The 60,948-nt window shown below is 39.5% G+C and overlaps 3 protein-coding genes and 1 non-coding gene across 4 annotated transcripts; 1 reads left to right on the top strand and 3 right to left on the bottom strand.

Moving 5' to 3' along the window:
- Nucleotides 1-1,538: 1,538 nt before the first annotated feature.
- LOC131973265 (solute carrier organic anion transporter family member 1C1-like) lies at nt 1,539-21,109 on the top strand. The gene is made up of 15 exons (XM_059335222.1): nt 1,539-1,635; nt 5,408-5,583; nt 11,036-11,177; nt 12,813-12,945; nt 13,174-13,295; nt 13,519-13,665; nt 13,913-14,011; nt 15,229-15,477; nt 16,337-16,501; nt 17,086-17,281; nt 17,477-17,642; nt 18,592-18,776; nt 19,459-19,523; nt 20,336-20,453; nt 20,668-21,109. Exons 2-15 carry the CDS (start codon nt 5,488-5,490, stop codon nt 20,891-20,893), a joined length of 2,109 nt encoding a protein of 702 aa, XP_059191205.1. The 5' UTR covers nt 1,539-1,635; nt 5,408-5,487; the 3' UTR covers nt 20,894-21,109.
- A 761-nt stretch (nt 21,110-21,870) lies between these two features.
- On the bottom strand, nt 21,871-21,943 carry trnar-ccu (transfer RNA arginine (anticodon CCU)). The gene has a single exon. It is a non-coding gene; the product is annotated as a tRNA-Arg (tRNA).
- A 73-nt stretch (nt 21,944-22,016) lies between these two features.
- On the bottom strand, nt 22,017-26,764 carry LOC131973759 (B-cell receptor-associated protein 29-like). Its single transcript, XM_059335834.1, has 8 exons — nt 26,677-26,764; nt 23,994-24,100; nt 23,639-23,739; nt 23,385-23,532; nt 23,086-23,221; nt 22,761-22,857; nt 22,421-22,521; nt 22,017-22,282 (listed from the first exon to the last, which is right to left on the bottom strand). Exons 2-8 carry the CDS (start codon nt 24,083-24,085, stop codon nt 22,247-22,249), a joined length of 711 nt encoding a protein of 236 aa, XP_059191817.1. The 5' UTR covers nt 24,086-24,100; nt 26,677-26,764; the 3' UTR covers nt 22,017-22,246.
- Nucleotides 26,765-34,826: 8,062 nt separating this feature from the next.
- On the bottom strand, nt 34,827-40,928 carry LOC131974027 (G-protein coupled receptor 22-like). The gene is made up of 3 exons (XM_059336193.1): nt 40,531-40,928; nt 38,259-39,435; nt 34,827-37,284 (listed from the first exon to the last, which is right to left on the bottom strand). The coding sequence occupies exon 3, from the start codon at nt 37,278-37,280 to the stop codon at nt 35,964-35,966; it is 1,317 nt and encodes a 438-aa protein (XP_059192176.1). The 5' UTR covers nt 37,281-37,284; nt 38,259-39,435; nt 40,531-40,928; the 3' UTR covers nt 34,827-35,963.
- Nucleotides 40,929-60,948: the final 20,020 nt, after the last annotated feature.

The raw sequence follows: 60,948 nt of genomic DNA, 5'->3' as shown, positions 1-60,948 counted from the left end.
TGGATATGTTCATAACAACTGGGTCTGCAGTGGATGCTACAGTTATTCCTATGGCAACAGAGGAACTTGAGAAATGAGTCCTGATCACCTGCTGTGTCAGTAAGCTTAACTGAAACTATAACCTTATATAACAAGGAAATAAATGTGGTATTGGTACCCACTTGTTTCTTTTGGGCTTTTCAAAATGTCTTTCATTAATGAAAATTGTCACTTTGGGGGGCGTGGAGGAACATTTTGAAACTATAGCAATCTAGTTCATCCTAAGAACTGAACTCCATTTCGAAACTTGATTCAATATTCACTGTTTGTGAGCTTTTTTGACCAATTTTATTGAAGTATACTGCACTAGCCTAAATTGGTTGTGATTGGAGTATAATTGTATTCATGGCATTTATTCATATTTGTCTAATCTACAAAATCATGTTTAGAATTGAAGATAAATATTTACAGCAATAGATGAGACAGTTGTGAACTATTCCCTCTTAAAGGAAGCACCGACATGCTTATGTGAAGTTTTGATAGACAGCCAGTTGTTGACCCATACATGAAAAGACTTTTGTCAAAAAAGTAAAAAATTATAGACTCATAGGTTACTGTTTTTCAAAAATATGACATTTGAATATTTTTTTTGAGACTACAACAATCTAGTTCATCCTAAGAACTGAACTCCATTTCGAAACTTGATTCAATATTCACTGTTTGTGAGCTTTTTTGACCAATTTTTTTTTAAGCATACTGCACTTGCACTAGATGACAATGATACAGTCGAAGTGTGGGTGATGCTAACATGTCAACTGCTTTCCACAAAGTTTTGTGAATTGGTAAATAGAAAATAGCCTACAAGTTGGCCTAATTTTGTGTCGATCCCATTCATCCCATTTATTTTAGTCTCTTTTTAAGATGGAGACTGACAAGTTTATAGCCGCATATGAGCAATTGTATAATAAAAAAATCTTACATTAAAACAGTACCTGCATTATTTTAGCATAAATTACTTGCTCTTGTGTCATGATAAAAAACTTATCATTGTTGTTATCATCAATGATAGCAGTGAGACATAAAGAGGAGGTGGCCCACATCCTCTCAATCATTGTCATATTTTCTCATGTGTGAGAGCAACCTGCATGATATGGTACGTGTAGATTATTTTTTATTATATGAGACATCACAAGGCTTTGAGGGGGAATATTTTATCCATGCATGTTTTCTGACCAAAATGATTCAGTTCCTAAGGGCAAATTAGTGCCACAACATGTTTTGAGGTCTAATAATTTAATTATTTATTGCGGATATTTGAATCATAGCTTCTTGCTGAATGATTACCGATGCATTTTATCGCTGAACGCTTATTAGAGCTGAGTGAAAAGGTGGGACGTAGTGTGGCAAGTAGTTTTCGCAGCTCTTTTTAACGCATCACGTGTGAGCGCGGCGCTGTATCCGCCCGTCGCTGCCACTGAAACACACTGTTCCCCCGCTGCTGAGGAGCATGTAGCCTGTCTGCAGTCTGAGCAGGTGACTTGTCTAGAAGAGGGTCATTGAAAGCCGGTGGAGCCTTTTGTGAAACATCAGGATTCCTCTGCTTCCATTTGTTTCTTAAGATAAGAAGTTAGAGACGTCGCGAAGGGGAAGAAGTGGGTAAGTATCATGATGTTCTTTTTGGAGAATATTCTCTCATTGACAAAAAAAATCATGCGCATGTTGTCACCTTGACGTTTTGTTCTTTTGAGTGAAGTTACAGCCATATGTGGTGAGATAATTGCAAAAAATTAAGCGATAAAGCTGAAAATATTCCATTGTCTGTAGGTGTGTTTCTACCTGTTTTAATGCACATTTTTAATTTGCGCATCAAAAAAATGAGTGACAGCGCCAGAGATGGGAAAACATAAAAGGACAAAATTATCGCAAAACAACTTTTACGCTTGGCTGCTATTTAAATGTTTGTATATCGTTAAAAACAAAATTCGATAAAGTGCATTGAAAAAATACTTTTCGAATAAATTATGGCTGCATGAAGCATGTGACTAAGACGTCACGGAAGAGAAACAGCAGGAGGGGATTTTCAGTGTCCACTGATGCTTATCTGGTTACTCAATATGCATTGATTAATTAGCCTGAGAGGATGTGGTTATCACCCATAATTCAACAGAGGTGACGTGATTGTTTCCACATTTATTACTGGCAGACAATGAAAGTTCACTGAATACTTGAAATTTTCTTTGAACCCATCACTATGTCTTGAGTTTCTTTGGTCTATTAAACAGTGATTTCATCTTGACATAAATAATATTGAGAGACAGTTAAACCCCAAATTCAAAAATACATATTTCCCTCTTACCTGTAGGTCTGATATCAGTCTAGTCTCCAAGTGTTGGAGATAGGGTTGCAAAGGGGTGGAAATTTTCTGGTAAATTTCCAGAAACTTTCCAAGGGAAGTTAAGCTGGGGAATTTTGGAACTATTCAAAATAAAAATAAAAACATGACATTTCAATAGATTCATTTATAAGTAGAACTTGATCAAGTTTTAATTATTTTATTGAACAATCAATTATTTCATTGAACAACAAAAACGTCAATGTTGAGTTAAAAATGAACCTCAACCCAGACCCCACCCATTCAAAAATTAAGTAAAATGAGTGTAAATTACCTGTTTGTTCCCATTTATTCACATAAATTCCTATTCATTTCCATGGAAAGTTGGAGGTATCGGCCGTAGAGATATCAGCCTACACTGAATATAATGGTATATATATGGTACTTTACTGGTACTTTACTTTTGGTGCTCAGAGCACCAAAAGTAAAGTACATCTGGAAAACTCAACAGCAATGTTTGTTTCCATAAATTATGAACCAGTTACTCAAGATAATCCAGAGTTTGTGAGCAGTTTCATGTAGGAAAGTAAATAGTTAAGTTTAAGTTTAAGTTAAACTGCTCATAATATGTATTCTCTTCCTTCAACATTTAGATTCAAAGAGTTTGGCTCCTAAAATATTGGTTTGCCTTCATGAATGTCTGTGATTTTAAGTGCAGAAGCTTTTCTCAGTAGCAGCCACTTAAGGACTACTGTCAAGAGCCAGTCACTGCCTTTAAAAGACAATTAATCACATTTTTTTTTTTGGAATACATCATGCACTGTATGTGACCTTTTATCGTTTCACCAACAACATGTAAAGGCCCAAGAGTGCATCAGGTCGTAAAGAAACCAGACGTTTCAGATTAAACCATAGCTGCTCAGTAATATGTATTGTAGGAATGTTTTTTATTCACTTTGAACACCATGACCAGATGAGTGGGATTTGTATTCACACAAAAAAACTCCCTCTTGTGTGGACTTGAATAGGTAATGTTTTGCAGAATCCCTCAGTGACTCTGGAGGGAAGGCAGTTTAATTGTGCATACAGAATGTAGCCCATTTACAGCCTCCTCTTGGAGCAAATCCCCTCAGCCAGATACAAGCTTCAAAACAAACTGATGAAATATTTGACAGTTCTGTGTGAAACACTTGGCTCACAGCCTTCACATATAGGATGCAGTCCATTATCGTTTACAGTCTTGTTGTGCCAAAATCCTGTTTTACCGATTCTTTTGGTTAGAGGAGCGTGAAAGCCTTTATGTCATCAGCAGCAGCTACATTTCTTTCTTGCAGAGCTCAAAGCCGTGCTCTGGTTTGGTGTATGGAGGAGGGATCCACAGGGAGTTTGCATGTCACTGAACAAACAGTCTGGCTTTTTGAACAGTGTCACAGCTCTGCTCTTTGCTCTACTCCCCCTGACTCTGTATCTCTTTCATCATTTCATCATTTGCAACCAGACTAAACAGACTTAATGGATACATCAGTTATCACTCACACTGACACCGGTGGTTTGGTACGATTTGTATTTCTGATGTGTATTTGTGTTTGTGAAACTTATTGGTCAGATCAAACTTGCAAAGTATATTTTTTTTCTTTCAAAATTATTTTTCTTGGATTTTTCTTGGATGCATAATTATATCAGCTGTCAGAGCGCACATCAATTTATCCAAGATCATTTTAAAAGTTATATAAAAGAATATTTTGTTAAATACAGTTTCCTCTTTGGTACGAAAAAGCCCACTTGCTTCATTTACCGAGCTGCACATTGACTTGTTATAAAATGGAATCAATGCTTGTTTGTATTTCACAAAAGGTTCCTGAATGCACAACATGCTTTTCATGTAGGTATCACTTACCTATATGTTACATTTGATGTGAATATAGTGAAGAGTCATCAGACTTGTATTAAATTATATTTTCATCCTCTTTTGAAAACTATAACTTCACTTGAATATTTAGATTGTTTGAATAAGGAATGAGTTTATTCCTTTAGCCACATATACTGGGAAAATTACTTACAGTAATTCAAGGAATTTTGATAGTTGTGTTTACAGTAAACAAAGCTGATAACCAACACATACATTAAAACCTTTTTGAAATTATCAGTGGAGTTACTTAGTTTAGGTATAGTGTTTGTGCACCTGCAGTTTGCATGTTTACAGAATCCACTTTGCTGTGGGAAAACAGCTAATGGCCTATTCTTGTTTCTAGAAAACTAATTAAAAAAATGTGCTTTTCAAAAATTTTCTTTATATTCATGTTCAACATAAATGTCATGCTTGCAAAACTGAAAATCATCAAGGCTTTGTTTAAAGATTCAACATACTACAACTTCATGAGGACGACATGACCTCTTACTGTGTGGATTCAATGACGTTCTCAAGATAACTGCATTATCTTCTGTTTTAAATAACCAGAAAACAGTGTAATATGCTTATATGCCACTGTTGAAGCTGTAGGAAGGCCCCATAGACAAAAAAAGAGACATCGTTAAAACTGTGGACAGGATACCTCAAACTGCAAACTAGGTCAATTATGACTATTTCATTTTTTTATTTAAAAAGCCTGTGATGTCTATTTGTTGAGTGGGAACTTGTCCAGCGGGAGAAATATTACTGCACAATTCAGTGGGTCGCATAACATGGAAGTAGATCATGTTGGTGGTGCCAACTTTGGGTCCGCTATCTAGTTCTTATAATTCATCCATGAAGGCACCTTGATGACCTTGCTTTCATTTAAAGAAGTGGGGTGGGATTGAACAAGTTTTTACTTCTTCCCACCCCTTTTCAAATATGTTGTGGCATTTTTATAGAGTGCTTGGCGGCCTTTTCAGTGCAGGAGTCACTAGGGCTGACTCCTGTTGATGCATTATTATTATTGTATTGTTGTTGCATATTTGAAATAAATCATTCAAATCAAAATCAAAAATCAAAAAATTGTTTTAAGCCATGAACATGCTACTCTGTGGATAACAGTGCTGTTCTAAATAAGTTTGATACATGTTGTTGAATAAACTCAGCTCGACAGGTTTCTAAATCTAAATTCCTTCCAACAGGTGTGATTGGGGACTGCCACAGTGAACAATCTGAAGAGAAAGCACAGCTCAGGCAAAGTACAGAACAGAACAAGGCAGCCATGAAGAAAATGGACAACAGAGCGACCGGCAGCTGGACTCTAGACAACAACCCTACCTCCGCCACAGCGAAGAACTCCTGCCACCCCAATCTGAAGGTACTGTACTCTGTGGAAAAAACCCTGACAAGCCACTCATTTGGCGTCTAGCCAAATCATACACCTGTTGTTACAGTTCCTTAATACATAACACACTCACTTGACATGAACGCCGTCATGAATATGTGTTTGTTGTGCACCAGTATAGTAATAAAATTCTATATTTGAATGCCTTACCTAGTGGTTCAACAAGGGAGGTACAGTTCCATTATTTCATGTTTTGCATAAAAACAGTAAAAACAATTGCAAACACCAACTACCAAAACTAGTAAGTACAGTTACACAGGGCAATGGGGACAACATTATATAACACAGACCAGTCACAAGAACATGTATGAAGCGTTCCAGCCTGAAAGGAAAAAGCCCACATGTCTGTCATTTGACTTCCCTGGAGGGGAGAACACAATTATCTCTCTAATGACTGTGATCACATGTACGCACGTTAAGAGAAACACAGTGTGCTTGAATTGCTGCTGAATGTGTGTAAAAGCTATAGCTGTAGGCGTTTCTGCCATGGCATTTTAAAGCTTGTTTTCAGGTTCATCAAAATCTTTCAGCCAAATCTAAGTGGCTTGTTGAACCCCATGTTTTCCGGCATCAGAGATTTTTTTTTTTTGCTTTAGAAATGTATCAGACAACCTTGAGAAAACATAAAAAGTTTTGAAATCTTTCAAAAGCTTGAAACAAAAATGTTATTGTTATTTATTTGGCAAATAGCAAACCAGTGGTCTGATACATTTTTTATGCACATATAACATGTTTTTTAAGTATGGATATAGTGGTTGGAAATCTCACCAGCAACAACTGTTGGTTAAAATAGGAATGCACTATAGGAGCAGCAGTCAAAACTATCAGTTTTCCTTACACCACAGGCAAGCTAACATTACCTACAGTAGCAACTTTAGCAAGCTCCCCAAACCGTCAGTAACTGATACCCCGAGATAATGTCATCACAGAAACTACAGTATAGGTCCTTACGTAAATGCTGCCGTCAGTCTGACACTGGCCCGGACTGGTAACCTAATTTCAGATCTCGGTGACCCACAAAAAACGTTTTCTTATTTAACAGTTTGTGGGTTGGTAGGAATTTAAGATGCCCAAATTCATGTGCAGAGTCTGTATACATACTGTATTTCCCCTTTAATACTTTATTTTTTAAATTTCATTTACCATTTTCATTTTTGCAGCGTAACTGCATACAAAGATTTTAATTAAAAAAATAATAATAATAATAATAAATCAATAACAAATAATAAATCAAAACAATAAAGAAATCATATTAATAATAAACAGCAAACAAACAAAACAAGTTGGATATAGACAGAAGACAGATTAAGTGTTACAAACTGAATTTTGCACATATTTGCCAACATTATAGCCATGTATTCACCCCTATATGCTTCTACAGTCAGACTCACACCCAGGAATTAAAAGTACAGAGGGTGGTTAGATAACTAGTAATATAACCTCCCTTAATTTCAAAAAGAAATGTGCATTAGGACATATGCATTTTCAATGTTATTGTTATAATATCTCATCATCTATTATCCATATTTTCTCAAACACATCTTCCATATTCCTTAGTTAGTGAGTCACTTTCTCCATGAGTTTTACTTCTTGAATCATACTTTTCCATTTCATTAAATCTGGAGGTTTGATTTTTTTTCCCATCCCTTTGTTATTTGCCAGTTGGAGGCTTTTACCAATATAATGTGTCCCCTTTAAAAGTTTTTTTTTCTCGATTACTTGCTAAATAAACCACTTTCTGTGTGAATGTTTGAGCACCTACTGAAGGTTTGAGTTGCAGCTTGTTTCAGCTGATGACTGTGCAAAGTGTTGAGTGCAGCAGCTCTCTGTGCCCTTTGGACCGGGTATTAAATCACTGTGAAAAATTTCTCAGACAGAGTTTTTGCTCCTGTGAAAGAGGTCAGAATGGAGGGTCTGTACCTCTTTATTGGATTAAGAAGCACAGTGGACAATAAAAAGCTGCTTAGTGAAATACTTGGGCAACTACAAGCAACAATAATAAGGAATTCCAGTCATGCTGCCTTTTTGTCCATGTGTGTTTTTCTTCTGTGTGGGGTGATCTGACAATGAAGCTCTCAGTGAGGTGCTTTAGATACAACATGTACTTTTACAGAACAGGTTTTTGTCTGCTTGTCATAATTACAGTAGCATTCTTCATAATTGTTCAGCACACATTAAGAATGTGAATATAGATCATGTGAAGTGACATGCTGTGTTTAATTCTAAGAAAGCGAAAACTTTAAAGAATAGCACTTTTATCATAGCAAGACTTTTGTTGAAGAAGAGGGTTTTTTTTGCAAAAGTGAAAAGCTGAATTTGTAACAAAAGGAAAAGTTGCCGGCTTGTATTTCAGAATATAAAAAGTATAAAAAGGTGATTGCAATTATGTTCTTAGTAATTACATTTTTAGCACATGTTTAGTAAATATTGGTTCCTGATTGTGTGGTCTATTTATTCAAATATTTGTATTATTGTAATACATCAAAACGAGAAAATAAATAGTAATGCTTTTGTCATTTTTTTCATTTGAACTGTGGCAAGAGCTTTTGAGGAACAGTTCATTCTGAAACAAACTGAAAACTGAAACAAATTTGGTGCAAACAGAATTAAAGTCAGAAACACAATGTAATCAGTAGGGAAAGATAATGTATAGATGGATGAATGCATAGATAGTAGAAGGAAAATTCATCAATAACTCATATGGTGGCTGATAAAGTTATTTTTTTGGGCTGGAATGAAAATAAACCTGCAAAGGTGCCCAGAGAGCTACTTTCTCAAACATAAACCTTTATTAAATATTATTTAACATTAATTTACATTATACAATCAATGTATTACATTGTCAGCCAATTCTATAAATTATATCGGAGAAAATAAAGAATTAATAAAATAAATAGCTAAATAAACATTACTGTTCAGTTTCAGTCAATTGCTGACTATCAAAAAAATATATATTTTATAAATAGTTAACACCAAATCTGCATTATATATTGTGTGAAAAGGTTTTCATAACGGCACATATCAGACAGCATGTACACCGATACCGATATGCCTTTGATAAATATAGTGTTGACAGATATTATTGGTCGATATTGGCCTGTCGGGCTCTAATAGATAGCCATTACAGATTGTTGCCCACGGCAACAAAGAAAAAGGATAGAGGAAGATGGAAAGATCAAGTTTGAAATGGTCTTCCTCACACCCCTCACCACTTCCTTTTAAATGATGGCATGATGTCCACACCATGATGCTGGTGTAAGGTTTCTAAATCCCAGAGTTAACATTATTAATGCAGCCAAATGAGAACCATGGTGCCTCACATCTCTGCACTGAGTGGTGTGAATGGTAATCATGCACTTGACATTACAGAGCAGCCCTTACACTAAGATGTATTAATCAGCTGCAGACCACCCAGGTGACACAGCTCCACAGTCTTTGTTCTCGTGCCTTATTATATTAATGCTGTAGAGAAAGTGATAGTTGGTGAGAAAAATAAAGATAATTGTTGATTACATTTTATTTCACTCAGGCTGCGTGCACATTATAAGGACACACATTTAAAAAAAATATCATATAGTCAATTGACAAACAAGAACTGTTGAATAAATGCTGAGGGAAAGCCATTACAAGGTATTTAATATTAGACTCATATCATGGGAAACTTGGAGCTCCATCTCTGTTTTTAAGATTATTCCTCAGGTGTATTTTGATTGTTTAAGCTTTGGGTCAAAGACAGACGGTGTTCCAGTTTAAATGACCTGAAGTTTGAGTGCATCGCCGAGACGTCCACGATTGCATTGCTGCAAGATTTCAGGTCACTGGGATTTCCATAAGCTGGCTTTTTTGAGTCGCACTGAAAGACTACTAAGCCTGGCTCAGGCTGTCCAGCTCATTACTCATGTTGTTCAGGATCTACTCAGCTAATATTACATGAGGTATGCACAATTACTTCAACATCTATACTTCTGATTTTTTTCACTACACTTGGTGCCACAACCTTAAAAAATAACATTTGTTTTCAGTGTTATGAGCATGGCAATAAAACACAGCTGATTAAGGAGTACTTCACCATAAAATGCTCAATTACTGTTGGTTTTATGAACATTATGGAACACAGTTTGATAATTTTCAGGATATATTTTTTAAATAGGTTATTAATAACAACATTATCGTCAGAACCTTTGGCATGTGAATTCATGTTTTTTTTCAAATGACTGAAGCAACAAAAAAACGGAATATGCATGCATGCTTCTCTTCGGAGCTTGGGCTATTTTCATCCCTAGGAGTGGAGGCTATGGTTACCTCTCGCCTGTTTCCAATTATGCTGCATGTCAGTCGGTGTGTCGGCTCATATTGCAGCGGATGAGTCTGTGTCCTCGTGGGTTTGGTTCTCTAATCCTTCCTTTGTTACTGGCTGTCAGTGGCCACAGGTGGCTTCGCTCAATACAATCTCTGGCCCAAGCTCCAACAGCCAGCTTTCCCTTTAACATGATGTATCTGCACTGCAAATTCATGTCCCACTCATTCACTCAGAGAAATACATACAAACAGTCACAAGATAGTGCTTTTTCATTATTGTTTTGTTTTTGTCATAAAAATTCTTTCTTTGACTTTCTAACTTTTCTTATTTCTATTTTACTGTGGCTCTGGGATGTTTGAGTTACAGTGTGTGAACCACTTATACTAATGCCACTAAAATTAAGATAAAATAATAATTACACAGGTTGATATTAGAACCCAACAGATATATCGGTTGAGAGATATTATCAGCTGATATTGGCCTATCAGAGGCCTTTTATTATCAGTGTAAATGCTGTCTGATATGTGCCGTTATAAAAACTTTTCATACACAATATATAATTCAGAAAATGTTGCTTGCCATAAATTAGAAATGGTGTTAGCTATTCATTTTTGTATCCTTTTTTAAATATATATAAAGTAAGTGTATATCTTCTCAAAACTTTATTAATCAATCTCTTCCAAACTTATCACAATGAAAATCAAACCACAATTAACAGAGGATTGTGTCTGAAAACAAAAATATTCCAACTTTATCGGTGACCGTGAATAATGTTATAATAATGTCCAACAATATTAGATTTTACGCAATAAAGTTTTATGTTTGAGAAAGAAACGCTCTGGGTGCATTTGCAGAGTGAAGAATCTATTAATCTATAAATATAATCTATATAAATTATAAACTATATTATAAACTATAATCTATAAAATTACTATATCGGCCACCATATCGGTTATCTATGATTTTTGAAATTTCTCACTCTCAAATCAGTATCAGCATTGGTTTCAATAAAACCCATATTGCTTGGGCTCTAGTTTATATATTCTTTTGTGATTGAAATGTGGAAGAAAAGCCCTTGAAACTTTGTTTGACACTGTTATGTCTCCTCTTCCTGTATCTCTGTAGATGTTCCTCGCGGCCTTGTCCTTTGCCTACTTTGCCAAGGCTTTATCTGGCAGCTACATGAAGAGCACAATTACACAACTAGAAAGGCGATTTGACATCCCCAGTTATCTGATAGGCATCATAGACGGGAGCTTTGAAATAGGTGAGTTTCTCAACCCCCATTTTTGTCCATGTGTCTGTCTATTTACGAGATAAATAATTTCAAAGCATTTAAATGCTAATGCAAGAAAACCAAGAATATGTCCTCAGCTTGCCGACGAGCCAGACACTATAGCGTATGTGCATCCCCTTTGAGCTCTGAATAGTCACAATGGTCGTGAACCTAATTGACTCTTAATGAGCGAAAAATCCTTTGAAGGCTCGGAATAGAGGGATTTTGTGATGTTTCGTGCAGGGGCACAAAGGACTGGGGACATCATTCAACATTGCCTGCATATGCCTCAGATAAATGCTTACAAATATTCATGCTGACTTTGATCACAATCCAGACCTCTGGTAGGACTTTGATTCTGTAAATTATGTACATACATTTAATGAAAACCCTGTCTGCAGTCACTGAGATACTGTGTGTGACACAAACACATAGACAAGTATTAGATAGCCCACCTCAGAGGACATATACTTTTCATGAAAAAAGCTGTGGACTGTTTTCTAAAGCAAGTATGTGTAATTGGCTCTCTGAATATAAAACCGTTCCCCTATAGTTTATGTCTCTTTTTGCCGCGATTCTACTGTTTGTCAGCATAATCGGAACAATAAAGTAACAGACTGTACTGTGTGAAAGGAATAATTTATTGTATATAAAAACGCAAATATGAAAATCAGCTTATTTAATGTTTTTGTAAAAAGGTTAGTTTAGTTTAGACACACTGCCTTATATCTCTCCATGGACAGATTGCTAAAGAAATCAATGCTTCCTGTCTTATCTCCTTTATCAGAGGATATGCTGCACCATCCTTTTACAAAATGTGTTTTGTGACTGGTAGTCTATATTCCTTTTTTAAAATTTAAATTTCGACCTTGGGAATTAAGTCACATTTTTCACCAGGTTTTCCTCATTTATATGGCCTTTTTGAAACTAAATGGTTAAGAAAACATGATGAAAAGTATCTAAGATGCTCTCTTTGTAGTCGATCTTCAGAACATTATAGTTCAACCATGGGGGACCCACATGAATAACATCCGCTGTTGCATAATTACATCATAGCCTAGTGCAAGTGCAGTCAGATTCTCTTAGCAACATCGTTTCCCAAGTCCTTAAGAATTCTCCTTCACATCTTTCCTCGACCTTTTATGAAGTTTTCCATTGAGGGGAGGATGGAGGTGCTGGATGAAAGGATTAGGGAGGGAGGATGGAGGAGTGAGGGTTGATGGTGGAAAGGAAGATGAGGCTAAGGGATGTGGGGAGATGTCGGGTTCATGGACGGGGAGACAAAAGGGAACGAAGGGAGTTGAGGATCTGGGTGGGGGAACGTTCTCTTCGTGCACACGAATGGATCGCCCCCCCAGTGGTTCCTGTAATCAAACAGAGAGAACTCTTGACAGGTAAAAGGAAAAGTTTTAAGGGGGAGGGATCATAAGAATGGAGTCAGAGGGGATGGCGATGAATCAGGTGTGATTAAACAGCCTGTGGAAGTGGGATGTGTCTGAGGCGTGGTCTCTGTCCTTGAACCTTGTTTAATAAACTTTTTTTTTACTATTTGATTGCAGTTCTTGTCTCATATGTTATGCCTTTGACTAATTTCCTTCTCTTTTTCTGATCATGTCAACTATTTAGGGAATTTGTTGGTCATTGCCTTTGTGAGCTATTTTGGTGCTAAACTCCACCGACCCAAGATCATTGCAGTCGGATGTATCTTGATGTCTTTTGGGACCTTCTTGATCGCCATGCCTCATTTCATCATTGGCCGGTAGGCAGAGTGTCATGTCTGTATGCATGCATTGCAGTTTACAACTCAGTCCTTATATTTTATATAGTTTATATAGTTACAGTTTTAAGTACCATAAACCAAATGTACTGACAGTTTTCTTCTCACTTTGTAAAGTATGTATTTGTGCTTCACATTGTGAGTATCTAACGATACCTGATGCTTTCTCCCTTCCCTTGTTTAACAGTCACATTGGTATTTTGTACGCAGCTATAAGATCGAAACATCAGTTAGATGGTCAGTGAATTCAACCAATAACCTCTCTCCATGTCCAGCAAGCTCACCTGAGTCCACCAGGGCAGGTGACAGACCCTCTATACTGCCCTCTAGAGGTAAGAGTAGGAGCTTGGTCAACAAGACTATTTTATTCCTCTTTTTACAGACACTATTTTCTGTAATGTTTGTTCAGCATGAGTGTTTTACATCAGGGGAGATTTCCAAACATCAAGAAAATGTAGACGAAGAAAAAAAAGTGAATTTATTCTTTTGTTGATGTTTTGTCAATTTCTGTTTGAATTCTAAATTCTAATCTCATTTCTTCATATTTCACTTTAGGCTGTGAGCGACAGTCCAGTGTCTCAATGTGGATCTATGTGTTTCTGGGAAACGTCCTGCGAGGGATTGGAGAGACTCCAGTACAGCCTTTGGGAATCTCTTATATTGACGATTATGCACAGTCGGAGAACGCTGCCCTCTATATCGGTAAGGCAGCCTCCTCAGGAGCTTTGTGCAGTATTAAGGTCACTTCATTTCCAATGTGATTCACTCAGGAAGTGAATTTTCTTTACATTGTATAGTTGGTTAAAAAGCATTTCATATCCAGGCAATGAAGAACTCTGTATTTCCCATGTATTGGAAGGTTTATAGGATGTACTAAAGACTACTGGGATTAGTTTAATGTTGGTTTATGTTGTTAAATGAAAATCCTTATCTTTGTTGTACATTGTAGGATGTGTTCAAACCATCTCAATTATTGGCCCTGTGTTCGGGTACCTGCTGGGGTCGCTGTGTGCCAAGATCTACGTTGACATCGGCTATGTGGACATGGGTGAGTGAGCTGTCATCTGACTGGTTAAATAACAGTGTTGTGCTTGTGAAATTGTTGCTGCAGATTATAATTTGTTCACACTGCAGAAATGCACTCACACTGCTCTGTGGAGAAGAAATAATGATAATAAACGTCACTTATATAGCACCTTTCATACAAGGGCTGTAGCTCAAACTGCTTTATAATAAAGTGAAGAAACAAGAGAATAAATTATATGTGGCAAATTAAAACAAGTAAAGGTTATTTTCTATAAATCAAGCAATCAAATAAAAAAACAAACAGTGGCAGCACATGGCAAGAATGGGTATGCTAAAAACAACAGAATATTTGAAACATAGAAGTAAATCATAAAATATAATAAAACAAAGAAAAAGAGTGACAATTAAAGGCAATGCTGTGAAAATATGCTTTCAGTTGATCAGTTGAGCTTGTTGTAGGAAATTCCATAGTTTGGGTATATAGTTATATACACTTTTTTAATTTCTGTTATAGTTTGTATTTAAAAAAAGAAGAAAAAACTGGAGCAGAAGCTCTTAACAGCCTTGTAACAAGTAAAAGAACATGAAAATTCTTAGAGCCAGTTCAGGTTAGGTAAAACTGGTGTGATATTTTTTCTTTCTCGTTTTAGTTAAAGGCCTGGCAGCAGAGTTCTGAATGAGTTGTAGTTTGTTAGTGGATTGTTTTGGAAGACTGGTAAATAGAGGATTACGGTAGACTAATCTACTTGAAATGAATGCATAAACAAGTTCTTTCAGCATCTTGTTAGGACAGAAACGGCTGTACCTTTGCAGGATTTCCGAAATGAAAGAAAGCTGCTTTTAGTTTTAGTTGAATTTAGAAATTGATTGTTGTAGGTGTTAAAAGCTGTACAAGACACACCACTCCTGCCAAGAGGAAATAAATCAGGGCAGTGGAAATCCTGTGATTAGGTGTAATGTAACACTTTGAAGCTGTTGTGATACATTTCAGGAAACATTACCTCATATGTTTACCATGTTTATGTTTAATACATCCCTACATTTTGTATGTACAAGTGTATGTAAAGCACTTTAAAACTTACTCTGTATTTAAATTGTGCTTGATTTAAAAAAATGCACCTAGCTTTGTGGTAGAAATTAAAAAGTAAAATGTAAAATATCTAAACTTCTAAATGTCTTTAGCAAATTAAACAAAATGATTCCACATACGGTGCTGATGGGGCTCTTATCTCTCCGCAGAGACGGTGACTATCACCCCTGGGGACGCCCGCTGGGTGGGGGCATGGTGGCTGGGCTACCTCATCGCTGGTACCATCACCCTCATGTCTGCGGTGCCTTTCTGGTTCCTGCCTAAATCCCTGCCCATGCCTGTGGACAAACACGATACCAGCTGCACTCCAGAGCAGACCAGGTTTATCAAAGATTCCCCAACCATGGAGCACAAGTTCAGACCTGAGGAGCCGGCTAATTTACATCAGATGGCCAAAGGTATGATTATAATCACACCAAGTGGTAATGTTGGAAAAAATTTAAATGTTGAGTACTTATTATAGTATCGTAATCTGTATGCAGTCTGAGGAGTCTTTAGGGATGTGAAAACTTTCCACTTTACTGCTATTATTGTGTTTTTTACCAGAAGCACACTTCCCTTTTGGCAATGCCAGATTAAATAACTTTTCAGACTACCCTTTTTTTCTTTTCTTTTTTTTCAAAAAAGTACCTAGAAACAAGAAATGCATTTGGAAACTCTTAAAAACTTTTGAAAAGAGAATCAAATGTTAAAATGCATCTAGGTTTTCAAAAACATTGCTTAAAACAGATAACTGTACGTTCAGAATGTGGAGTTTTTCTAGATAAGAAATTAAACGATGAAATCCATGATACGCCTTATTGTAGCTTGATAGCTCACAAGGTGAAATTGAGTTCTCTCTCATTTTGGAACAAGCTTTGCCCACTTGGCATGTCGACTTACCATATTTGCCTTCATTTCAGCACTGTCACAAATATTTTTTTTTAACTTGACAAATCATTCACCCATTCACAAACACATTCAAACTGTGAGAGGCTATCCTAAACGGTGCCACCTGCCACCATTATTATTATTATTATTATTATTATGTACCTTTTAGGAACTGTATTTTTTTCTACAAATTCAAATAGTCCTCATGTCTATGAATGATCCAGTAATATGCAGATTGTACCATGTTGAACATGTTTTCAGGTCAGGTTTTAAACACCATATGCTTGTTGTAAATTATGAAAAGATTAAGAAAAGCATCTCAGATGTGTTAAAAGATGCAAAGCCAACTGTGTGTTTTAACTGGTTTTCATGATCTTCCCCACACAGAATTTGTGCCCACATTGAAGTGTCTGCTTGGAAATCCTGTGTACATCACTTTTCTATGCGTGACGATCCTTCAGTTCAACTCTCTCATCGGGATGGTCACCTACAAACCCAAATACATCGAGCAACACTACGGCCAGTCAGCTTCAAAAGCCAATTTTCTCATGGGTAAGCAAACCTCTTTTTTTTTATAATTCATAATGTTTACCTTGTTTGGACGATTTTTCTCTGTTCATGTTATCTGTATAGATGAGCTTGTTCAAAACCTGTGTTGCTTCACTGAACGGAAAGTATTCAAGGATGCAAAGTGATTTGAGCTGCATGGTCATCATAAGAGTTTCATGAGCCAGCTTTGGATGAATTTTTTATGCTCCAACCCCCACATCCCTCTCAAGTAAACGCTGCAGCTTGGAAATGACAGCCAGATTTACTGAAATCTGAAATGCCAGTCTGACATTTATTTTAAAAAACACACAGATTAATGATAGAAATTTTTAGGTCAATTTAATGGAACTGGAAACAGTTTAATAACAGTTATTTTCCTCCACAGAACAGAATGAGTGAAGACGCTGTTGGATGATGAGAAATGCATTTCATTTTCATCTTTTCACGACCAGACTTCAGTACACTTTGCATGAAATATGGATGAGACTGCTTTCATATGAATGAGTCGTCTGACTTTGATTCCTTTTGGGGAGCTGCTTGATGTTGTTCACATTAAAAATCTGTTGTTTTCTGCGGATTTACTCTAGGCATGATCAACATCCCAGCTGTGGCCCTTGGGATGATCTCTGGAGGGGTCGTCATGAAGAAGTACAAGCTGGGTCTCATGGGAGCAGCTAAATTTGCCTTTGGGACCTCCCTGCTGGGCTACTTCCTGTCGCTCTTTTTCTTTGCCATGGGCTGTGAGAACTCCAAGGTGGCAGGCATCACAGTCTCTTATACCGGGTATGTGTTGTCTGGAAACTTTTTCCTCATGTCTAACTAGGTTTGAATAAGGGAAAGTCTACAATAAATCCAGCCAGCACAGTTCCTTGAGTTCCTTTGTGTTGCCTTTCTTTGTCTCCAGTTTTATATTGCTCCTTATTTGATCAATTTTTCATGAGCTGCCAATAATATATGCATTTCCTTTATCTCATGCAGAGTGGAAGGCTTGTCTTATCAGGAGCAGTCTCTTGTCTCAGACTGTAATTCGGCTTGCTTGTGCTCAAGAAGGGATTGGGATCCAGTGTGTGGAGAGAACGGGATCACCTACGTGTCACCTTGCCTGGCCGGATGCACCTCCTCCATAGGCTCCGGCAGAAATACGGTCAGACACGCGCCACTGACTGCATGACACGACCATATTTCTCAGTATAACTGTCAGCTAACAAGGACAGCTTTACCCCCTGAACCCCCCTGCCAGTGGGTCTGAAAGGGATGTTTTCTTTTTTAAAAATCGCCAAAATTACACCATTTATCATAGCCAAGAACTATAAAAACAGAAGTTATCTTCAGATTGTCTCATTTCTGATGGTCCTTGAACACTTCTATCAGAAAAATAACCAATCTAAGCATTTAAATAACCTTATTCTACATGCCCCATTTACAATTTTTCCCAAACTAAATTAGCATCAATTTACACTAAACAGATCAGATATTAAAAAAAACATTAAACTCTCATAAAGCTCTTAAGCACAACTGGGACAGCATGATTTACTTTGCTGAGACCCACAGCCATGTCGCAAAGCTGTTTACACAGAGCAGAGAGGAGCGGACAAGCAAAGTTGTAAAAATGAAAATAGTTCAATATGAATAGCATATGAAGCCCCTATTTTTTTCCCAATATTGGTAACATTTAATTCCCATTTTTTGTTAACTAAATTAACAAATAAATTAAACTTTATGATTTATGGCATTGGCATTATAATATGTATGTATATATGTATGTATGTATGTATGTATGTATGTATGTACGTATGTATGTATGTGTGTATGTATGTATGTATGTATGTATGTATGTATGTATGTTTGTATATAGTATAAAACAAGGCCACAGCAAAAAAAAAAAAAGTCTTAAAAGTCCTTGGAGTTCAGAGAGTTAGTATTTTGTCATAATTGCTTGTGTCATATCTCTCATATCATGTTAATGTCACAGTTATCTGCAGAGTAGCACATGATATTTCAGTTGTATTGGCATGACTGTTTCCCTACTACAACAAGTGTTTTCTGCTGCACTGTAGCTCATCTATCATTCATAAACTTCTCTTCTTTGTTAGGTGTTTGACAATTGCACTTGTGTAGCGCTGGCTGACACCCGACCCAGCAACCTGACGGCTTCTCTGGGCCAGTGTCCACGCAGAGACAACTGTGACAGAATCTTTCCTTACTTCCTGGCTCTGTCTGTCGTCAGCTCCTTCATCATCTCTCTTGGGGGAACACCTGGCTTCATGCTGCTTGTCAGGTCTGTCGACAACCCTGTTGTGGAGTCTCTAGACGCATTCTAATATTTTTTAAGATTCAGTTATTTTGGCACACACACACACACACACACACATGCAGCCTATTGTTGGATCAGTACATCATCTTGTCATTCTTGGACAGATTACATTTCATCAGGGGAGATTTTTCCTAAATAACTAAAACTGTCAGAAATGAGAAGTTTACACCATTTTTCTACTTTTGCACCTTAAAGGGAACATATCTTGTTCATTTTGGTTTTCTACTAGAACATTTGTACATGCTTTAAGGTTGAAAAACCACTTTATTTTTCTCATACTGTCTGTCTGAATATACCTATAGTCACACTCCTGTTTTAGCCCCTTTGAGCCCCCCTCCCAAAAAGCCCAGTCTGCCCTGATTGGCATGCAAGAAAAAAATAGTGCAGATTCTCAAAAGTAGTTCTCAAACTGTGGAGATACTCATAGGGGGCAGTGTATTCTAATGAGCCCACATGTTACAAAAAGGGAAGCCAAATATGACTTGCTTTCGAATACCAAGTTTTGTGATCCAGACAGCTCAGAGGCCACTTCTCACTCATAGTTTTGTTACGTCCTCCTCACTAAAAGTTGAAATCATTGTCCTTCTTTAAGTGTTGCAAGGTTAAAAAGTTGAGTTTCTTATAACCCTCCGTCTTGTCTCTGCAGGTGCATTAAGCCTGAGCTGAAGTCCCTTGCTCTTGGAGTCCACACACTCGCCACTCGCACCCTCGGTGAGAACCATCGTTGGCATTCTGTACATTACTGTCTAGTTAGTGTGAATGTCAAAGACAAGGAAATCTCCCAAGAGCTGACATTCAGCATACTGTGTGTTGCAGTGAGCAGAATTATATTAGAATTGTGTGTGCGTGTGTGTGTGTGTGTGCGTGCGTGCGTGCGTGCGTGCGTGCATGCGTGTGTGTGTGTGTGTGTGCCAGCAAATTATTACTTGAAGCTCATCATTAAAAAAATTCGAAGACCTACCTATTTTCATTAAAGGACATTATTATAATGATTAAAATGAATTTACCCATTAGTTTTAATTATTTAAATCATCAGAAAAAACAGTGAGGGGGAACCCTAATTTTCAATGGTGCAGAGGTACATACAATATAAAAATCAAACAGCAATAAAAGAAAAGTACATGGCTATCAAGAAAGATTAGCAATTAATCCTTGGAATTGTCTCAGCCATATAATTCATCACTTGAGATAGTTATGGGATACAACGTTACCTTTATTACTACTGAGTGAAGTGCTGCATCTAAGGGTTTAAGAGTGGAGCTGGCCCACTCATAACAATAACACCATAGTCCAATACAGAGGGGAAAACTGATTTAACAATTTTTATTTTGTAAATAATAGAAGGACAGATTTATTTCTAAGCAGGAAGCTCAATTTCCACCTCAGCTTCCATTGTCAGCATTTGTCATTATAATAATTGTGTTTTGTTACTTTTAAAAAGTTACGAATGGTTGATATCTCATCTTGAAGCAACTCTTTTTGTGGTATTTGTTTGAAGTAATGAGTGATTTTAAATTGCACAGCTGGAATACCTGCCCCGATTTACTTTGGAGCCATAATCGACACAACATGCCTTAAATGGGGAAACAAGATGTGCGGGGGAAAAGGAGCATGCAGAATATATAACACCTCAGCTTACAGGTAATTTGATCCTTGTGTTATATCTACTAGGAGGCCTTCTATACTTAGCTAGCTGCCGTGTGAGGCAGCAATGCTTATTAACAACGTTTTTAGATGGAGGAAAAATGGAGAGACAGTGCACCCCTACCACTAGTGGTACAAAAACATAGCAAAATGCCACTTGTAGCTTGATTTTCCAGTTTGTTCCTTAACAGTATTGCTTTTTGTTTTGCAGGATGGTGTACCTGGGCCTGACACTGGGCTTAAGGACAGTCTCCTTCTTCTTTTGTATTTCAGTCTTTGCTCTACTCAAAAGACATATCAAGAGGGAGGAGAAAAATGCTCTGACCAATGGGAGTGCAGAGCTGGAGTCACCAAGGAAAGAGGAGAGCGGCTCCATACACTGTGAGCAGTTTATACTAGCCTTGGAGCACAATCCTGACAGAGAGACTCGCTTGTGAGCCTCAGCACAAACTCCTCTCCTCTGACTTGGTTCCACGGAGCACTTCAGATGTAGGGAGGAAAACTCACTGTGGACACTTTTCATAGCACACAAAGTATATATTTGTACAGGATTTGTGTAAGATGACAAGTCATTTTAAAAACAAAATATGCTCTTTCTGGAATGTATAGATGTATGTGTTTGTGTTTTTCAGGAATGGAAGACTTTTGTAGAATGTAATGTAATGTAATTGTGCTGTATTTTCTATGTTGGTCTTCGTTTTTATGATTAAACTTGATCAAAAATAAGTTTTTGGATTCAACATTAACAAGCCTAAGATGGTTTATTGCCATCGAGTCAGTCATCATCTTGAGTTTGATGTAATCCGAGCTTCTGTCACTATATTACCGGCTTTTTCAGTGACTCCATGATCACAGCATGACAATGAGAAACACACTATTTGGGGTTTTATGTGTTAATTTGTCATGCTCGTGCCTTTGTCATATACCAACCAAATATCAGCAAATAAATTGAAGCTAAACAATAGTTTAGCTTCTGTGCCAGTACTCCTCTTTGCTTCTCCAAATTGGGGGCGTGCTGACCGCCATCTAGTGTAGGTGTTACACTGACAATGGGAGGAAGATAATTCACATTATTCTGACATTTACAATTTTTTTATAATAAACGCATTAAAATCAAGTGCACTCCTCTCACTGAACAACTAAAACTGCTCTCCTTGAGATAAGAAATGTAGAGGAAATCCAAACATGCGACATTCCTGTGAGAGACTCTCAGACTCTTAATTACAATTATTGACTTCCATTAAAATGCAGTGACTTAATGTACAATGTAAATGACAAAGTGTAGCATAATGTATTTCTCAGAATCGCTTTATTGTAATTGCACAAGTACAAAAAATTTGAATTGTTAGCAGAGGACAGCTTCAATTCCAGTTTTGGAGCCTGCACACTTCCACTGCACCACTCTACTGTCAACCACCCCAGATGGGACTCGAACCCACAATCCCTGGCTTAGGAGGCCAGTGCCTTATCCATTAGGCCACTGGGGCTTGACCTATGGGCTATTGTTAGGCATTCAATTTTTTTAATTTTTACACTTCTACTTACAATTGAGAAGATGGACTTTAGTAAGAAGCTGTTTTCAGCATCTGAGAACTTGACATGCTCCTGTTTATCTGTAGTAGCCCGCTGTTTGTTTTTTATCATATAAATTAAAAAACGTGCCTCAGTTAAACTTCAAGGGAAAATTTGGCAAAAGCTGGCATACATTATATAGCACACAGTTTTAGAGTTATGAGAAGAAATGGTATCCATGTACAGAGAATAACTGAATTGTTACTGTATTCCTGTGGTTACTGATCCTTTTTGTCTGCAGGACTCTGGAGATTCTGTGGATCAAGTGAAGGATTAAAAATAAAAATAAATATATACTGTACAATTAGCAAGGTGAATACAAACTTTGTATTTGTGATTTCAGATTTGCATGCACACAAAGTATAAATTAAGTGTGTGAATGCGTCTTTTACCTGGAGTTGATGGTGTTCCCTCAATAACCTGTCATACTCTTGTGCCAGACCTTTTGCCTGCCTCCTCATGGCCTCCACTTCAGCACTAGACTTGCGCACAGCTACACACACAAACAGTACTACATCTATAAATTACTGTATGAATCATCAATGCCCTTTAAAATGAGTTCCTTTCGTAATGCCACAGCTTGCGTTTGTATGCAAGTACGCAAGCATTGACCTGTGACAGTCTGTACTCTGCATAGTGTTTTCTCATGCTTCTAGTTTTTCATTAACATTTTATTATAAGAGCAATTCTTTGGTTATGAAGGGTATAACTGCAGCTGTAATGATGACTCACCCTCCTCAGCAGCCTTCACTTGATTTGTCAGCTTCTCAGCCTCTAGCTTCAGTTGCTGGTTTTTTGCTGACATGGCTTTTTCTTCATCCAGGAGAGCCTGGGCACAAATTATTCTCCTTAATTACTTACAGCAGATCACGGAGCACGTGCAAAATACAAGTGACAGAAACCGTAAAACACACTTTAAGGTGGTAATGTTATACTGAAGGTACACTAAACTGCAGTCATTTATACACATTGTTAAGGGTATGGAAAGGAACAGGCTTTAAGCCTATAAGACATAATGAAGTTTTAGTTCTGTCATCAGACTTTGATTGATTCTCACTCGTTTCAGCATCAAGTTGTCTTCCTGATGCTGCTTGGCTGCTTTGACAGCATTGTCCATCTGTGTCTGAAGACCTGCACTGTCCTCCATGGTGACAGCAACCTGGTTTAGCAAGGTAACAATTCGACGCATGATACTGTGATGAAGGACAGGAAAAGATGAGACCCGGAGAAAAAAAAGGCAGGGAAAGAGAAGTGCAGTTGACAGTTGTATAGACTGGTAAAGTGATGTCTGTCTTTGACAAAGATCTCTAACTCTTTCTGTTACTCTGAATCAATGCAAGAGGAAATAACACTCACAGCCAGAGGAAGAGAGAGAAGCCAGATATGTAGAGGTTCCTCTGGGCTCTGAACAGCTTCATGTGGACGTTGTCGTACAGATTTGGGTTAATCTTGGCATCGTGCATGGGCTCAGGACCTGAGTACTTTTGCACCTCACGGGAAGCATCTGATAGTAGACAGGGGGACAGAAGTATGACTGATGCTGGCTGGGCTGGACTGACAACATGTTGTCAGTCTACTCAGATGATTGTCACTCATAGCAGATAACATACCAAGGAAAAGAACAACAAGAACCATGATCATAGTAAAGAAGCATTTGTTCCAGTATGGAGATAACCAGTTCCATAATCTCCAGCCGAACACCGAACGCCACCTGCAAAGTAGGTTAAAAAGGACACTGTGAGTGTAACATAATATACAGTAGATGTGCTCAGAAAGGACATGCATGCACTCTGCTGGTGATTTGTGTGAAGTGTCACTTTCGTTTTCCTTATTTGCAATCAAACTCCTGCACAGAACTTTTTTTTAATTAATATTGATTCAGAAGTATGGCTTCTACACAGGAAGCTGAGTGTCTGCGTAAAGTTTTGATTATGTTTTAGAGTTTTTTGTGTTAAATTACAGTACCTCCGTGCTGATATAAAGGGTATACACAAGATGAGGTTGACTGCTATCTCAGCATAGAGGAAGAAAGCCACAGCCGTCCACTGCAGAGTCATTGTGGCTGTGATTTCCTGTGGACATAAACATGTTTAATTTGCTGCATGTATCATATGACTATGACACATAGAATATACACAAAACCCAAACTGAAATATAACAAACTTTACACTTCAAGGCATACAATATGATTGCATTATCAAACGTATTTCTCCATTATATAAAACTATTACCTACAAGTATAATAACAGTCATTCCCATCAAATAAGCAGCAGTAGAAGTCAATAAACATGCAAAATATACCTAATATATTTGATTTAGTTTTTGCCTAATAAACTGTATTTAGATATTATTCTATTGTAGAGTGACTTAGTGATACACACAAATGTATGTTGGCCTACAACATAAAATAGACACTCTGCAGCAGACATTCATAAGCCATTTACTATTTATAGGCTTAATAGGCTCAATCTATTCTTACTTCTCAGCATTAATATCATCGACCTGTTTTGTTAAGTAGCGGGAGGTGGTCAATATCCCAAGCAATAAATAGAGTTGTTGGCTTACCAGACAAAGTTCTACGATCAGAAGTAGAGGAAGGTCCACACACGCATGCGCTCACACACATTCACAACAGCTGCTGGTGAGCATCTGAGGAGCTGTAGCCCTAAATAAAACTCTGCCGGCTAGTTGACATCATCAGTCAGCCCTTGGGGATTTGTTTAAGATCATAACCTGACTGGAAAAAAATCAAATAGATTTATTTTCAGTCTACTGAGTGAAACATTTGTCTTTCTTTTCCTATGCACCAGTTTGATTCATGGTTGTGTGGTGGGTGAGTGTGTGTGCTGGCATCTTCTCACATTTCATGCCACAGTACAAAAATAGTCATGTGAGCGAGGGACACTCACTCTCTTTATTTAAATAATAATCAAGCCTCTGTGGTTGCAATTTATCGCTAAACCTTTAAAATAAACAAGCAGACCTAATAGTTTCAATATCTCTGGATATGCTTGACTTGACTTTTCTGCACAGAATACCAAACAAAGGTCCACAAGGGGGCGATGTTATCTAATAAGCCTTTGCACAGCGGCAGGAAGCAGGAAGTGCGGTATGTTTTGCAGTTATTTCAGTGATTTCAATCCAAATATTCCCCCTGTGTCAAGGAGATACACAGACAGCCGGCAGTGTGGATAAAGAGCTCAGTTTACGCACCAGCTGAATATAAATAGTTCCAAAAGCTCATTTGTTACAAAAGGATTGCTCTTTTTGTGTCGCTGTGTGCCTTTTTAAAAAGAGCACAAACAGCTATTGGCTTGCTCATAAACACATAAATTGCATGGGTGTTGCACATCAACAACAGAGACTGGGGGAATTCTTGAGTGCAGCCTTCAGTACGTTCCTCTTTCTTTTGAATAATGAGTTTTTTTCGATCGAGTTCAGCTCCAAGGACGATTCTGTGTATTTTTCCCCCTTTCCACTGTATTCAGCTTGCAGAGTGTATTCACATGAGCTTCCTCTGCAAAAGAGACTGATAGCTGCTATCCTCTTTTGACTGCACGTCTCAGGAGTGCTGAGGAGCAAAATGTTTACAGCTGCACCCTGTGATAGCTTTTTGAGAGTGGCCAAATGACTGTAGCAGAACTGAATGTGCTTTGATTGCTCTCCTCTCTTCACCATCTCAGAGGTCGCAGCTCAGGAGACTGAAGAGTCATTACAGTGAAATGCCTGCAATAAGCAGATGGTCAGGCTACGATGATATTGTGCACTGTGGAGTTTTGTAACCTGAGAGCTGCATCCTTTTATTTATTGTCTGTCTATACACATTTGACAGGTAAAGTAGCCAATGTGACTATGCATATGGACTTCATAAATGCTGTCTGAAACATCCTAAATTGTCCATAACTGCACATCCTGTTCCCCAGTTCCTACATTGGTATACACTGTACAGGTGCACCATTTGTACAAGAAATTAAACTCTAAGTCTGGAGTAATTATAATGTATGTTGTGTGCTGTAAGTTTTACTGCATTTTTTTCTTTTAAAATTGCTTTGTGATCCCAGGATATACTAACTGAGGAAATACAGGCCTTATTAAGCATTTTGTGTGTAACATGGGGTCTACCAGGTGCCTGCACCCAGAGAGGTGTCCACACATTCTTCTCATATATATATAAGAGCTCCTCACCTTGATCCTGAGGGGTAGCACAGATACCCTGCAAGGGAAACTAATTTCAACTGCCTGCATCCTTGGATCTTATAATTTCAGTCACAATCCAAACGTGTGACCAGAGCTGAAGGCTGGAACATAAATCAACTTGTAAATTGAGAGCTTTGCCTTCAGGCTCAGGTGTATTTGTCACTGTAATGGACTGGCATCCAACACCGTTATGCAATCTGGTACATCAACTTTCCTGTATTGGCCTCTATTTGTGAACAACTCCATGTAGGCTTACATGGGCTAGTACCATCTTGAGCTCCATATTGATCACTAATGATGCCAGGAGTGTGCTACCTGTAGAGCCCCTATGAGCAAACACCCCCAGGTGCCACAAAGGCATCTTGTTCTGTTCACTTACCAGAAGTAGAAAAGTTCCTTTAATGCCCACTTTCCTGCCCATATTCCCCATTCAAAGACAGTTTTCCCTCACCTTTACAGAAAATACCTTAGCCCAGTTTCTCCACCTGAGACATCTACTCCATGACCTTGAAGAGAGCTTTTGAATCTGCAGCTGCAGAAGTTTTAGTTTTCCTGGCATGTTGGTACCTGAGGACTGAGTTGGGGGCTTGTGATACCTGAAAAGAAGACACAAGGACACAAAGGGAGACACAAAATACAACATTCACACATAAGGCAAAAGACAAGAGGTGAGATTAAGTGTCCTGGAAGAAGAAGTTCCGCATCCAAAACATCTGAAATGAGGGAACCAACAGCCAAGATGTTTGAATTTGCTTGGCCTTAGGTGTTTGTAATGATGGGGACCCTATTCTCCCTGGACAAAGCGAGATATCTGACTTTATATTTGGTCTTTTTAAATGAGTTTCAAAGGTCTGCAACACACTGACAAGACCCCACCAGAGCTAAATGGCACATACGTATTGTAATTCATTAATGATAAAATAATAAAAACAAACAGCAGTATTTCTACACCTCCAAGTCTGAAACTAGTGTTGTAATTCCTTTCCTCGCCTAACGGTTGCGCTGGAGCCGCAGGTGGATGACAGGTGGATGGAAATGAATCTAGACACAACCACCAAACTTTGTTGGACTTTTGCTTAATTTACACCATGAGGATTACGTTGGAGTCTGGAACATTCACTAATATGTTAGAGTGAAAAGTTAGGAAATATTAACATGACAACCGCATGCGGATTGTGAAATTAGAAGACTATTAACTCCAGTCGGATTGAAGCTCATCAAGAGGAAGACATCCATACAGTTCGGTGTGTGTAGCTAGCTAGGTGTTTGGCTAACAGTGGTTTGGTAGCTTGTTTACGTCGTCTTGTGTTTCGGCGTATATTTGTTTACAATGTATTTCCATGGAAACACATAGTACTTTCGCATATTTTGGGCATTTATTAATAACTGAGTATTTTTGAGGTAACAAAAGAAATTGTAAAACAAGTTAGCTTGAGCGAACGGTCAAAAGATGTGATATTGTTGCAACTGTTGGTCAAACACGCTATGCTAACCTTCAGTTAACATTTACTAACGTTAAACATTGTGCTACTTCGATAAGTAATCAGTGTGTTTTATTATTGTTATAACTTAGATGTTGACCGTTATTAAAAGCTTAAAAATTGTTAATGTAGTTAAAAGCGATACAACTGTCATTACCATGCACTTAGTTACGAATTGATGTTATTGGCCTTTGAGCTGGAATTGATCATAATACTGTAACCGCATCATCTTCATGAAGTTACCACATTTGTCTTGCAAAAGGCAAAAAGCAGTTTTCCCTGTAATTTCGTTCTAGCACTGAGTTGTAAATTCAGCGTGGTTATGGTTAGCATATAAGTCATAAGTAGTGAATGGGAATATATTGTCTGTAGTTTTTTTATTATTATAAATATTGCTAGCAAGCTCTCTGTTGGGCAAACTCTATACAGTCTATTGGCAAACTATGTAAAGGCATTTCTATACAACTGTCTTTTGTTACTTATCGACAGACATACAATATGTGATCAGCTAATATGAGCCAGTATCTACATGCTACATACACTATATGGACAAAGGTATTTGGACGCCTGACCATTATACCAAACATGCCTGCAATGTCATTGTATTCAAATACATAAACTTTGATATGGAGTTTGTCCCCCTTTTGCACCTATAACAGCTTCCAATCTTCTTGGAGGGCTTTCCGTGGAGTGTTTCTGTGGGAATTTGTGCCCATTCATTCTGTAGAGCATTTATGAGGTTAGGCACTGATGTTGGACGAGAAGGCCTGGTTCGCAATCTCCGTCTCAGTTCAGAGGTAGCATCCTATCACAGTACCACGCTTGAAGTCACTGAGCTCTTCAGAACGACCCATTTTGCGTCACAAAAATTTGCAAATGGAGACTACATGGCTAGGTGCTTGACTTTATACACCTTTGGCAAGCGGTCTGACTGAAACAACTGAATTCAGTAATTAATAGGTGTGGCCAAATCATTTTGTTCATATGGTGTGTATTGGAGCCTGCTGGAACCCATGTAGAGGTAAGTGTTACAATTAGTTTCTTTTGTATGCTTGTGTGAAGAAAATCTCTTCAGATGTGTAGGATGTGAGTGATTTTCAGACTGAGATTGCTTCTGTGGCCAAACTCAAAAGCAACCCACCAGCAGTGGGTGTTGCAGTTTAAACAATGTCTCTTATTTGAATTATGATAATATAGGCTGTGTTTGTTGCATAATGAAATAAGGCCAGATGATGAATTCACAGTATATTTGCGATGCCCTCGCTGTATAGACTGTTTCCCAGCAACGCTATTTCAAGATGTGTGTACTGATAGGGTGCAGAAAACAGAGTTTCACTGAGGGCTGTGGTGAGAGGAGTTGAGGGGGAGTTGTTGTGTGGTTAACTGTGCAGATCACAAAAATGATGGGTGGGAAATGTTCAGTATCAGTCATTTAACAACAGTTACATAGGGAAATACTCATTTAAGTCAAACAGAAGTATACAAAAAAATGGTAAATGGACTGCACTTATATATTGCTTTTATCCAAAGTGCTTTACACTACAGACCACGCTCATTCACCCATTCACACACACATTCATACTGGTGGCCGAGGCTACCAGGGCACACTGGTGCCTCCTGCCACCATTTGGAATTCATTCACACACTGATGAACACAGCATCAGTGGGCTGTTTGGTTCAGTATCTTGCCCAACTTCGACATGTAGGCTGCCATGGTCTGGGATCGACCCACCAGTCTCCCGATCAATGTGTGACCACTCTACCATCCAAACCACAAAATATAGCCAGCCATAAAATTTAATTAAAATGAAAATAATTAAAGTGGATTCTCTGAGATTCATAAATTCTTCACAAATTCTTGCAATTATGAACAAAACACTGCCCAATATATTAGTAACAGAATTTTTCTAAAACTGACCCACACACTGACAGTGAAAGTGATTCACACTGCTGAATTTTTTTTTTTTCAATTGGATTTCTACCAAGTGTAAAAACATTGGCAGCACAACAGAATTCTAAGTATGGAGGTTGGTTAATTGTTATCTTCTCTCCTTAACTCTTTATGTATGCAGGCTAGTACCTTTTTATTAAAGAGCCAGCTAGTGCTCACCTTTTGTACTGATGATTCAACCATAATGACTTTTAAGTCCATCCAACCCCAACAAGCTGAAAATGAATGGGACCTTCTACTTAAGGAGCCCTGCACCCTCAAAGTAACTTCTGCTGCTTTGTGCCTCTATTGTGAGGACACACTGAGGAAAATGGAATCTGTTTAAAATGTAATGGTTTCTTTTGGCTTCAATCAATACAAATCTCCACCATGTAGTGTCAGACTCAAGCTGCCAGGCTGTGGTAGGGAGCTCTGTTGTGGTGCTCCCATTCATATCCCTCCATGTAGAGAGAAGAGTGGCGGTATAATCACCAGACAGTAGTCATCACTGTGGGGACAGCTGGAGGGCAGCAATCTCCTCTCTGCTGTCTCTCCTCTCACACACAGTGGTTGACACTGTCACTGCCTGATAAAACAATTGGACTGACACATAGCTGCGTGCACATACTGTATGGGCATAGCTGCACATGCAGAAGTATACACACGTTGAATTGATGCGAGCACAAACACACACATACAGTTGCGCGCTAACTGGCAGGTGCACACACGCACACGCTCAGGGACTGGGCATCTAGCCATGTCGACACTTCTGACTTCTTTTTGTCCTTCTCATTTTTGGTTGAGTGCGATAAGAATATGCTAGTGGGTCCTTTTGTCTTAGCTACATTTCCTAAAGGATGGTTTCAGAATATAATGACACTTTTGTTAATTGTAGAATTCTTGTACACTCTTTAAGCATGCTTGATAACAGAGGCATTTATTGTGCTGTGGCCAATTTGTTCAGGATCGTATTATTATTAAAATATCATTATAGCATGTTATTCTATATCCTCCACTTTGGTATGCGTGTAAAGTTGCTCATCCCTGTTTACCCCCCAGGATTTATTTGTTCTCTGATGTAGACCTGGTTATAAAGGAGAGCATGTGTCATTAAACATCTGTTCATACTGATAGAGAACAGTAATCTAGAGCATTGATTTAAAGACAGACTGTTGTGTTATTTTTCTCCAACATGCCGTTAAGGTCATAGCGGGTAGAGGTCATACTCCATTGTCTTGCCTTTGATTCCTGTTTCTCTCTGCGCCATAGCTTTTCGTGTACAGAGATTATAGGTATATCAGAGTCGTATATCTTCTAGTTCTTTAAAGTGTCCTTCCATCTCTCTAAATGTGGCTTGGTGAGAGTAACATTTGGAAAATGACCACGAGCAACAATTTGTCAAGCTGTACTGGCTGGTGTGCTCAATTCACTTTCTCCTTCTCTACGATAGCAGAATTACAGTTGAGTGTTCGCTGACCTAATGCAATAGAGGCTCCATACGGACAGAGTAATATGATTTCCAAGGCTTTTATTCTGTGTCTGCGGCTGGATAGAGAGGAGCCCTGAAGAGATGGCATCTGAATTGGGGGGTGGCTGTCTAAGAGAGGTGGCCATTGAGCAAGAGAGGGAGGGACATAATGTATGTGATAGGGAGAGCGGCAAGTACCAGCCTTGATGTTGCGTATAGTGGAGAAGGAAAAGGACACATCAGGGTCAATTGAGGCTCACAGTGAAGCCTCATTGAACCTCTGATATTGAGTATGGTAGTGTATTGACCTATTTTTTCCCCCTGCAGGTCATCTCAGGTTAGAGGTGTAGTGGCGGTCTGCTAACATATCCAATACACTCACCAACGAGGCTGACCTTGAGATGGCAGCCATTTGTAAATGTCTATGTTAATAAAAGTGGTCCCATGTGGGCGAAAACCATGAAACAGCATGCAGTTAATGTAGTAATCATATCAATAAAAATACACAGTTCAGAGTGTAAATAAACACAAATGCTGATGCTGATTTTAGGCTTTGTTAAGCTATATTTGATATTTATTTTATAACCTTTTAAGTCCTCCTTAATAAGCTAAGTAACTTGATATAATATATTCAAGCTCTGTTTCTTTTATTTTGCCGTGGGTGGTCAGTAATTGCTTAATGCAGCTTTTAAATGAAATTATATTTCATCATGATAATGAGATTGAGACGAAATTGAGGTCACCGGTCATTGCCAAATGTCCGCCACAACATTTTACCATGAGTGGATTACTGAACAGCCCACCGGGCACAAGCCCCTCTGCCCCCCTGGTCTTTGCCTGTAAAATGTCACTTAAAAGGCACAAACTAACTATGAAGAGATGCAAAATGACCACAAAGAAGCATATGAGGACAAAGAGACACAAAAAGACTACAAAGAGACACAAAAAGACTACACATAGATCACAAAAGACACTCACAAAGACTATGGAAAGGCAAAAAACAGTTCCGATTTTTTTTAGGACAATACCGATTTCAGAGGGGAAACTGAGGGGGAAAAGAAATCACAGATTACCTATATGGCCGTCGATATAATTAATTGTTGATTTTAAATTAAAATAGACCTTTTCTAAATGAATTGTGCATTAATATTTGCATCATTATGACAATGCAAAGGTACTCAGAATATTAATATACATTGTCAAATACGTCACCGTCTTTTGAGAAGTAGGGCCACGCTTTATTGCCCAGACAAACTACATGATGACACCATTTCCAAGTCACCTCAAGCATCATTTTCTACATTATATGTTCTGTAAAAGAAAGTTTTCATATTGGTTCATATCAAACAACATATACGCTGAAACCAATAGATAATGATATGTCTATGAAAGGGCATTATCAGGTGATAATATCAGCCAACAAATATATTAGTCGTGCTCTAAAGACAACTACAAAGAGACCTAAAAATGGCTACTAAGAGACACTAAGCAACTACAAATAGACTCAAAATGGCTACAAAAAGGAGCAAAACAATGCAAAGTAGCACAAAACCACAGGGATGTGTAATAACTGCAAAGAGACACAAAACAACAACAAAAAAACTACTTAGACAACCATACAGTGTGTTTGCCTTGCTCCTGTGTAGGAGAGGTGGTGGGGCATGTCTGTGCCTATGTCCCGGGGCCTGTTGTCTCATAATTGCCCAATGCATTTTAAAATATACCCCAAAGCTCTGGGAAATGTTTTGGTACAGATGTAGTACGTATTTAAGCAGAGTATTTTGAAACCCTACTCATGCACATTTTGCAACTATTTGAGAGAAATATGCTATTTGTAGTAAAAGTAAACCCACTCGAATCTTAAATCTAAAGCTATTTATGGCATACAAGTTTCAGAAATATTTTTTTGCCCTCATGAACAGCTTTCCCCCCCAAGTTGGAGAAACTACAGAGCCAATTGATTGCTTTATAGGTTGGACCAAGGCTGGGAACGTCACCTTACTGTGCCACAGCCAAATTCCAAACAAATATAGCAACAAGCGTCGAGCCTGTAAATAAAACAGACTAAAAGCAGCTTTTAGGGAGAACAACGACATGCATAGATGACATTTCTGAGGTAGAAAGGATTTTTTTTTGCCATTCTGTGTAGAAAATGTGCAATACTACAGAAGATTTAATGCTTATTTGGGTTCTTCCTCCATGGCCTTAATGGGTATCAAGTTAAAGAAGCTATGCTTGGCTTGACAGTCAAGTAGCTCGATGTTAACAGTGGCAGTGAGCTAGAAAATAGTTAAATGGTCCTGAAATACATCATGGCACATCAATCAACATAATAAACCTGAAAGTAACTGCTCCTATTCAGTACTCACACAGCTTCACTTTCAGCTGAAATGAAATCAAGAGAATGGATACATCAGTCTCTGTGATTAGTGAAAGCAAAATTACCCCCTTTCCAAACAGAAAATAACAATAAATAAGAAGTGAATGTCAGACTGAATGATGCAATGTCAACAAAATGGCAGTTCAGTCAGTACATCAAACTATGTTTGCTGTGCATGAAAGGCTGTTTCAGATCAGCCACTGTGGCACTGTGCACCTCAGGATGGAACACAAATTGTGACCTCAAAGTCTAGTTCGAGTAAATAGTATTGGTCTTTGAGAGGTAATTTTAGAAGGCAATCAATGCAAATGATTTTTCAGTAGCAGTGATGAAGTTTGGAATAGTACCTGACATTTGAGCAGAGGTCTAAATTATGTATTCAGGAATAGCTGGTAGTGTCATTGTTCTATTGATAACAGAAATAAGTATACATTTGTATTTTGGTATTTTGATACCCGACCTTTAAAGTTTGCCGTCTGAAAGTTGGACTCATATACATATGTTTGCTATATTTATCCTCTGGCTCAATGTTTCATCTCATAGGTCATTTTCCCCTCCCCTTTCAGCTAATCTGTTGCTGGCTGTTATCCCATCTCCACTCTCAATCACAGACATGCCCTCAAGGTACCGTGACATCCACGCTGCCTGTTTACAGCAGGGTCATAAAGAACCTCGCCTGCATCAATATTCCCATATCAGCCCTCTATGTTGTGCTACAAACCACACACTGGCAGCCAGAGGAGCGTCTGATTGAGGTTGTGTAATCGCTCTGGTAGCCAACAGCCCTGTGCTCTCAGGATCTAAAGGGCTCTTCAATTTCCTACTGTACCTGAGACAGCAAAGGGATAATAAGCTCATTACCGAGGTGTACTGTGGAGTACAGTGTGTATATGCATTGTGTGTGCATGCATGTGAATGCAGAGTACAGTATATATCCACATCTTAAAAAGAATCTAATCGTTGACCCAGGGATTGCAATGAAGAGAGCTGCCAGGCTCGCTGAGCATAGGTTTATATGATAATGGGTATTGTTACTATGCATCTAGATTCGGTATTAGAGCACAGACTGAGGGTAATAAGATGACAGTTTTTTTTCTCCCTGTAGATTATTACGAGTGAAATTCTTCTGCAGCTGGATGAATAAATTATTCCTACTTATTTAGGGCAAACTTGGTTCATACAAGTTGAGCCAAAAATATAAGACTGGCTGAATTATAATGTAGCAGCCGAAGCCACCTGGGAAATACAATTTCACTATCTTATTCCTTGGTAAACAAAGAAGGACACGCACTATTGGTAGACACACACAGGCAGGGAAGAAGAACTTCATTATCTGTTATTGTGGATTGTAAACAGAATCTTTTATTAGGCTTTAAGTTTTTTGCAGTAGTTCTTTATTGCAGTTATGGATTTGCTTATTTGGAGAGCATTGTTGTTCGGCTTGTGTTATTTAAAACAGACAATTTGATAATACAACAATTTCAACATTTTCCTTTAGTTTAATTAAATAACTTCTTTATGAAAACATAACATCTGCGGATTCTATTCACTTTGAGGATTAAAACAGTATTTGTTATTATTTTTTTCATTGTGTTCAATGTGTGCTCTCCCTGTCCCACCATAAAGTCATGCTCAATTCATCAAACCAAAATAAGGCAACTGTAGATTTTCCATTTGGCTCAAAGACGTGACTGTTAAAGTGAAACAGACTAGGCTTTGATTACATCTGGTTTATGTCAGACGAGGTGATGAGAACCATGGTCTTCTGTTGTGTCTGTGGAATGCAAGTCTTTAACTCTAAAAGCAGTGATTATGAGCAGTACCCTTATAGCTCTTCAGCTATACCAACATAACATACACTACTTCTTCCCATTCCTAACTCCATACATTTGACATGGCTGTCTTTGTTGCATCCTCACACCTGTAGTCTCATTTCAGTTTAAAGGCCTCCCCTTAGAGGGCTCCTAGGCAATAAGGTCAGCGGTCACTGGGGATTGCAGGTCTGGTGTCGGAGCAAGTGGCATGTTGATGAATGGGAGTAATCTCACAGTTATTACAGAATCACAAACACTTTACGTGGGGGGAGGGGAGCATAGGAAGCCTTTTGCTGCGTAAGGTGAGTGAACACGAAATTTATTATAAATATACATATACATAATATTTCCTACTTCTCTCTCTCTATTTATATACCTTGTTTACCCTATGCTGTACATGTATTATTTATGTACACAATGCACTGTATTTTGCTACCATTACAAAAAGCCATGCAATATCTACAGTACAGTATATGGTGTATCTATGAAATCTACTTTTGTTCTCAATAAATAGTAATAAATTATCCACCTCTTGTTATTGTACATTCTATTGCACATAGTATTTACATTACTGCTTTGGATTAACATTTTCCCTTTTTCATCATGACCTGATGTCAGTTTTAGCTGCGTTTATTGACTGTATACCCTAAAGATAATGAGTTCCTTCACTCCACGTCCTCAGAAGACAGACATTTCTGTCGGGCATCTTTGTCCTCAAATGTCACCTTTTTGTTCCTCTTTGGGTCGATCCAGGAGTTGTGAATGATGGCGTTATTGGGGGTAGGATCTGCCTCAATGATCGACACTACTCGCTTCTTCATCTTGCTTTTCAAGACTTTCTGGAACTTCTGCCTCGTGAAGGCATAGAGTAGAGGGTGAAAGATAGTGGTCCCATAAGCCATGACCAGGAAGCCCAGTCTCAACTTGACCATCAGGTCACTGGGGCCTACGCTCAGGATGACTGTGTTGAGCACCGTGATGGGCGTCCAACACAGCAGGAAGGTAGACACAATCAAGAGGGACATTCTAAAAACCCTCTTTTGGCGTTCTCGCCTTTCTCTGTGGCGCTTAACAGCCCTTCGCAAGGCGATGATGACAGAGACGGAGGTGCGCATTCCCAGCGTGGGGTTGCGGCTGCCGCTGCTCTGGGACGCATCTGTGGCCTCTTGCTGCGTTGTCATGGCTGTCATGGATGGGCGCTTTTTCCTGCGAGCCTTCTTCTTCTGTGAAGCGTGAAAACGTGTGCCAATGCGAATATTGAGCGCCTGCAGGATCTTTGAGTAGGTGATGAGCATGACGACGGCAGTAAAGAAGAAAATGGGAATCTGAGCGAGCAGGTGGTAATAGAGGCCGAGTTCTGTGTAGTACTGGTTAGTGTGAACCACATTCTCCACCGCTGTCTGGTTGAGATCAGCGTGGCCCTGGGCAAAGAATCCCACTTCAATAAAGGGTACGAGGAAACTAACGAAGGATAGCACCCAAATGGCAGCCAGCAGAGCCAGGGCACGGCCCATGGTCAGGACCCGGTTGGCCGGTTTGACTGAGATGTCATAGCGATCAAGGGTTATGGCGAGCACATTAGCAGCAGTGGCGACACTCGCAAAGGAGACGCAGGCTTCATGGAAGCAGCAGACCAGTGCAGTGTCTCCCTCCAGGGAAAGCAGCACCACCACTATAGTGAGGGGGATGCAGCACACACAAATCAGCACATCCAACACATGGAGGTTCATGGTGACAATGTTACTGACAGAACTAATGAGGTTCGACTTCATACAGTAGAGGGCAAGCACAGTGAGGTTAGAGCTCAGGCCCAGGAGGATTTCCAGCATGAGGAAGCCAGTGAGGGAGACCTGGAAACTAACAGGATAGGGATACGGGCTGGGAGTTGCCGGACTCATGGTGCGGCTGATGGGCTCAGTGTTGTCGGTGACCGTGACGTTGCTCATGGTGGCTTCTTGTTCCGGGTAGGGAAGGATATGCATTATCCTGTGTGTGTGGAGAAGAGAGAAGAGAAGAAGGGCATTTAAAAAAATGAAAAGGAAGACTTCTGTGCATCTCTAGAAAGTTGTATTTAACACACTTCTAAGAAATTTTGTTAGACATAATGCTGCCAGTTATCTAATGATAAGGAAGCCTTTTGAGTTATAATGAGAAATACTGAGAGCACTTAAATAGCGCTGGAACTTTTTTTTCCTGCCATGCCCTGCAGATTAGATTGTCTCACTACGCACATGGCATGACTAACTAGTAACTATCTTGCTTCAATCAGCTTCTACTTTTGTTATCACCATCCTTGATCAGTCAGTTGCATCCACAGCGGAGGACCATAACAGAAACACTTTGAAACAAATTAAATTCTAATAACCTCATAGCCTTAATGGCTTAGTATGTTGAGGCTTTGTAGTGGCTTAGTTGCGGCTTAGTATTCTTTTGAGTCTCTGTTGAACAGAAAATTCAAGCTGACACAGTTTTAATGTATTAGCATTTACCGTACACATACTGGATATAGACCAGAGGTCATAAAGGCAATGAAAAATTTTAGCCTCAATTGCATGTGATTAATATTATGGGGGGGAGTTAATAAAAATACTTGCTATCTTTGTAACTAAACTCAACATTTCTGGCAGCATTTTAATCATTTGAAATTACAGAAACATAATATTCTGTCAGAAGAGTGTATTAACTTTGTCACTAGCAGGCCTCCAACTCTCAGAGATGCACTTTAAAGTACAAGATGTTTGTTCAGAAAGGAGTTCAATAATTGAAGGACTGACGAGGCACTGTTTGAAACTGTAATTAATATTGGGTTAAGGGAGAAAAATCTAATACACATGCACTTCAGAATGAGCTAGAATAACTGATTAGCACATGCAATATTAAATTCATCAAACCTCCCATAAAGAATTAATTTAAATTTGAATGACATGGAGAATATAAAATTGTGTTTTTGTGATATTTACCTTTCCCTACAGCACTATCTGAATACCAGGGCTGTGAAATCAGGCCATAGAGTCCATGTTGCATCCACAGAGACGAGCATCACATCCAAACATAGCCTGTGGAAAAGTGTTTCCGCTTCAGCAGAGCCCCCCCAGCGAGGCTTTCCCTTTCACTGTTAGTCCCTCCCAGAGAGGCTGACAGCCAGAAAAGCACCTGTCCGTCTCGCCAAAGACTATCTATGGGCTGCCAGCTTTTTCTTCCTGACCTCAATGGCAAGAAAGCTGAGGAATCGGCCACCTCCAGCCAGTGGATTTTAGAGAATATAGGCTAATGTCCTCTACAGACTTTTACTAAGATCTGTGGTGCGTTTGCTTTGGTGATGGTGGGAGCTCTGATGGATGAGTGGAACAGGGATAAAATGTCCGAGCCACCTCCTGTTTATAATCTCATGATATTCCCAGGCAGGAGAGACACGGCCAACCAAGAAAACAAAGAAACACAGACTCTTTCCCCTGCGCGGCGCTGGAATGTACTGCTCATAGTATGATGATCCAAATCCTTCTGGGTTTTTTTTGTCCTTTTTGTGAAAAGATAGTAGTCAGATCTGTGAATACAAAAAAACAGTTACATCCATTAGCTTGTACTCCAAGAGGCAGAGTCAGTCGGCTATGGAGATTCCCCACTGTACACCATAGTAATGTCCAGAATCTGTCCAGGAGAGGTCAGTGCGTCCGAGCAGCATCCAGGCCCATGTCCCCCCTGGGAGCACTAATGGAACAGGCCTTCACTCGCCACCTTTCTCATCAGTCTCTGTGCGCCTGGCTCCAGCTGCCATTGACATGTAAATCGAGCACGGGTCTCCAGTTTGCCCCTCGACATGCTTAACCCTCAATCACTGGAGATGGCGTGAGTAGAGCAGATTATTGGAGTGCATGTGTGTCCAATCACCATGACATGTATGATCACTGGGACATTTGTGATCACCAGTTTTTATATGTGCACAGGAGGAGAAGGGGGGGTGAGTGATTCAGGAGAAGGTCATCCTCGTGAGGTAGTGGAGGTGAGTTCATCAGACGGAGAGCCTGTCTTGTGGATTGTGCAAAAAGGAATCCGGACAGGTATTGGACTTTAGGTAGCAGGGTTTGCTACAACATCATCTGTCTGTCCTTCAATGCCACATCTTTCTTCCACAGTGACCTGAAGAGAGAGAAAGGATGGGGTAATGGAGGGAGAGAGGGAGAGTAGGAGGAGTAGGAGAGGGAAGTGTGGGGGATGCGTTAGTGAAAATAAACATATCCTCAGCAGAGAGGCGACAAGGAAACTCTCATTAGCATAGCAACAAGCCTCTGATGTCTTATCATGTTCCTGTGCATCTCCTGATTCACTTTACATCTTTGTTATTGCATTAACATAACAGTGGCGCTAATCAAGGGCTTACACAAAAGCAACTGGTATTTGACATCCCTGCCTCCTGTTGTCAGATTAAAGATTAGCTGTAGTCATATTTTGCTGTTGTTTTTTTGTGTGCAAGTTATTGCAGAAAATATGGTTTGTCATAATTTCCACTTGTAAGCCACAGTGGTGCAAAAATGCTCATACATTTTTCATATAGGCCGGAGTTGCTAAGAGCCTTAGCACAGTCTGATTCCTCGGGCAACTTGTCATAAAGATATGGATGCCCCCCCGCCTGTATGTGGTACATGTAATCTCTTCAGAGGAAGATGTCGGTCATTCTTCAAGGTTGTTTCAGTTAGGGATGCCGTACTTTACTATGCCACAATGTCAGCAGAAATGATCAAGCAGCACCACGCTTCAGAAAGAGGATCATTCATAAAGATGCACAGTTTTAAAGTGTACAATTGCATATCAAGTTTCTTGCATCATTCAGCCTTACAGTTTGGAATTTGACGTGTGTGTGTGTGTGGCAGCAGCAAGACACAAACAGATGTGCTCAATGTGAGGCATCCTAATGCATGAAGAAATGATCAAAAGCCTTTGACAGTGTGCTGTTTACAGAAGCAGCTGCTTAGAATTACAAGTTGAAGACTGTACATATTTTAGTCAGTTACTGATAGGTTTCACTTTAACCATAATCATGTTTCCTTATAAGACAACAATACATTATAACTGAAGTTATGCAGGAAATGATATAGATGGTTTCTAATCCCATGCCTTTGTTGTGCCAATGTTTGGCATTGAGTTTTGTTTTGCTGTCACATGCGTTACTCTCGGCTTAGTGCTGTAAATCAAACCAATAAGTAGATTGCCCCATCAAGACACAGCAAAGCTCACCATGCAGGGTAAACACAGATGCTTCGGAGCTGGTCCATACACCACGCTGTCCACTCTCCTCGCGGCTCTGCAACAATCTAGGTCGACTGATTGAAACTGCTGGTTTATCTTCTGCTCCTTCCAGCAGTAATCCAACAATTTGGATTAAATATTGATGAACATACAAGGGTCACACAACTGACAGATGTTCTTTTCCTCCCGAGTCCCAGACAGAGAGAAAAAAAAGTCCACAGAGATTAGTCCTGACAGGGATGTTGGTGGGATTGTTCTTCTTCTCCCCCCTTTTCTCTTATTCATCCATATTGACAGGTTTGTGAATACTCATCTCAGCAACTCTCTGTTGCGCTCCCTCCCTGCCTAACTGTCTGGATAGGAGTGCAAACCATCACACTCCTGCTATCTCTCTATCTCCCGCTCTGCTCTCCTCTCTTCTCTCTCCCTCACTCCCCTGTTCCCTCTCTCTCTCTCTTACTGCGGAGGTTTGCAGTGCTCCCCCAGTCCTGATTGGTCTTCTGTAATAGGCTTAACCCTTTCCTCTCCAGCGAGGGGAGGTATTTCCTTTTGTTCTGACTCTACCCTCTCTTTCCTGACAGTAACTGTGACATCCCGTGTGGGGCTGTAGTGCTTTGGAAAAAAAAGCTTCTACTACGCTTTTGCACAGGGACTTTGGATGACACTGCGCTAAACACACAACCTGCTGCAGATCCGGATAGGCAGACTGTTGAAGGAAAAACAGCAGAAAATAAGGGGAATGATGTATTAATTAGCCCTGTCATGATGTAATGAACAAGTAATGTGTTGGTGCACTGTGGGGGGAGTGATGAGGATGGAGAGCCAGCAGAGAGAAGCAATATTTTTGTATTGATTTTGCGCACATACATAGGTCTTAATATGCGTGTGCAAGTGAGCATGAGAGGCAGCGAGACTGACAGAGAGGAGATAAATTCTTGCAGCTGTGAGTGGGAGAAATGGATTATGCAGAAAAGAATAAAAGTCAGAAAGGAAGAGATAGAGAATAGTAGCTCTCTGATTGATAGTTTCAATTAAGTTGCTCTGTCAGATCAGTAAGAGGTTGACCACCCTCTATTCCTTTGTCAAGGCTCATTTGTCAGGTGCAATTATTGCCAGAGGGCATCCTGGTACCTGACAGCCTCCAGTAAAGAAGAAGGGGGGCATCTGTCGCACTGGCACGGCTAACTGATAAACTAACGATTAAAGCGCACCGAAAATATATCAGGTGGTGTTATTCTGATGGTGACAGTTTAATAATCACACCTTGCCCGGCAGATGTTTAAGCTGGTTTTCAAGCAATTTAAAGTTTACTTTCTGCACTTGAATGGTGATGGGTAGTGAGCTCTTACCTTGATAGCGAGGAAACAGTTTGTCAATTAATAAATTAGTTTGACAGAAAATGGATCGACAAGATTGATAATTGAGCATTTAAGTAACATTATCTCCTTCCAGCCAGTGGTTTTGGGCTCTGGGGAATTGTGATGGACTGAATCCACTGATTCATTTAAAAAAAAAAAAGATCACATTAACTGATAATGACAATAGTCAATGCAGCCCTGAACATGAATGCTGAAAATTTGATGCAGCAACATTACCCACATGCAGTGTTGCCTGGGACCATGCATGGTGAAAGTGACATGATAAGCTTTGCAGCTTATGTCCCAGATACTGTACCAATATAGAACAAATTGGAGGTCAAGGGGAAAACCTCAATTACAATCTGGCATTATTGAGGGCATCAGATGCCCCTAATCATAGAGCGTTTCACTCAACACACCAAGACCACCACTTATTGGAAGATTAAAGAAGAGCAAATACATGTGTGTGTTGTTAAGCCTGTCATCAACACTAATTCTCACTTGGCACATGTGTCAAGGGAAATTGTGTGTGTGTGTGTGTGTGTGTGTGTGTGTGTATGGAGGGAAGATGCAAAGTTTGACAGATGGAGGGGAAAGAAGGAGCTTTTATCTGTTGTGGTTGACGTATATATATATATATATATATATATATATATATACACCTATGTTTGCGTACCTCCATGTATGTCCTCGACATCATGTACCTGCTTCCTACACAGCATCCATCTGTGCGCCTCTGGCTGTCAGACTATAATTACACAGCACATCAGTGCAAAACCGCTTCTCCATTACTGCCTGCAACTCAAGGCACTGTGCGATTCATAAGAAGCCTCCCGAAGAGAGTGGAAATTGGACATGTATATGAAAAGACGGGGCTGACCACTTGACTGCCTACTCACGACTTTTCAGGAATCCTCCCAGTTAAAAGAGGGGTAAACATGCTGGTGCAAAAACACTGCATTCCCAAAAAATTCAAGTTCAATAGAAGAATGACGTAAATATTTCATTCCCATTAATATTTCATCCAGCTTTTTCTCTCTGTCCCCAGACTCCACTGTCTGATATTCACTACAGTTTTTCTCCCCTTTCACTCTGAGTGTGTTTAGACGTCCATGGATAAATTGTATGCATGTGCCTGTCGATACTCAAATGTGTTCATTTCTTTTCTCACACCACACTTTGCACGTGCATAGCCTCCTCCGCACTGTGTGTGGTGTGTCTGTCAAGAAGACCCTCTCTGGCCCCAGCTCTTCAGATAAAGACGATGCAGATGTGCCGTCAGTGGTTGTCTTATTTCAAGCCAGCGCTTTGCATGCCAAACATCAGCAGGCAATCGTGCAATGGTGGGATGGAAGCCGGCGGGCCCACAGGACCCGATGCACAGACTTTTATCTCCTCCCTGCAGCAGGCATCCTGCACTTCCATTTGGTGCCACTGTGATTTGCTCCAGATTGCTTCAGAACAGAGCTAGCCCAGCGCTAATGGAGTGGCTGGTTTCATATGTTGTGGTGGTCTGCTGTCATCGGATCTATTGAAATTGTCTTTTTCGCAAGCCCTGAAGACCTCCTGTTCAAAACTCATTTGGACTTGAGGGGTCATACAGAAATGGAGAAAGACAAATAAGGTCTCCTTTTTTTGTTCAGCAGTTTTTCTTTTTGCAGGAAATATATTTCTTTCTTCTTCCAGTGTCATAGAGCACCACAGTGGATTTTTGACCTTAAAGGATGCTGAACAAGAAGGGGGCTGTGTAGAAGATAGAGAGAAATTGGAGTACCACATTCCAAGGTCCGGTTTGTGCCCGGGGTTTCACCAAAGGGCAGTCTGCTTTGGCCTCAGTCCCAGGGTCTCTTTGGTTCATGCTCAGTTCGTAAGAGATGAAAGTACCTGGATCAAGTAAGAAGAATAGGACAAAAAAAAGAAGCACTTCTTCCTATATCCTACACTTGAGATTGATGAGCAGCTATTGAAGATAAAATGCAACCTCAGTCCGAAAGGAAAATATTAGGTATCCCCTTTCATCCCCATACTAGTTCATTAATGCTGAAGTGGCTTCATTTGGCCGTGACATTAAGTGCAGTTTTATGTGCAAGGGTTTTTGGTACCATTGATAAATAAAGTATAAAAGAGACCAAAGTTAATTTGGTTACACATTAGATTACAGCTCTCAACCTATTGTGTAATCATTTTTCAATTATTATTTTAATTATTGTGCACTTGCAGAATAATTACGTGGCCCAAAATAATTAAAAAGGGAAATAAAACAGGGCAAATCTAGGAATAAAGGTGTAAAGATTTGTACAAATGGTGCTATACAGACTGATTTGTGTGTCTGGGGTTGTAATTAATTTGTTAGTAATCTATAAATCTATAAATTCAATTTTGGAAATATTCACAAGAAAGGAAGAATACATTGTGTTGCACATTCAAGAGAACATTTTCGAAAATTGGAAATAGCGATGGAGACTATAAACTAATATGGTAAGGTGATGTACTATAGCACTATAATAACAAGCTACATACACAGTCGGGTGTGGTTATAAGTATAACAGAGCACATAGAGCATAGCATAGGGCATGGACTGTATATAAAAGTGGACAGCTCATAAATCTTGCCCTATCCATGTTAGTGGATAGGACATGACAAACAAACAACAAACAAACAAACAAGCACGTGTCTAATACATTTACATGGTTCTATCTAGGGATGGGAATAATTAATTGATGATCGATTAATGTTCGTTAAGAATTTGGTCAATCACATGGAATTTTCAATCGTTCTGTGTATTTTTAATTTTAAGTGTATCTCTGACTGCGTATCAGTACTCACTGAACTGAAACACGGCCGATCGTTCAGTTCTGCGTCCTTCAGTGAAGCCATTGAGCTGAGAATTAAGTTGGATGAGGCTACAGTTTACAAACTGAAAGTTGCAATAAAAATGATAAAACACAGAGAAATACAATAGTATTAATTTGAGCAAAACTAGCTTACTGTATCAAACCTTGCTAGCATGGTTTAATTTTATCTAAAACTTATTTAAACACAAAACACATATAAATATGTAAGATTACTGTGAAAACTGACCTCAAGCCTCATTGGGTGCTAAAACATAAAACACTGAACTCCTTGACGTTATCTTTACAGTAAAATCTCTGTTGAGTTATTTTTACGTTTGACAGGATCAAGTCTCTTTTCATCCTTTCAAAATAAAAGCGTCCATTTTCAAAACAGGCTTTTGCATAGCACTGTATATCTTATTTTGCCCATGTATGCATGCAGCGATTAATCTATTAATTGATCGTTAACGTTATAGATAGATAGATAGATAGATAGATATATAGTTATAGTTGGCAGGTTTCTTCCAAACGCCCATCCCTAGTTCTGTCGGTAGTGCTTATCATGCTGATGTATGAATACGTATTCATTTACTGATAAGTTTAGTTTAAATTTGTTATTTGATACAATTAAATGGAGGGTGTAACTTGATGATTGACAGCTTGTATTGTGGTCTGATTGGGTTTCTAGGGTGCTGTTGTGTTTCTCCTAGAGTAGTAGAGTGGACTCTTAAAAAATTATACACATAGCTCATAATTTGCTGCAATATTCTTTGGTTCTGTCAAGGGATTTATATTGTCATAGTCCTACAGCTACTCAAATGTTAATAATAGTAGATGCTAAAGTTGTGTAGTCTCTCTCTCTCTCTCTCTGTCACTTTTGTCTCCCTCTCTCTCTTATTTAATCACTCACCCTTCCCTCTGCTTTACTTTGATATGAACTTTGCCTTGTGCCATTGATTTACAGTCCTAGTGGTATTGTGGGTCAGTAAGGTTAGAGCCATAAAGTCGGACTAGGTGCAGTCAGCTGTTTAACCCTGACCATGGGGTTAGAGATTGTAAATGAAGCCTCTTCAATCCCCAACACCAGCCTACACACACTCTCGCCTGGGACAGACTCTTTGCTGTTTCCTGCTGTACAGTGACCTCCTTGCTGTTCTCTGTCACGGAGCCGAACAGCTTCTTTTCCATCAGCTCCTCAGAAGTCGGCCACTTCCTGTCGCGGCGCAACATCTGTTTACGTTAGTCATGTCAAAGAGCAGCAACCAAAGCGTGGGAACGCAAGGCAGTGCATGGGGGACCCCACACTCACCCACAGGGAGGTGCGAGTGCAAAGGAGGTCTGCAACTTCGGGAAAGCACGTAGAGGACAACCACTGACACTCTGCAGATAAACACACATTCATGCTCCTCCCTACAGGCTCTCAGCCAGCGGAGCCTTCAGTGTTTGTCATCTCATTTCATCTGGCCATGTTGCTACCCCTGGGAGTTCATGTTACTAGAAAAGGCAGATTTCTGTAAAAACAGCAGCTCTCCTTCAACAACTAGTTTAAGGACTTCAGTAATTAGTTTGTTTTCATTGACTAATTTGAGGGTAACTGGGTCAGTGGATTTGGAATTGCCTGTGTTTTAAATACATATCAGAAAAAATTGATTATGCATGCTTTGTGCAAAGGACATTTCCACCCCTGAGGCTGTATATCCTTGTGTGTGTGCGTGTTTGTGCACGTGTGTTTATGTCTGTGGAGTGTGTTAGTGTTATTAAGAGCTGAGACCACCATGCTGTCTGGTCTAAGCCTGTCGGTCCCTTGGCTTTCATGACTGTCTACTTATACAATGCCATATCCTTGAATTCTGTACTCACAGGGGAACCAACAGCAGAGGGAATTCCCTTCTTTAAAGAAATTACTTGCCAAGGACCACAGAGACCATTAGGCTCTGAAGGCCACAGCAACAGACAAAAGGCTTCTTAATGGAGCACAATGACATTTACTGCCATTTTATGGTATTGTCACAGAGTAGAGCACCATTATGGAGTCATGGATGGCATTTCCTTCAAGTAATTTGTCCATGTTGGGTTACTCCACTGTGAAAAAATGGGAAATGGAGCTAACTCTCCTCTATGTAGTTAAGGCACACATTTTAATATTTTATTCTGGTATTGGTTTCAACCTGTCCTCTGTTTTTGTAACATTAAGGTAGGCATCATACATACCTTAATGGATGGTGAAATAACAGCATGTACATTATGTATAGTACTCAACCCACCATCACACTAAATTACTAAAAATCACTATGTAAGGAAGGCTTTGTAGTTGGAACACTTTGGTCTTGTGGTTGCCTGCTCCAAACAATGCTTGTTTTTCTCTTCTGTGTCGTCTTTGAGTTGTAGTCTTTGGGGGGATGGAGGGATCAACCTCAAAAAGATGGGCCAGTGAACACCAACAGGAGGCCCGCTAATAAGCAGAGTTACTCTTCCTTGTACACGTACGCATGTTCACACACAAACAAACACACAAAAGAGTTTACATTAATCGCCGGTTATCCTCATCCAGACATCCAGTATGCGTTACTTTTAAAGAAGGTCAACTAAAAAATGACGAGAGCCAACGAGGGGATTTGTATTTTCACACCAAAGCAGCTCCCCTATGCTGTGATTTCTTCGGCTCTTGACAACCATCGTATTTTAAATGAAATTTTATGCCTCCAGGGAAGAGTTCCAATATTACACCTTGTAGATATAGACGACATGACACGAGCCATTTGCTGTTGTTCCCTACCTTAAATTGCCAATTTTTTTCCACCCTCTGTCTACGTCTGGTCCTCTTCCTTCTCACTTCCTTTTGCTAGCACCTTACAATAATTAGCCAGTGCTAGCTGTCGACTTGTGCCTGTCCCTAGTCACACCTTGTCAGCGAGACCTCTCCTGTCTGCGGTCCACCACTAATGGGCCACTGCCTTGGCTTTGACAGCCAGGATGACCCTTTATTTCTCAGCTGCTACCTCTTCATTAAGGCCTGCCTCAAGCTACTGTGTCACGAGGATCAGCACCTTTGTCCCTGTGTCTGTCACACCAGCTGGGGATCTTCACAGGACCTCAGATCCTGCTCCCACCCAGGTCAATATCCACATCCCAACCACACAACACCTTAAAGGAATTGTTCAGTATTTTAAACATTAAATAGCATGAAATACCTGCCAGTAGTGTAGTGGATGCAAAGCTATTAGCTTACTTGCCAAGCTTCAGTGTCGGAGTTCTGGCCGGTCCCGATCATAGAATAAATTGTTCCGGTAGTTCCTGTATGCTGTCATTGTATTTAATGGCTTTTTCAAGAAACAAAATAGTGCCAAGGGAATTTGGTTTCTGTTATGTACCTGGTTGGATAGTGGGACCGTGGATGCTTGTCTCTTCTCGAAGTGTGAACTGAATGTACTGGTGCTGATTGTTCTCAATCATATGAAAGCAAAGACCATGATATCAGACTTTTAATCCACACAGCAAGAGAGTCTGGGTGTGTGCCATGAAACGTGAAGCCAGTATCTTTTCCTGTTACTTCCTCACTGTTTGAATGGAAGGAAATATATGTCAATTATATGTAATTAAGAGTTAAATGCAGCACTAAGCGGTTCATTCTTGTTCTGTATACTGTAGTGAGGATGTGCAGCAGTGAATTGAGCTCTTTATTACACCTACATAACTCAACTTTTGGCAGGTGTGGAATGAAAGATATTTTATCTTGCCAGTTTCAGAATTAGACTGATACCCTCGAATCACTGCAGAATATTTAGCCTTTCAGAGCATCCGAGGCACCAGGTGCAGTTTAGTCCAGTCTTTCATGCATCAGCGGGATGACTGTTGCTCAGAAGTGTGACAGCCTGTGTGGGTGGCAGCAGTAGGGTGTTGGCCCTTCCTATAGGCTTACCAGGCTGTTGCCCTTGATTGTCTGGCACAGGGTCAAGGTAACACAGGGCTGGTCACTACCGTCAGCACTTCTCTCCATCAAGGCACACACTGTAACACCCCTGGGTGCCTGAAAGTGTGTGCTAATAGGTAGGTGCATGTACAACTAAAGATGCTATTTGAAAGCCAATGCTGGTGCTTTTCTGTGTGTCACTATGAGTCATGTTAAAGTAGATTGCCAAACTATTTCTATATAATCAATGCGTCCTTGCTGATGCCTCAGCGGCTGACTCATACACTGCACTCTAGCATGTATATCCTGTGACGTGGGCTTAGTCGTATCCTATGATCAGACGCTTCTATCCGGTACAAAAAATCAAGCATTAGTTCATTCTAAAGTAGGAAGAGTCAGTCGTTTTATTCAGCTCTCTTTATCGCGTTCAGTTATTTAGTGATCATTCTCCATTAAGAAATGTTTGCCTCTACTGTGAATTAGTCTCTCTATCAGCATGGAGGATGCTGATGCTCTCAGGCTCTTACTCATCCCTGCAGAATATGAATTGATCGTACTTCATGCAGGCAGGAATCCAGGCAGGGTGACTTGGAAATTGTATTGAAATGGGGACGATGGAAAGTAGTGGTGGGTGAACGGGCTGATATTCAATCTACTATTTCAACAGGGAAATTATTTAATACTTATTCTGTTTTATCTGTTTTTTGTTTTTTTTGTAAATTCCTAATTTACAGTATATAATGACTACAGGTTGTTTCTTGTACTCCAAGGCTGATCTTACATGTCACTCTAATTGATTGCACATCATCACTAGATGTCACATTAAGACATTGAGCCCTTACAGAACGCCATAGAAAAAAAATCATGCTGTGATTTGGTTAAAAAAAAAAACTTTTTTTGCAACAGTTGCATGTTTTCAGCGATTGGATGGCAGTACTTCTGTTCTTGAAACTGCGGAGAAACCGTGTTGTTTCCAATATCAGGGGAAAGCTATGCATCTTCTGAATGGTGGACTCAATGGGTCATTTTATACAGTGAAGTCGGGTTTAAAAAAATAATGATCTCGTTACAATTAAATGGCTACTATCGGGTCTAACATCATCACACATTAATCAAATTTAAGCTTTCCAGTCACACCCCATTTATGCATTTCTAAGACTACACACATAGAACCCATTTTCATTCAGATATCTTGAGGTGAGATGTCTATGGACCCCTTTGAAAATGGGCATGTCAGTTTTTTTGGTGTAATTCAACCAAACTTTTCAGCACTATTTGAAAAAAACGAAACAACTAATAAAAAAAAATAAAATCATGTGAATTCAATGCATAAAACAGTCCTAATAATTATTTTGCAACATAGCATAGTGGCCATACACAACCAAAAATGTGGTATATAAAAGATATGGAGAAATCTTTGATAGGTGACATATTCATATGGGCAAATCACCCTCTCCTTATGTGAAATGGGATGCCTTTAATAAATACACTGCACTTTCTCTGGTTGTAATATATAAATATTATTCACTAAAGCTATAACTGTGATCTACTATGGCCATGTTAATGTTAAAGACAGCTCTGAAACTGATAGATATGTTCGTGGGGGCATTTAAATGTTGGTTGTGATAAGCAATGAAGGGACAGGGACTTATAAACAGGCAGTTTAGTGGGCCCTGTAGAAAGGAGCCTCGTATCATTAAACAAACAGATTAGATTTTGGTTCCACTTGACAAATTGACTGTAATTTCTTTTGCTGGCTGGATGATCGGTAGAGATTGGATTTCTGCTGGGCTCTGTAAGAAATTCACAGGGAGGCATTAGCAAAACAAACATCTAACAACTGCTCAGCCTTGATTTAAACGCTCGTTTTGCATTAGTCGGAGTCTAAGAATTACTTCTGCTTTAAATAAAAACAGTTTTCAGGAAACTCCCAAATGAAACAGCAACACAGTCGTTTTGCTGTTTGAAATGTCAAGACTTATTTTTTCTCTAGAGATAAGAATATACACCTGAACGAGTTTTGAATAAGATTTAGAGCAATAGAGTGATAAACTCTCTTTATGACAGGAGTGTCGGAATGAGTAATCAATGGTGTCCCCAACAGGAGAGATCTCAAACAGGAAAAGCATGCTCTAGTGCCAAACATGGCAAGCAGATGGCAAGCAACAGGGCCCTGTCAGGCCAGTGTAGGGTTGTGCGTTTGGAAGAAAATATAGGGAAAAAATGGCCAGGATGGATGATATCAGGCCATCTGTCTGCATTAAAACAAGGTGTCATTTTTAAGAGCGTGGAAGACTCGCTCTCGCTCTTTCTCCAGATCTGATCTTTGCAGCACATAGCACATAACAACTGTGCCTTTGCCTCCTCTGTCTTTGACTTTTTATGCAACCAAATCCCACAGTGGCAGTTGCATAATGATGTTTGTTTTAGCATTTCACAATGTGTTTAAGGATACAGCGTAGCGGCTCTGATGTTCTCTCACAATCTCCTTGTTGTCTTTACTCTGCCCTTCCTTCAGATCTCGGTCTCTCTTTATCCCCCTTCTGTCTGTCTGTCTCCTTCTCCACCTGTGATTGTGCACTGTATCCATTACCATTGTTGTTCATGGGTGGAGAACACGAGGAGCGGTGCTGTTAAATTCCCCCTTTAATGTCAAGAGATGATTGTGACATACATAGAAAGGAGGCTGCCTGCTGAAGGAAGCACTGAAGTTCACACACACATGTAGAGAGACATTCTGGCTGTTACCAAGTGGAAAGGAGTTTGTCCGCCTACACACTCAGAAGACCAGGAGATGTGTGTCTGGGCCTGGCTTAGAGGCTGCTGGCTTGCTCTACTGTAGCAGGTGGTGTGCATTTTTCATTTACAAGAAAACACTAAGTGTGGGCAGCAAAGAGGAGGTGCTGTCATCTATTCCTGCATCGAACACAGCCAATCTGAACCACTCTGTGGCAGCATGCATGGTCACGTTGTATAGATATTTATTCTGGCACAATGCAGTGTTTCCAAAATTACACAATATAAAGTATGGAACACTGATTCACATTGAATCACAGATAATATCTTCTAGGATTCTGAGTCAATTCACAATTTTCTAAAATGTTATTATAAAATTACTAATCAACAGGTAGAATCCAGTGGAACATGTGGACTAAAATTAGCTTGTCACACAATTTTGTGAATAACCCGGCGACTAAACTCAACAAAGAGGAGCACCAAATTCAAGCTCTAGCAAATGAGCTCAACAAACCAAAACACATGGCAACAGAAGTTCAGCCAACTCTGATCAGACAAAGAAAATCTTTTATTCTGTTTCGTTTTGGTCTCCAATGTTGAAGACATAACGTTAGTAGCACTGCCAAAGTGAAAGCTTTGGCACATCCCACACCTGATTCTGAATCAAAATTGGGACGCCAAAAATCAGAACCTAATCATGAGATTAACAAAAATTCCCAATACCCTTTAAATCAAGATTATGCATCAGTGTCCAGAAGGAGTTTTCTTCAAGAATTGATTGTCTGAGCTCATCCAGTTTCTCTGAATACCTTTTTTCTTGTTGTCAATGGCAGACCCATTTTTGTTAATGATGTTGTCACAGGATAATAAACTTGGCTGAGGAGCAAATAGACCCATTCTTTGTCGTCATTACAAAGGTAGTTTTATCAATTGCTGAATAGCAGCGTCTGTCTGTGCAGCTGTATTCCACATGGAGACGTGTGGATCATTGTTACATTTGAATGTTTTCAGGCCAACGTAAGATCAGTCTTTGTACTTTAGAATTTCTATTGATTGAGAATTGACTGAGACCTTTAATCCATGTACATGTGCACCTTTTTTCCTTTCTTTTTACAAGTGACAGTCAATGGAAGCCAAAATGTCATGCAAGAATCCAGATAAGAAACACAGGCTCAGTGTTGTCTCTTATCATCCTGACCCAGAAAAGTCAAGAAGAACTCAGGGGGGCATTGCCCTGGTTTAGATGTATTTCCTGTGCAGGACCAATGGAAGGCTGAAAACGAGTAAAAATGAGGAAAGAAAAAAAATGCATAGAGATGATCCCTACATGCATACATCAACTGCAGAATTGGAGATATTATGCAAATAATGGAGATTATTATACTAACCATTGGTTTCCGCAATGAGGATTAAGGTGGGGCTGCTTGGGATTCATAGTCTCTGAGGTCTGCTCTCGTGGGTTCCTGATTGGTTGAACAGTTATTTAAAGGAATTCAAAGTTAAAACCTCGGTTGATTTTGCACATTATTCAGTGGTATTATCAATGCTCTGAGCCATGCTGTTATGAAGAACCCCATCTAGCCTGGCAATGCAAGGCAGAGATGAGTGCTGTGTTGCGTGGGATTATGCCTATAGGTGACAATTGTGAGTCTTCTATTCCTGTGCAAGTCCAATATGAGAAAACACGTAATCTGCCAGAAGTATGCATATGTTCTATCACATGAGTGGCATGCTGTCAAAATACTGAATACCATCCATGTGCACAAGAACTGAGGACTGCATGGTTCTGCCAGTTTGTGACTTACAGGTTACAAATGGTTTTCCTTTTAATGTAGGGTTACAGTTGCATAGAAACTTCCAAATCCAGTATTCAACCAACCTCACAATCATCACAAGTGTCATATTAACATTTCAGTGTTACATTGTATAAATGCAAATGAGACAACGCAAGAAGAATGGCACCAGCTTTTCTGTGTGCCCCGGTGGTTGATATTTACACTAAACTGAACACTGATGCTGAGTAATGTTTGATGATGGGCCAAGCTTGTCCAATTCCCAAAATGTGATACGCTCCAGTGACTCGGGTCATTATACTCAGAGGCAGCATGCTTTAGAAAGCACTTTTAATGATAGGAGTCTGTAATAAACCGCTCAAAATTGCATTACAAACACGTGGAGTTTTTAGTATCACCATTGTATGGTTTTGTTGATTAAAGCTGAAGGCACACTCCTGCTGTCACGGACATAATTTGAATACATCTCCATTTGAAAGTGTGACGTGACAGATGAGGGATGAACATGGCAATATTTGAGCTCAAACCTCTTTATTCCCAGGAGCAGTTGGATAGTGTCATCTCTGTTATTTTAAAGTGCAAGGCAGGAAACAGAGATACAGCTTTGATCCAGAAATAATTTCACCTAACACTTTCTGTTGACCCTGAAACACCGCTTGATGAAGACATTTGATTTCCTGCTATTTCTGGAACCTCTCCTTCCCGTTCATGTTGACGTGTTAAGTGTCAGCGTAGTTTACCCAGGCAGGCTTTCACATCGCACGTTGCTAAAAATGACAGATTTTTCCTGTTTTGCATCTCTTTTTTTACCTCTAACACCCCACCCCCCTTTCCTTTCACCCCCCCCCCCACTCCCACCACCTCCCCTTGGGCTATGAGAGCTAAGATGGAGGGAGAGAGATGGATGATGTTGTTTTGAACTGTGACATGTCTCCATGCAAGTCATTCCATTATTATTCATAAATAATTGGCCAGAACCGTCTGTGGGAGCTATTTATAGAGCTGATTGCTGTTTTGCCAAGGAGCAAAAACTCTGAAAGCTTTATTTTTTCCGCTTTCAGGTTTTCCCAACTGAAAACCTAACAGAAGGTTTACTTTTCATGAAGCTCCTCATGAAACGCTTGACCTCTGGTTGAGTTTGTTTGCCTTGAAACACTGCTCAAATGGTGCAGTTTGCTTGTGTGGCAAATACAGATAGATGTGTAAGGTATTGATTCACACTCTGTCATCTCACCTCTCCCTGCTGAAGTCTCTCCAGCAGTTTAGAGCCGGCATTTAAATATGTGTAATTCTCTTTCTCTGGCAGCCAGAGATATTAACTCCATCTCTCTTCTGAGGATCTATCTTCCAGTTAAGTTGAAAATCAATACGGACCGGTGAGGCTGGTCAGTTATACTGGATTAGACAGGAGCACTCATCCTGCTCAGACAAATAGCTTGCAAACCCATGAACCACTGTTCTTTTGTTCCTCCTGACCACAACATTACAAGCACCATTAGTTATATTCATGCACGTGTGGGTCTCTGGAGGTACCTGTAGTTCTTAGCACACTGTTAACTCTTGAACAGTGTCCTTGAAGGTTGAAAAGTGTGAAATAAAGGATCAGAAACTCTGAGCGGAGAGAAAAAAATGAGAAAGTAATCAGATTGGGAACAAAAGAGTGGATTATTTAGCTCTCATGGTTCATTATGATAAGCCCAGAGCCTTCTGGTGAATATTACATGAGAGTGTTAGATTAGAACAGATGAAAGGGAGAGCAGCCCAGCCAAGTTGTGCATAAACATATTGAAGATTTAATTGCACTTTGTTTGACTGATGCTTTTTAAATTGGACTGTAAAGTTGAGAAGAGAGCAGAAGGTGAAATTAGTTTTTTTCTTTAGAAAGCACCTTTTGTTAACGCCTTTACACATGCATGTGGGATTAAGCAGGCGGAAGTGCTGGCAACACGCTTTCACAATCATCACCCACTGTCAGGTTACTGTTCCTGCTGAGTCAGGATGTTAGGGTGTGAACTTGCTGTAAAAAAATAATTAAAAAAGCCAGCATTACGCAGGTTAGGTCTGAGCCTATCTGCATGACAATAAAGAATTCAATTTCAAACACAAGTCGGAGCTTCGCACGTGCTGTAGCAAAGCATCGCCTCATAAAGCGCTCCATCTCCACCGCAGCATGACAGCATGAGAACATGGCTGGAATGCAAGATGTGACGAGGCTGTGTGGTAGAAACAGTCGGCTGTCATTAGTATGCAGCACAGACCCGTCTTGTCTAGCTGGACCTTTGCTGAAACTCTCTCCCCCAGAACAGCAGATAAATTGTCTGTAGTGAATAGAGCAGCTGAGGCAAATCTGTGCCCTTTTCTGCACAAGATGATTTCTCTTGTGTCGTTGGATTTGCTCCACACACAGCCGTCACAATAGTCTAAAATACAGGAGTTGTATGAACAAAAGGGTCAAAGTTTAACTCCACTGTAATATTGCCATGAGAAAGAAGAGAAGCAGAGAGACAGAGAGCGGACCTTATTAAGACCTGTGCTCCAGCGGCTTAGCTCTCAACTCCTGAGTGAGTTTTATCACAGAAGGCCCTTCAAGCATGACCACAGTAATGAACCTATTAGCCATGAAATTGACTTTTCTGATAAATAAAGAACAGATGAGAATTTAGGGGACCATTTCCGCATTTCAGCCCTTTTGTTTGCAGTTCATAATTACGTTTGAGCATTAGTCCTTTTTTTTTCCAACAACTGGATTTGCACATGTGCCCATGAGTTCTTCGTCATCAAGTTTTCTACTTAGCCTCTACTTTTAAGTATGCTGCAGAATATTAATTGGACCAATTTCCTGGGTTAAAAGCATTAACCCGGCGCCATAGCCCATGTTTACAAAGTGTCCAAACTGTGTAAATAATGGAATGCTCATATTCAAGTCAGTGGATCAGCAAATGACTCACTCAGTAAATGCAAACATCCCTGCTTCCTGAAATAGCATTTTAATCAACTGATGTGATGTCACTGCAAACTTTAGGACCTCATAGCGCAAATATCTTCTGTCTGCCTTTAATTGCTGCATGAAGATGAACATGATTTGTCTTCCGACTGATAATTGACTCGTACTTAAAAAGCTACAATGGGCCTCATGCAAGATCCACTTGTACAAATGATTTAAAAGACCTTGTTGCATTCTTTAATTGATTTAATTGATTTATACATTTCTGCAAACGAAAAGCTCAAGTGGTCCAGACTTATCGTTGTTGACCATCTCGCATTTTAAGTCCAGGGTTTCATTTCTATTGAAAGACTTTATAACATTTAACTTCAAATAATTTTCCTTGTCATACTGTCACAGTGTAGACAGCTGTAACTGTATTAATACATACTCAGTGTTTTCCCCTACCATTATGTTAGGCCCCCAACGGCACCCCCCGCCCCCGATCAAGTTAATTTTATTTTCTATATATCGCCAGATCACAACATAAGTCATTTAAGGTTAACTTTCCTATATATCTTGTCCTTTTATTTATTACCTAGACTGTGGCGGCCTCCCCCGAGACATGTGCGCGCATTCACGTTGGAAAATATATGATACTAATACTAATACACCCATGAGCAGATCACGCGGGGATGTTTAGGATGATGATGTTCTCCATGACAGCCGATGTTCGTGATATGCATTTATATCAGCATGATTAACTTCTCGAAGGCCAAACAAAGTGAGAGTATTTTACAAAATCATTACTGGAGCATTACTGAAACAGGTGGTTTGGGTATTTCACTGGATAAGGCGGAGAATACCAATGAACTTCAACTGTTGCTGGTGTGCAAAGGGACCAGACAATCTCAGTGTGTGCAGAATGGCCCACAACAACAACTTTTGTATTTGCATGGGATATCTTGTGACATCCAATCAACAGATCCCATTGTGTTGAGTGTCAGACCTTGGTTGATTGATTGTAGTCCCGCTTTGCACCCCTCTGTTCAGAGCTCAGCTCTGCAATGACAGAAAGGACACACAGATGAATAATGCATGTCGGTATCAACCCATCTTGCAAGCAGAATGGAGGCAAAGAAAGAGATGGATAGATAAATATATAGAGAGAGGAACAGATGGACAGAGGAAGTGAGAGATATATTATAGAGCTGATCAAGATGGGCACTGTACATGAAATAACAAATCATAGTGACACAATCGCACATAAAGTGTCCAGCGCAACATGTGCAATAAAATCATAGCAAACCAATGACTTTCATTAAGTTTGCTGCACTAATATCAGATGACTGCTCTTGTTTTAAAATTTACCGCAAGACTTTAATATTAAAAAAGCTTTCAGAGGGTGATGTCCCCTCACTAGCTAATCTAATTAAAGGTCTATTTTATTCTTTGAAGGTCTTCCTTTTGCTCTTAGAATTTACAAATTGCCATCTTGTGCCATTCGCTCCTCCAGAAAGGAAAATGAAGCACTCAACACCCGCTACAATAAAGTATTAATTCTTGGAATAGAACTCAACACTGCCCTGGAGTGAGTTATACTGTAGAAACGGTATCATAGTTACAGCAGAAATATATCTTATTTATTAACTTTGGTGAGGAGCCATCCATGGCTTAGGTCTAAGGCCAACATATTGAATTTGTATCAGTTGCTCAGTGGCTCTTTTTTTGGAAGGTGCTTAATCACTCTGCAGCAAAATTGTATTACCCTCATACAGACTAGAAACACTAGGACATATCAGCCTGCTTCCTTCTGTTACACACCATTAGGCAATACTGTTATTTTTGACCATTATTGTTCTCCAATACCATCAAAGTGATTCTCTCAGAAGTGGTTTTGTGTGAATTGCATGAGAGGGAAACAGAAAATAATAAGTGGGGTGACACTTAATCATGTGACATGTCTTGTGTGAGTGTTCATAGCAATTAAGATAAATTAAGATGCATGACTCTCATAAATTGAATGTCAAATAAGAAATGTACGTTCCCAAGCTGACTCGTGATTCACAATGTGGCAAGTGAAACATATGTTGCATACAAATAACTAACACATTAACATTCCTATATCTGGCAGATGCTTTTGTCTAAAGAAGCATGCAAATGAGCTACAGTCCAGGCCACAGTAGATAAAGGAGAAGCTCTCAAGAATAAGTGCATTCAGTTTCCTGTTCCACCTGACACAGGTCCCACTTTTTAAATAAATTTTAAATACATTTTCTGCTGTAAGAATTAGATGACCTTTATTTCTTTTTTACGGGAGGTGACTTCAGCTTCTGATTTAAAATGTTCTTTTATTATCCTAAAGTAAACGAAGGTTCTTCACAAATATTTTAGCAGATCCACAACTACACTATCAATACAGATGCAGTAGAACTTCATTCTTTTTTCAGTAGCTACAGGCGCTCTAGAGGGAGGGGCATGTGAGGAGAATACTTAATCCATAATAACTTAACTGCTTAGTTTTTAATTCTATTCTGTTTCAGGTTCCTTGTCGTCAGAGGGGAATGTGTTTCTGTGTGAGAGAAAGAGAGATACTGGCCTATTTAAACAATCTTTAGTGCATGGTATAAAGTTTGGTGCAAATGCAATGAGGGCATTTCGAACTCCACTCTTGCTCAAAGGAAGGAGCAAGGGGCAAAGGGGTTGTACTTAGTCTCTTAATTAACTATGTGTGTTTGGAACAGGAATTAAGTCAATCAGCATGTCATCGTCTTCCCCTCACTTTAAACACCAGGTGCCTACACCTGGAACATTGTTGTTTAAATAGCAGATTCTGCAAATTGAAGAAGCTAGCGGTTTTCTGCCAACGTTGTCTCCCAATCCTCTCTCCCATCAACAGTATGATTGGATATGTGCATGTGTGCAGATTTAACTGTGGAGGAGGGGTGCTGCTGCACGTCCTTGTGTGTGGAACAAGCAGAGTGTACGTGCGTTGTGAATACTGCACCATTGACTTTAGACCAGCTTTGGTCTTGGTCAATGTTGCAGTCTCTTTACGCTGCCCCAAACCACACCTTATTTTAGGACCCACACCTTATTTTCGGACACACAGATGGACACAGTTCAACAATATAAAACATATGTGCTAATTGCACAATGCAGGTGTGAAAATGCTAATTGCGTCAGTCTGAAACTAGCAAAAATGTGCTGCACCTTTGTGCTGGGTGTAAGATAAGGAGGGTGCACAGAGTGGCCAGAGGGTAAGGAGACTTGATAAAATCTTGATCAACCCTTGAATCATCACCCTTTAATGTGTATTTCTACTACTTCACAGGCTGTAGATGAAGCAGTAAAATGTATTTCCATATCCAGGAGTAGAGGGGAATAATTACTAATGAGAATAATTTAAAGTTATGTATCTACTTCTTTGTCGTCCTTTTTCGAGAAAGGAATCATCAGGAGACATCAGTATCCATGATGAGCATGTAAGCAAAAATACAAAATGCATATAAATACCCTCAAGTGTCCTACACAGATAGCCCACCCACTCACACATGGCGTCATGAAGTGTCTCATGTGGCTCTACACTGTTTGCAAGCCAACAACGGAGTTAATTTCCATATTGTGCCTTAGATTAAGAGAGGAAAAGCACGAAGATGACAAGAAAAACGATGGACTTGACTTGCATCACTGTGTTTACTTTCATTCGTTTTTGACAGCCATACATATTACTCTTTTCTTAATTGCCTAAAGAAAATTAAGCTTGATTTTTCAGCAACGGAATTTTAAGTTGTGGCTTGTTGATTTTGCAACACTTTTTTTTATCAGATTTGAAATTAAATTCTTTAAAAAGCTTTGTTTTTTAAAAGTAAGACAAATCAGAACATCCAGTTTCACTAAAGCACATTCAACAAATATACAAAATGAAGGATAAAGATGAGTACTACATTTAAGTGTTAAGTAAAAGTGTTTTAAATCAGTTTTGTTGGCAAGTGGGAACTGCTGCTTTTGAAATAAATACTCAAAGTTGTTTGATTTGAGCTCATTTGCTTCTGAAGTGTTTATCTTGTCAGTAAGCCTTCAGAAAGACTTGTATAATGCAGTGGATATTTTCCTCTTGTGCTTACAAAGACTACATGAAAATGAATCCTGTAGTTCCTAAATACTGAAATCTTTTATAGTGCCTAAATAGATAAAGTATGAATCTGATATTTAGCTGAATTGGACTGACCTCTCCTTGAAAAGCCCAGACAATGGTTACTAATCCAGCAGTTGTTGCCAATTGCAGGGAAAGATTTGAATATGACCCAGTTTTAGGAGATTTACTTGCGTTTTGCTGACGTCACTGTCTAAAACGCTGGAGGCCTGACAACTTCAGCATGAAGGGAAGACGTCTGTTGAAATTTCAGGAACCTTGCAAAATGCAGAGTTGTGGGAACATGCTGTTTGAAGTCTAAAGCCTCTTCGACCTCAACAGCATAATATATTTAACATTACTGATTTCAATGGACTCTGCACTCCAGTAATGTTTTCAAAAACCTTCAGTCCCGAAATCTTGAGTGTCCTATGTTAAAGGATCAGCCACAGAGAGTAGTTAGGTTGCTACATCATATATTATCTGATTCTACATCCTGCAGTTTTGACAGGAGGTCATGACAAGATGTTTACAGTGTCCCTCACTGCTACCAGCTGTTTTATACAGTCTGTAACAAGGATGCAACAACCAGGCAGTCACTCATCATGATTGGTCTGTAAACATTCTAAATAGGTCAATGAAATATCAACTGATCTACCAACAGCAGCCTAGTAACGTACTGTAATAAACCTAATTTTCCAATCAGTGCTCAGCCAT

Source organism: Centropristis striata, chromosome 6 (assembly GCF_030273125.1).
Source record: "Centropristis striata isolate RG_2023a ecotype Rhode Island chromosome 6, C.striata_1.0, whole genome shotgun sequence".
NCBI lineage: Eukaryota > Metazoa > Chordata > Actinopteri > Perciformes > Serranidae > Centropristis > Centropristis striata.
Note: the sequence above shows the minus strand (reverse complement) of the source record. Positions and strands in the feature narration are given on the sequence as shown.

What these genes read in the sequence shown, in the direction of transcription:
- LOC131974027 (XM_059336193.1), bottom strand. Translation starts at nt 37,280, where the DNA reads ATGCATATCCTTCCCTACCCGGAACAAGAAGCCACCATGAGCAACGTC.
- LOC131973265 (XM_059335222.1), top strand. Translation starts at nt 5,488, where the DNA reads ATGAAGAAAATGGACAACAGAGCGACCGGCAGCTGGACTCTAGACAAC. An exon ending in TTTACATCAGATGGCCAAAG is followed by an intron (nt 15,478 to 16,336) that starts GTATGATTATAA and finishes TTCCCCACACAG; the next exon opens with AATTTGTGCCCACATTGAAG. An exon ending in TATAACACCTCAGCTTACAG is followed by an intron (nt 20,454 to 20,667) that starts GTAATTTGATCC and finishes TTTGTTTTGCAG; the next exon opens with GATGGTGTACCTGGGCCTGA.
- LOC131973759 (XM_059335834.1), bottom strand. Translation starts at nt 24,085, where the DNA reads ATGACTCTGCAGTGGACGGCTGTGGCTTTCTTCCTCTATGCTGAGATA. An exon ending in ACAACTTGATGCTGAAACGA is followed by an intron (nt 22,858 to 23,085) that starts GTGAGAATCAAT and finishes ATTTGTGCCCAG; the next exon opens with GCTCTCCTGGATGAAGAAAA. An exon ending in AGTGAAGGCTGCTGAGGAGG is followed by an intron (nt 22,522 to 22,760) that starts GTGAGTCATCAT and finishes TTGTGTGTGTAG; the next exon opens with CTGTGCGCAAGTCTAGTGCT.